Genomic DNA, 60,948 nt, shown 5'->3' with positions numbered 1-60,948 from the left:
TAAGTGTTGTTTTCTTGCTGTGGCAGGGTCTTTCCCTGTAACCGTGGCTGTCCTGGAATTTTCTGTGTAGACCAGGCTATGACAAATGGTGGCTGAAACTAGCAGATGAAGAGAATCTGGTAAGCACACCAGGGTCATTTTCAGACTCACTGCACTGTTATGGACTGACGTGTAAGGGACCAGCTGCCCTGTGACATGTGAGGTGAGCAGCTGTGCTCCTCATTTCTGTCCTGTCAGACCCTGAACCCGCTGGCTGCTCACGTGCTATTTACCCTAAGACAGCTCCTGTCTCACAGTCTCACAAAGCTGCAGTCAGACAGGTGTGGTGGTGAGAAGTGCCTTTAGTTCCCGCACTAGGGAGGCAGAGATGGGAAGACCTCTGTGAGTTCAATGCTACAGAACAACAAAAGAGCTGCAGTGGCTTTCCCATGCTCACCTGGCCAGTCAGTGCCGGTATCCCTGCTCTGAGTGCCCACACATGTCACTTCTGTCACTGTCTCCCACATCCTCTGAAGATGTCACATGTCACCTTCACAGCACACACACATGAAGACCAGAGCAGAGTTGCAGGTGTTCATTAGAATGAGCTTGACAGACAGAACAAGGAGGGGACAGGTGTCTGGATTCCAACTTCAGGAGGGAGAGAGGACAGGGCTGCAAGATGTCATGCAAATCAGTCACCCCATTATATGTCTTTGAATTTGGAAAAGGAGGTCCTCAACTTTGAGTATGGTGTCTTTAGTATAGTATTCCTTGCATGGTGAGTTGACGGTGACTTCATACTGGAAAACAAAAGCACAGAGAGAGGCGGAGGTGGTCAAAGGCAAGGTGTAGAGCTTCACCAGGACTCCCCAGTCACCCACGATGAGACTGCTCCTTGTCCTCAGTGAAGGAAACTCCCTGCAGTGACTCAGGTCTCCACAGCAGACTCTGCCCAAGGGAGCTGCAGCTCATCCACAGATGCTAGGAAGAAGTCTGAAAAGCCACCCTAGCCAGGCAGGGATGAAGGGGAGAAGGTGCTGGAAGGCATGATGGGGGCTAGTGTGGAGAGGACACAAGTTGGCTGAGTATTAGTTTTGATGGTGTCCCGTTCCTGAGGACATCTGTCCGGCACATTGGGCTATACATCCCTTGTGTGAGTGTGTTAGAAGAAACTCTTTTTGAAGAGTGCTATGGTTTTGCAGGACCTGATACTCAGACTAAAGTACAAACATCGTGAGTGATGCACTATTCAAAACACACATCTGTATAATCCAGCTTTGCCTAAAAACGAGACAACTAGGAAATACGGAGCTGCTGTGGTGGGCAGCTGCAGACACTCAATGGGGGTGGAGAGGAATCTAAGCCATGCAGGGAGATTCTGTCCTGGCCCTGAGGATGCCAGGGGAAGGAGGGCTCCATCTGAGACAGGGGAGTAGAGTCATGGGAGGATCCAGAGAAGGTGACACTGGGCAGTAGATAGAATTCAGACATCTTAGAGCACAGCTGAGGGTGCCCTACCTGTGCAGCAGCCAGAGCAAAGATCTACTGTGTCCCTGCCTGCCCTAGTGTGTGCAGAACCGGAGTTTACTCATAGCATGGGAGTGTTTGCAGAACTAGCTGAGAACAGGCTGGGTGTGTACTGGCATGCTGCATTGACACGTACTAGGGTGTCTGTTGTTCATTCCCTGACTCTCATGATCACCTTTACACAGCATTGTACCATGTGTGCATGGGGGTGTGTGGTTAGGGGGAAGTTACCACAACTCTCGTATCCAGGAGTTTGCTTTTCAATCCTCCATCATTGTAGCATTCCTGAATTTTTTCAAATGCTTCCCTTTCCTTGTCAGTCGCATTAAACTTGCTAAGGACGACGTCCAATACTTGTTTGTTTCCAAGGACCACTGCACCAAAGGCTTCATAGAAAGGGATGCATGCTTCAGCTGCAAACACAGAAAGCCATCTTTAAGGGAGCCCCAGGCTACAGAAGCAGACATTCAGGGTGTCTTGCCACATCTACAAATGTCTTAACTGACCTTCAAAGTCCTGCCTTCCTGAGGCTGCTGGTTCCCAGATACAGCAGACAGATTCCATAGACACACACTCTCAGTAGAAGGGGATAAATGAGTGTGCCAGCCTGCATATCTGTGCTTCACGTAAATCCTACCCATGACCCAGCTTCAACTGTGCATGCAAATAAGGACAGGTCATCACCACATACCCCTGCTCCCCATCCCACCAACCCCAACTGTCTCAGTCCAGTGAAGTAAGTCAAGGGACTTGGGCAGGTGTCCTGGCTGGTGATCTCCCAGGGACCCCTTAGATCTGTGTCCCGGCACTGCTTGGAGATCTATTCGGAAATGAGATGGGGTTAGCAAGGAGAAGAAAGGCTGTCTGTCCCCGTTCTCACTTGTCTGGAAGCCCAGCTCCCCGGTCACCAGCAAGGCCAGCAGAAGCAGGGTCCCCTTCATGGTGCAGAGTGCTAAATGCTCTTCTCAGAGGAGATCTTCCTGCGTTATAAGCTGCTGTCTCCCTGAGCCCAGTCCCACCCACCCCATCCCACCCAAGCCCAACCCTGCCTCCCGGCAGAGTTCCAAATGCCTTTGGGCAAGAGCCTGGCACCTGTGGATTCCTGTCCCTCTTGCACGGGGGAGTGAGCATAGGAGCCCTTCCCAGTATGAAGAACAAATGGCCGGAGACATCCTAATGTCATCAGCTTCTGGATAGAAGTGGTTGTATCTTTGCCAGAAGACGTTAGGACTGACCTTTCCAAGCAACCACATGCAGAGTCAAGTACTGTGTTGTCCTGCCTGAGCTGTCACTTTTGCTTCCCGGTCACACTCATCGCCTCTCCTGGCTGCAAGCATGTTCTCTTCAGTTTGGACGTGGAAACCATGGAGGTCAAGGAGGATTTCTGTCACTGTAGGGAGCCAACATCCCACAACACTGCTTTTCACTGAGATCAACACCTATGCAGATGTGTGCACATCTGGGAATATACTGTGTTCCACGGACATCATATCATCTTAGCTGCTGTCGCCTGTGGAGTCAACCTCTCAGGACAGGGGGCACCATCTGGGGCTTTTAGTGACTGCCAGCCAGGGTAGTCCCAGTGTGTTAGGTCATGTGGTTCTCTTCCGTGCATTGGATGTTTTTGTCCCACCAACTGCATCATGCTGCAGTGTCCCCCTCCCTGCCTCAGCAGCTCATTCATGTTGTCCTGCTCTCGTCTCTCTCCCCCTTACCAGGAAGCAGGTCGCTAAGTATTCACAGAGTACTGGCCATTTGGAGGGATTTGTCACTGCACATGAATTCTCCTTTGTCCATGGGCAGTGGTGTGTGTGGATGGTGTCAATTTCAAATCAACCTACTTCCCTCACAAATGAGGTTGTCAACTTGGGTTGTGTTTCCTGAAGGCCACGTGGAGTGTGTGATGGCTAATCTTGATGGCCATCCTGACTGGATTTCAATCCTCATGGAAACAAAGCTCTGTCAGTGTGAAGTTTTTAGGCTGGGTCAGTTGATGCAGGCAGTCTGACTTTACGTGGGCAGCGTGGACTAGGGTCTCTGTGGACTGGAAAGCAGAAAGCAGGCTGGGCATTCATGCCTCTCTACTTCCTGATTGTCAATGTGGTCCACCCCTACTGAGATGGACTGCATCCCTTCAGAGTGTCAGCAGCCACTCCTGCTCTGGTTTCTGTACTGGTTTGCTAATGCCTTAGAGGAGTGATTTTAGCATGTGCACAGTACTGAGGTTAATCCACTGCATCACACAGAAAAATGGGGGTGTCTAAGGAGATGACTCAGTGGGTTCAGTGCTCAATATGGAAGCATAAAGACCTGAGTTCAGATCCCCAGGACCCCTGTAAGGACATGAGTGTTGTGGCATCCACCAAAATACCATGGGAGCTCCAGGTTCAATAAGAGAACTTGTCTCAAAAAGAAGTATGGAAGGCTATGGAGATAGTGATTAAAGGTGTTGCCACTAAGCATGATGACCTGAGTTCAAATCCCAGAAGTCACAGGATAGAAGAATAGAACTGGCTTCTCCTAGTTCTCCTATCATGTTCACACACACACACACACACACACACACACACACACACACACAGAGTATGTGGAAACACAAGAGAGTCCAAACAAGCTCTTAATTGTCAAATATAAAATAATTTCAATAACAAATAACAAGATATTGATATATGGTATGTTGGTGTGAATGGCTGGATGAGCAGAAACATAAATAGGAATGAAAGACACTGTTCTTACAGAAGAAATCATGAGTACTTACATATGCTCCTCTCCTCTCAGGAGGGGAGTTTACTTCCTTCGATCCTTCAGTTTGAGCTTCATGTGTGCAAAGGAAAAAGGAAGGTGGCCCGGGACTACCCCAGTTAGGAAAATACTTGCTGGGTAAGCTTGAATACCTGAGTTTCAGTCCCCAGGCCCATGAGGAAAGCCAGGCACAGTGGTGCTCCTTATAATTCCAGCACTAGGGAGTCCACCCCTGGGGATCACTGGCCAATCAGCCTAACCATGTCAGCAAGTCCAGGATCAGGAAGAGACCCTGTCTCTAAAATATAAGGAGGTCAGCTGTTAAGAGGACTGACCACCCATGGGGCAGCTAACAACCTCCTGTAACTCCAATTCCCGAGGATCCAACACCCTCCTCTGGGGACCACAGGCCCTGCACACACAGTGTGTAAGACTTTCATGCAGGCAAAATCTCCATGCACAGAAAACAAAACAAATAAAACCTTTTCACAAAGCAGAAATCTGCATATACAATATGTATGTATGTGCACATGTACAAGCACACACATAAACACACACCCACATATACTTTTATATGGTGAGAGCAACTGAATCACTTGATTGTCCATCTCTGGCTGCCATGTGTGTGCACACATGTATGCCATGTGTCTCAGTTAAGATTTCTATTGCTCAGACAGGCGAGGTGGTCCACACCTGTAATCCCAGTACTCAGGATGCAGAGGCAGGTGGAACTCTGTGAGTTCCAGACCAGCCTGGTATCCAAAGTGATTTCCAGGACAGTTGTGATTCAAGGAAATCCTGTCTGCAAAAAACAAAAATAAATCCATAAGTGAAAAAAAGATTACTATTCATGTGAGAAATTCCTTCACCAAAAGCAAACTGACAAGGAAATGTTTAATTGGCTTGTGCATTCATAGCGAAAGTCAGGACAGGAACTCAGGCAGAGCAGGAGCCTGGAGGCAGGAGCAGATGCAGAGGCCATGGAGGATTCTGCTACTGGTTTCTTTCCCAGGGCTTGTTCAACCTGGTACCATATACAACCCAGGACCACCAGCCAGGAGATGGCATCAACTGCAACGGGCTTAGCCATCCCACATTGATCACTAGTAAAAATGCCTGGCTAATGATTGTTGCTGGATTCCTTTAATCCCAGCACTTGAGAGGTACAGACAGGTGGATCTCTGAGTGTTTGGTTAGCTGGGTCTACAGAGTGACTTCCAAGACAGTCAGTGCTTCACAGGAAACTCTGTCTTCAGAGAAGCCAGAGAGAGACAGAATATGCCTAACAGACTTGCCTACAGTCCTAAGTTGTGGAGGCATTTTCTTATTTTGTTTTCTCTTTATTAAATGTGTTTCTTTTGGATTTTCCAGACAGGATTTGTAGTGTAACCCTAAATCTTTTGGAACTCTCTGTAGATCTGGCTAGCCTCAAAATCGGATATACACCAACCAGGGATTCCAGAGTGTTGCGATTAAAGGAGTGTGCCACCTCTACTCATACAAACCATGTTTCTCTTCGTTGAGGTTACCTCTTTCTTATGACTTTAGCCTTTGTCAAGTTGACATAAAGGTAGTAAGTAGGCACTGTATAACCAACATATGGGCAATTGCAAACACAAACACACATACAATATCGAATGGGCACATGCACAGGGGAACACACACACACACACACACACACACACACAGGAAAATATGAGGGAATCGGAAAGAATAGAAATATCTGGTCACAGAATGTTAATGGTTCAAGTGAGAATTTCCAGTCAGTGGGGAAAGGTGCAGGTGTCATCTGTCCTCTGTCATGCAGGATTAGGCACTAAACCTCTGTGAGATCTCCAAACAGTCGAATGTCAGTTCTGATGAACTAGCAGATTGCTGCAGGTGTCACCCACCAGTAGACACTTCTTAGCCACAGTATGCCCATGTCTCCATTCCTAGTACTTCCAAGGACTGCAAATGTCTACCTGGGCCGGAGCAGCCCTGAGAACTTACAAGGTCATCAAAACAAGGCCTGGAGGACATAGTGGACAGCTCATGAGTAGATATTAGTACTTGGCACCTCTTGCCCTAAACAGTTACAGGATTCATATCCTGTTTGGCTCAGGCATGCAGTAAGTCAAAAGATTAAGTTCTCTCTAAGTTTTGGCAATAACTTAATCTGATGGATAGAAAGCGACATTCAATGCCTTTAACAACAAACTAATTAGTTCTGACGTACCAAACACTTATAGTCTTTACTTTGAAAAATTATTATCAGCCAACTAACAAAAGCACTTATATAAGGTGAACAGGGAGGTGTGGATAGTGGCGTTGAAAGTTTGAGGCCAGCCTGGGTCATCCGGGAAGATACTGTTGTTTCATGTTTCACAAAGGTCTTGTTTAGAGACTTGAGAGATGCAAGCTAGCCCTCCAATATGTCTAATGGCCACTGTGGAGACCTCCTATGTGGTGTCCCAGGGATAGCGTGCCACATGCCTTGTTCTCCTGAGTCATTGGATATCTAAGGGACACAAAATCATCCACAGTAAGAGTTGCTGGGGATGCAGGGACTGGGTTCATAGCCCAGTGCTGTGGTGGAGGCCAGGCATGTTCTCATGCACAGGGACCCGTGCACTGTGGTGTTGCAATCTGTGTTCCATTGCTGTGACCAAACTCCCCAGACTCGGTGCTGTATTTGGGAGAGAAGTTAACTTGGTTCATGGCAGGAGTCTTGACAGTCCCAGATAGAGCAGCCACATCTAGGCACTGCTTGCACTGTGTGAACTCATGGTGCATTGTGGGGAGGTGGTGAAAGTCAGTCCTAGAGCAGGGGATCCACCTGGTTACAGCCACCACCACAACTGCCTGACAGAACTGCCGCACTGGGGACCAAGGCCCAAGGTGTCCTAGCCGAGTTGAAACCACAGATGTCTGTCCCTCTGATATGGTTCTGGAAGAATCTGAGCATCAGATCTCACAGCCGGGTGACTGGGAGCACACCAGCCAGTCAGAGCATAGCATTGGGAGACCCTGGTTCTCAAAGTGGTCATGCTTACGGGAAATGGTGTCCTACCCCATACAGAGATGCTCCAGTGACAGACAGACCAGGTAGATGATAAGTTCTAGTTTCAGGGGACACAGAGTGGTCAGGAGAGCTGCGGAGTCCACTGTGGGGGCCTGAGGTAGGTGAGTCCCAGGATAGCTGTCTGGGATCTCTTTGCTCAGAAGATAGAAACTGTGTGTGGGGGAGGGGAAGTCTCCAGCTGCTGGCTTGGGCTGCTCCATTGCCCTCCATGTGTCACGGCAGTGGACAGAAGCACAGCTGGTGGGAGCAGCAGCAGGTGGTGCCCTAGGTGAGCAGGCCTCACACTAGCATAGACCTAGAACCCTGTGGTTAGGAAGGAGGACCTCCTTGCACTTAACAGTGCTGTGGCTCTTGGCCCTGGTGAGGCTCTTGTGTCTAAAGACACCACAGATCCCCGGACATATTCTGGGAAGCAGGGCCTGATGTTTCCATCCTCTGGAGTGAACCCTTCTGTCCTTCCTCAGGCACTACTCTGCTCTCTTTCTGTGACTCTTCCTTTTCCTGTCCCGTCCCCTGTCAGATGCTTCAGCTACCACACATCCAGTCACTTGCTTGCTGACCACTCAGCTGTCACTCCCCTGCCTCAGACTTTGCTGCACTGTCTGCTGCCTCCTTCTCCATCACTGTCCTTAAATTACGGCCATAAAAAGATGCCTCAACAGAACCTTTCATGAGGCTTAACATGTCAGTCCCAGGAGAGAGAGTGGGAGTCTTTTCCAGACCAGTGAATGACCTGACAGCCCTCCTCCATAGCAGGGGCACTGCAGCCTACACAGCCGCCTCCCAGCACCCCCTCTGCTAGGCCACGGAGAGACGGGGGAGGGGGGGACTGCTTCCCCTCTGACCAGGGTAGAAATGGTTGAAGGGTCAAGTAGAATTGTGTGATAGCAAAACTCTGCTAGACACTCTGAAACAGCCTTAATGAGGCTGTGCGTTTTGAAGGCAGCTCAGATTGTCCTGTTGTTTTGGTGAGGTACCTGTGAAGTCTTCAAAATGGCCAGTGGTGTCCCCAAGCCAGTCATGCTGGCTTTCTGAGGGACAAGGCAACTGGAGCAGCAAGACAGAGTCAGACAGAGGCCAATTAGTTGTCTGATGCTCTGCACTGACATATGTTTGCTTAGTTAAGAGGAAATGAGTCTGAGGCACTTGCAGTATGACCTTAAAGAACACACTCTGGGATATCATCAGGGTCTCACTGTGTGATTCTAACTGACCTGCAAGTCCATGTGTGGACCAGGATGACCCCAAGCTCATAGTGATCCTCCTGCACCTGTCTTCGGAGTGTTCAGATTGAAAGCATTTGACACCACATCAGGCATCTGTTAATGTATTCTAACAATGCTCACACCATACACATGCAGACACACACACAACATACCCACAAAAACGTACATGTCACATACTATATGCTACACACATACCACTCATACACATACCACACAAACACATGTTACACATACAGCACACATGTATAAACAACATGACACACACACACCACAACTCACATATGCCACAGTTACATACATATGCTACATACACATACATATCACTCACTGAGCACAAAAACATGCAGATACATACATGAAAATACCACACATAGCATGCACAGGGACCACAAACACACCACCCAAACAACACAAGTACTACACACACACACACACACACATGACACAGCACAATAATACTGTACAAACAAACACATCATACACAAAAGTATGCTACACATCCAAATACTAAGCATGCACCACACACACACACACACACAATACAAACAAATACATATTACACACACTACACACATATGTACACATACCACCACATGCCACACACATACTCCACACACAGTCCACACACAACACAAGCATACACATATGCTATATAAACACAAAAATCATGGGTTACACACACAGACATATATATATATCACAGAGAACACACATTCACTACAAACACACACACTATAACATACTACCCACACACCACAACCAAAAAAACCCACAGGCACCCCACATACACACCACACGTACACATCACAGAAACAAACACACCATACACACAAAGGACACATCCACATACTAATTACATACTACAAACACGTAACACTACACAACAAGCCCACATATATTGTACACACACACACACACACACCACTCCCTTCTTACGATGTTTATAAACTAACCTGGGCAAGATCCTGTCTTTAAAAAACTCAGAAATATCAAAAGGAGGTCAAGTTAAGCTGGACTGAGAACACATTTAATCCCAGCACTCAGGAGGCAGAGTCACATGGACCTCTGTAGTTGAAGGTCAGCCTGGTCTACACAGAGATGCAGCAGCAGAGGCAGGGCAATGTCTAGATGGGATATCTCAAAAGAAAACAACAGCAACAAGGAAAAGGTGAAGTTGAAGGGTGACTACAACAGCAGGAAGACTTCAGGGCTACAATGCGGTTCAAGGAAGCCATGAAGCAAGTGAGAGATGGGGGCAGGGATAGAAACAGTCAGAGCAGGGGACCCCAGTGAATATGATGTGGTCTATCCTAGACATTGACTATGAGGGAGACTTTTCAGTAAACATTGAGTTCCCTGCCAATCAGGGTGACCATGGCCTCACTCTGGAGGTCTGGCTGAGGGAACTTTTGCCTGGCTGGCAAGTCATCATCTCCTTGATGATATGACATGTGACCTTAAGCAGAGCACTAAGAAGGGGACCAGGCTGAGCCAGGGACTTTGTTGACCAGGATCTTCTCCTCTTGCCAAAATACACATCTACCCTGACACCACCCCAGATGTATCACTCAATATTCTGGGAGGAGCCGGGAAGGGCTCAGACACAGACTCTCCCTGCCCACTGAGCAGCCCAGGGCAGTTATAGAAGGGGCCAGTGCTGGGGAGGAGCACCTGCCACCATTACCATGAAGCTCGCTGGTGCTCTTGTGTTGCTTGGGGCTGCCCTGCTCCTGACCTCAGGGGGAGGTGGGTACTTGGATGTGGGTGTTGGGGATTCTGGGGTTTCCAGGGCTCTCACAGCTTCACTTCCCAGGAAGAACTCATGTGCCCTGATACTAAGGTTCAAGGGAAAATCACCTATTCTTTGTGTTCCAGACTGTGGCATTTGCCCGGCTATAAAAGAGGATCTTGAGCTTTTTCTTGGCCCATCTGTGGATGCCTATGTCAACTTTGTGAAGAAATACAAGGATGACAATTACACGCTGGAAAATGCTGAAAGTCTGAAGAAATGTACTGATAACAAGTTGACAGAGCAATACAAGGAGAGTGTACACAGTTTGCTGGTGAGTTCTCTTGGGTCTGCCCAGGAGTCTGTCTGCTGCCCTGCTCACCCCATATTGGTGATGGATCCTGTGTTCCTCCCCATCACTGCAACTCCTCTGTGCATCCAGAAAGAGGCCTCTCCCTGGTTATGCTGCCAGGAGAATGGGTCAAGAAGGGACACTCAGGAGGCCTGAGCTAGGACTGGCTGTTCATCTCAGCGGAGCCAGACTGGACCCTGCAGGATCCCTGCCCCCACAATACCACTTGGCCTCCATCATCCTTTCTGACCAAGCCTTCGGGGTTCACCCACATGAACACAGAGCCTGTCACCCTTCCCCAGCCTGGGTCTTTTATCCTAAGTGGTCAAGTCTACCACTGGACCCTCAAAACACTCAATTTTGTTCTTGTCCACTGGATCTCCAAGACCGCTATGTAGATTCCAGGGTGGAGCATATAATTGAATCCCCTCTTTTCACTAGAAGTAGTAAGATCAGACACCAGGTTAGCATCATGTATCTGAGGGTCTTCATGTGACAATAATCAGGTCACTTGTGGGACCATAGCTGCCTGAGGCTCACCTGGAGCCATACCAGGTCCTGCCCAGCTGCTTCTGGATTCTGTCCTTCATGTTCCCATGGTGTCCTGAAGGCAGGTGGCTCTTTCCATCAGCCTGGATTGGAGGCTGTTTACAAGGTTTACCCTGATGTGATTTGAGGGAAACAGGATGGAAGGTTTGCTCCCTGGACCTGGTCAGAACCAATGTCTATGTCAGACGGGTACAGCTCCCTCCCAACTGGTCTCCCATTATGATCAGTGACGTCCCCTTCACTCATGCCTCACTGACTTTCTCTTTCCAGGCGAAAATAGAAGCTAACAGTAACTGTTGATGAATCCACCTTTGCCCGAAGACTCAAGGAAACCACTTAACTGCTCACCTGCATATATACAGGAAGCCCTACCCCTACCCTCCAGGTGTCAAAGCCTGGATTCCATCAATAAAAGCCTTGCAATCTACAGGGGAGCCTGGACTATGTGTATTTGAGATGGGGCATTGTTTGGAAAGAGAATGTGGGGGACAACCATGGATATTGTACTATCACTGCTCAATTGCAGTACTGCCAAAGTGTCCCGGCAGCATGTATTAGGGAATGCCAAGAGACCACAGTCACCACAGCCAGAGTGTCTGTGGGCCAGAGTCCATAGGGCACATACATGATCTCCCCGATTGACCTCCCCAGGAGCAAGGAGCAGTGATGGGACTGAGAGGCTGTGTGTGCTGAGGATGCCACATCCTCTGCACAGAAAAATCTGTACTTTCTGCCCCATGCTGGGAACATGGGCCAGTTGTGTGCAGTACTTATGTCACAGGGCTCTTCTGGGCCTCTGTGTCCTTGTCATAGATGGGTCTGGATAGCAGTCTCAGGATTCTGGAGAGAAGATTTCCTTTGTCATTACATTTGTATGGGTCTCTCTCTCTCTCTCTCTCTCTCTCTCTCTCTCTCTCTCTCTCTCTCTCTCTCTGTGTGTGTGTGTGTGTAGAGTCCAAATGTGTTCCTTAGCATGTATCCTAATTGGTTTTAATATTAAAGTCCCAGAATCAGGTAATAGTCCAATGGTGAAAGATAAGAGCCTTAAAGGAGCCAGCCACTAGACAGATTCTTACTCAACAAACTTTCAGACAGATAGGGGTGGAAAGACGTGACTAGAGATCCTCCAAGTGAAGAGACCAAGATCCTGTCTCCTGCAACCTTATACTCCCTTTTCCACCTTTCTAGTGATATGATAAAATGAGTGTGACTCCCAAATCCTGGGTTCAAAGGCTTGAGGTCCCATGCTTGGATAAGGAGAGTGAGCCACCACCAACCAGCTCTGATTCTCTTTCACAGTGGTTCAATATCATGTAGCCCAGAGTGGCCTTCAACTCCTGATCTTCCTGCTTCCTTCTCTCAAGTGCTGGTGTTAAAGGTGTGTGTCACCAAGGCCTGGCTTCTATGCTTAAAAGGTCTCTAGCTCCATCCCCTGATTTGAGGCAACCTTGATTTCTTAGAGCACAAAGAAAAATTTGCATTTCCATATTTTTGTTCTAAAATAGAAAAGCTTATAACAAATACTATATAGAACAAGTACAATAACTATATACAAGGTATCAAGGAAGTATATTCATCAACAATGTCTAGTCTGCAAATACTTGACAAATTCAGATATAATATTCTGTTATCTATCCTATCTTGGTGGTTCCAAAAGATTGTACGTAATTCACCTTCTATTGCATTTTGATTTATCAAAAGTATCTTTGTATGTCTCTCATCCTCATACACTTTACATATTGTAGGGGAGAGCCCATTTAGATACAGGCCACACCCCTGTGTAGCATGATCCGTATCTTGGTTACCTGAGCTCTCCCCTATGCCATTAACTTAGTGAATGTCTTTATTGAATCTACTACTAGGAAAACTATAAGAATAAAGTCTTCAATTCCATCAGAGTCCCAAGAAAGAAATAATATTATCTGACTAAGCAGAATATGCAAGCAAGGGACTTCCAAAAATGTGACAAATGACACAAACCTGGCTGCCCGGACAGTCACGCAAGGTTCCTCCGTAGTGTTGGGGCATCTTTCTTCTGACTACCGGCCTGGCATATCTGACAGACGTCTGTTAATTAGGATATTCTCATGGGCTTTCCTCCCTTTTCTTGGCAAATTTTGTTAGTCAGGCTGTTTTGTGTGCTGCTTGTCCAATTTGGCTGCATACTGTCAGCAGTCAAGACAAGAGCAATTTCTTGCTCAGTGGCTACCATTTGCCACAAAGAAAGTAAACTCAATGTGGAGTTTCTTCAATGACCATGATCTTTGGAGAAGATTGGTCCTGCCAGGAGCAGACATGTCTCATTGTCCTGACAAAACCCTGGTATTAAAACATTTTAAATTCCACCATCTGCTAATGGTGATCAGGAGTGGGATGATGAATTTCCACGTAGAACGACAAAAGATTTAAGGGAATTTTAGAAACAAAAGTACCGAGAATAGCATGGGTTCTCGGAAGCAGCATTTTTCTCAGGTGTGGTCTATTTTGCTATCGACAAGCAAAGACTCACGCGGCTTGCTTAAGGGAGTCTTCCTGATTCAGCATAAAAAACCAAGGTTCTTTTAAAAGGCTCTACTAGCAATTTAAAGGTGTGTACATACAGCTGGAATTGGCAGTGACCTCATCTCTACACCGGCAGGTTATGCTGGATCTCAGCATGGACTGAGACAGGGAGCTGGAATCACGCTTACACCCTCCATCTTTCAAAAACTGCAGTTTAAAACAGCTGCGGTTTTAACAGATAAGATACGTGGCCAGTAAAGTCAGACTTGGATGAAGAAAAACCTCTAAAGGTTTACAGTGTGTTTAATAATATACGTAAGATTGAGAGAGAAAAAGAAACTGCACAGTGGTAAATACATAGAGAAGACGGCTGTGGTGGCGCAAGCTGTTAGGATTTGCTGCAGAGGTAGAGTCAGGCGGATATCCAGAGAGAAACCCTGTCTCAGAGAAAAATAAATCAAAGTAAAAGAAATAGAATAATAATAGATAAATAAATAAGCCGTATAACGATGGAAAATACATAGAGATTCTGGATACTGTATGCTATGTGTTTTTCAGTTATTGATTGCTCAGAAAGGAACAACTGCTAAATTACACTTGATTATAAATGCTGCTGAATTTATTCAACTGATATCTTTTGAAAAAGCCTTTACTTAAAAATTTAAGTATAATATATGTTACTTGGGAAAGGAGATTTTGTTTATGTTTCTACAGAAAATGAAAAGCTGAGGATTCCTTCCAGTCTTCTGTGGTTTGATGAACCAAGACCCCCGGAAACAGTGGCCCAAGTGATTCAACATCTAAACAGCTAAGATGATGGAGCCTTACAAACCCTGAACCTAAGGACTTATACAGGTTTCTGAGTTTTGTCATGATCCCCATGGTATGAACCACACACCCTTGAGCATGAAGCAGTTTGGAATGAGCGACGTGCTAATTCCCATCTTGTTTATAAATCTTTGTTTTCATTTAAATGGGTTGTTTATAATTGGTTAATGATCACAACCAATCTCTTTTTAATGGTAAAAAGGGAAATTATGGTATGGGTATGGTTTTTCATTTATTGACAAATTCAAAGTCAATTTTGTGGTATGTATATTTTTTCTCTTGATTAAGTATTGTGCTTATACTGATCTTTTAAAACATAATGCATAATTAAATACAGATTATAGATAGTTACTTATAATAGTCAGAACTTATATTTAGGTAAGTTAGGTTTTCTAGATATACAGAAATATATTTGAGATAGATGGGCAGTCTTCAAACCTTTCAAGAACCTTCAGGAAATGACATTTAAAATGGTTTAGGGTTTTTCTTGACAGTGAGCAATGTTTGCTCCTCACAGCACCAATTATGTTTGAGAGGAAGATGGGCATCGAAGAAACTCGTTATGGAGTTTGCTTTCAACATGGCAAGATTGGCCATTTGGGCAAGAAACTGCTCTTTCCTAGACTGCTTGACTATTGCTGTAGAAACTGGACATACAGGACCTACAGTAAAGTGACTGCTGAACTCAAACAGTCCTGCAGCGTTCCTGATTCATGGAAGAGTCTCTGAGACTTTCTGTAGGACACAGAATAATGACTGACAGACTGCTGATGCAGACGGACAGTTTGAAATTTCCTTCTTTGCTGAGAAGACTTCCGGACATACTGTGGTCTGTGGGCTGAAGATGGATGCCCCCATATTACAGAGAAATTTCAGGTGATTGTCCAGGCAGCAAGATGTTTCTGTCAATCCTCGTGTTTATATATTATCCTTCTGTGGTCTTTGATAGAGTTGAAGGCAGATAGTTATAATTATAGTTTTCCTTAGTTATAATAAAAGAAAAGCTACATATAGGACTTTGGACTCACAAGAATGGGATAGATGATATTTTCTTTAAATCTTGCTAAATGTTGATAGACAAAATATTGTAACTGTGTTCTTACTTGATAACTGTTATTTTATATATAATTTGAGTATGTTAAAGTTAAGACCTTTCTTTTTGTTTAGACAGAAAAGAGGATATGGTGGTGGAAGTGCCGTGTATATGTCAATAAAGCACTGTTGGCCAATAGGGAACCAAGATAAGTGGGGCTAGGAATCCAGGAGGACTCTTGGTAGGAGAAACACAGGGAGTCATGTAACGCCATGGGTAGGGAGCCCGGAAACCTCTCCTGTAAGATAAACACTTAGATTAGCAGTTATGGGATAAATACTTAAGTCAGAGCTAGCCAGTAATAAACAAGCAAGGCCAACAGCTTCATAATTAATATAGCCTCCTGAGTGTTTATTTGGGACTGATGCGGCTCTGAAACCAGGCTGGCGGGAAGGCTTCCCTTTACACATGTCTCATTGTCATGAAAACCCTGCTATTAAAACATTTTAAATGCCATCATCTGCAGATCTCTGAAGTGTTTATGACCAACTGTATACCTCAAATATATCTGTGTGACTTAAAACATTCTTTCCAAGAACAATTATAAATCCAGTGCCATTGTAAAAAATCATAGTGCTCTGGATGGTTTTGGATGGATGGATCAAAAACTTCAGGAGTAGAGAGAAAATGTATATTTTGGCAGACTTCTTTCTTTTTTATTTGCATTAGAAACAAGCTTGCTTCACATTTCAATACCAGCACCCTCTCCCTTCCCCCCTCCCCCAATCTCACCACAGGCCACTCAGCCTCCACCCAATCCCTACTCTGATCTCCAGGGAGGAATATGGCCTCCTTGGAGGATCTCTAGAGTCTACCATTTCATTTAGGGAAGGGCTGAGGCCCTACCCCAAGAGTCCAGGTTGACAGAGCATCCCTCATTGTGGGATGTGAACCCAAAGTCCATTTGTATGCCCCACAGATTACCTAGGCCTCCTCACACCCACATTTATGGTGGCTGGATCAGTCCCATGCTGGCTTTCCCACCCTCAGTATGGGGTCCAAGAACTCCCCCATGTTCAGGTCAGCTGATTCTGTGGGTTAAACCAGCTCAGTCTTGTCTCCTTGATTCATCAGTCCTACCTCTCTGTCAATGGATTCCAGGACTTCAGTTCAGTGTTTAGCAGTGCGTGTATGCCTCTGCTTCCTTCAGTGGCTAGATGAAGGTTATGTTTCTCAGAATCTCTGGCAGTGGGATTGTATGATGGCACTTCCCTGATCCATGTCTAAAATCCATGTATGAGTGAGTACATACCATGTTGCTTTTTTGTGAGTGGGTTTACTGTAAATTGCTTTTATTATGTTCAGATATCTTCCTTTTATCCTTAATCTCTCCAGTATCTTTACCATGAAGGGGTGTTCAATGCTGTCAATGGTTTTTTCAACATCTAGTGAGATGATCATGTGGTTTTTCCTTTGCTGTTTGTTTATATGGTGGATTAACTTGATAGATTTTCATATGTTGAACCACCCAAAAGAATGTCTTAAATCTAACGAATCCTTAACACAAAATATCCAGGAAATATGGGATTTCGTGAAAAGAGACAAATCTAAGAACAATAGGTATTTAAGAAGGGGAAGAAGCCCAGCTCAATGGTACAGAAAACATAGTCAACCAAATCATAGAAGAAAACTTTCCTAACATGACGAAGGAGAAGCATATGAAACTATATGAAGCTTACCAAACACCAAATAGTCTGGCCCAAAAAAGGTCCCCTTGGGGGGACACTCCTCCATTGCTGGTGGGAGTGCCAACTGGTTCAGCCACTTTGGAAAGCAGTATGGAGATTCCTCAGAAAAATGGGAATAAACCTACCACAAGACCCAGCAACTGCACTCTTAGGCATATATCCAAAAGATGCCCATTCATATAACAAAGATGTCTGTTCCACTATGTTCATAGCAGCTTTATTTGTAATAGCCAGAACTTGGAAGCAACCTAGATGTCCCTCACCCGAAGAATGGATAGAGAAAATGTGGTACATCTACACAATGGAGTACTATTCAGCAGAAAAAAAATAATGGAATCATGAGATTCGCAGGCAAATGGATGACACTAGAAGAAACCATCCTGAGTGAGGTAACCCAGTCACAAAAAGAGAAACATGGCATGTACTCTCTCATATATGGATTTTAGACATAGATCTGGGGAGTGCCAGCCTACAATCCTATTGCCAGAGAGTCTGGGAAACAGAAACTTCATTTACTGGCTGGTTGCAGAAAACCTACAAACTCATGGAAATTGAATAATGCTCAACTGCACCATCCCTGGGTCATAGAGGAAATAAAAAAAGAAATTAAAGACTTCCTCGAATTCAATGAGAATGAAGACACAACATACCCAAACCTATGGGACACTTTGAAAGCAGTGCTACGGGGGAAGTTCATAGCACTAAGTGCTCACATGAAGAAACAGGAAAACAGTTATACCAGAGAATTAACATCACAGCTAAAAGCTCTAGAACACAAAGAAGCAAACTCCCCCAGGAGGAGTAGACGCCAGGAAATAATCAAATTGAGGGCTGAAATCAACAAAGTAGAAACCAGGAAAACAATACAAAGAATCAATGCAACGAAGAGTTGGTTCTTTGAGAAAATCAACAAGATAGACAAACCTTTGTCCAAACTTACCAGACAGCAGAGAGTGAACACGCAAATTAACAAAATCAGAAATGAAAAGGGGGACATAACAACAGACTCTGAGGAAATCCAGAGAATCATTAGGTCATACTTTGAAAACCTGTACTCCACAAAATTCGAAAATTTAAAGGAAATGGATGACTTCCTGGACAGCTATCATTTGCCAAAACTAAATCAAGAACAGATAAGCAATTTAAATAGACCTATAACCCCTATGGAAATAGAAGCTGTCATCAAAAGTCTCCCAACCAAAAAGAGTCCAGGTCCAGATGGCCTCAGTGCAGAATTCTACCACAAATTCAAAGAACAGCTTATACCAATTCTTCTCAAAGTGTTCCACACAATAGAAGCAGAAGGGTCTTTGCCAAACTCTTTCTATGAGGCTTCAATAACCTTGATCCCCAAACCACACAAAGATACAACCAAGAAAGAGAACTTCAGACCAATATCCCTCATGAACATTGATGCAAAAATACTCAATAAAATACTGGCAAATCGGATCCAAGAACACATCAAAACAATCATTCACCACGATCAAGTAGGTTTCATCCCAGGGATGCAGGGATGGTTCAACATACGAAAATCCATCAACGTAATCCACCATATAAACAAGCTGAAAAACAAAAATCACATGATCATCTCACTAGATGCTGAAAAAGCCTTTGACAAAATCCAACACCCCTTCATGATAAAGGTCTTGGAGAGATCTGGGATAACAGGGACATACTTAAACATAATAAAAGCCATATACAGTAAACCAACAGCCAGCATCAAACTAAATGGACAGAAACTCAACGCAATTCCTCTAAAATCAGGAACAAAACAAGGCTGTCCGCTCTCTCCATACCTTTTCAACATGGTACTTGAAGTTCTAGCTATTGCCATACGACAACAAATGGGGATCAAGGGGATACAAATTGGGAAGGAAGAAGTCAAACTTTCACTGTTTGCAGACGATATGATAGTTTACATCAATGACCCAAAGAACTCTACCAGGGAACTCTTACAGCTGATTAACACCTTCAGCAAAGTGGCAGGTTACAAGATCAACTCAAGAAAGTCAGTAGCCCTACTATATACAGATGATAAAAGGGCTGAAAGAGAAATCAGAGAAACATCACCCTTTACAATTGCCACAAACAACATAAAATACCTTGGGGTAACGCTAACCAAACATGTGAAAGACCTGTATCGTAAGAACTTTGAATCTTTAAAGAAAGAAATTAAAGAAGCCCTCAGAAAATGGAGAGATCTCCCATGCTCTTGGATAGGTAGGATCAATGTAGTAAAAATGGCAATCCTGCCAAAAGCAATCTACAGATTCAATGCTATCCCCATTAAAATCCCAGCACAATTCTTCACAGACCTTGAAAGAACAATAATCAATTTTGTATGGAAAAACAAAAGACCCAGGATAGCCAAAACAACCCTGTTCAACAAGGCAACGTCCGGAGGCATCACTATCCCTGACCTCAAGCTCTATTATAGAGCTATAGTCCTGAAAACAGCTTGGTATTGGCACAAAAATAGACAGGCAGACCAATGGAATCGAATTGAAAATCCGGGTATTAACCCACACACGTACGAACATCTGATCTTTGACAAAGAAGCTAAAAATATACAATGGAATAAAGAAAGCATCTTCAACAAATGGTGCTGGCATATTTGGAGACTGGCATGTAGAAGAATGCAGACCGATCCATGTTTATCCCCATGCGCAAAACTTAAGTCCAAATGGATCAAAGACCTCAACATAAATCCAGCCACATTGAACTTCTTAGAAGAGAAATTGGGTGGAACCCTTGAACGAATTGGGACAGGAGACAGCTTCCTGAACATAACACCAGTAGCACAGACAGTGAGATCAACAATTAATAAATGGGACCTACTGAAACTGAGAAGCTTCTGTAAGGCAAAGGACACAGTCAGCAATACAAAAAGGCAGCCCACAGAATGGGAAAAAATATTCACTAATCCCACATCTGACAGAGGGTTGATCTCCAAAATTTACAAAGAACTCAAGAAGCAAGTCTCCAAAACAGCAAAGGACCCAATTAAGAAGTGGGCTGCAGAACTAAATAGAGAGTTTTCAATAGAGGAGTCTAAAATGGCTGAGAGGCACTTGAGAAAGTGCTCAACATCCTTAGCCATCCGGGAAATGCAAATCAAAGCAACTCTGAGATATCATCTCACTCCTGTCAGAATGGCTAAAATCAAAAACACCAATGACAATTTATGCTGGAGAGGATGTGGTGAAAGGGGGACACTCCTCCATTGCTGGTGGGAGTGCCAACTGGTTCAGCCACTTTGGAAAGCAGTATGGAGATTCCTCAGAAAAATGGGAATAAACCTACCACAAGACCCAGCAACTGCACTCTTAGGCATATATCCAAAAGATGCCCATTCATATAACAAAGATGTCTGTTCCACTATGTTCATAGCAGCTTTATTTGTAATAGCCAGAACTTGGAAGCAACCTAGATGTCCCTCACCCGAAGAGTGGATAGAGAAAATGTGGTACATCTACACAATGGAGCACTATTCAGCAGAAAAAAATAATGGAATCATGAGATTTGCAGGCAAATGGATGACACTAGAAGAAACCATCCTGAGTGAGGTAACCCAGTCACAAAAAGAGAAACATGGCATGTACTCTCTCATATATGGATTTTAGACATAGATCTGGGGAGTGCCAGCCTACAATCCTATGGCCAGAGAGTCTGGGAAACAGAAACTTCATTTAGTGGCTGGTTAAGTAGTGAGCTGAACTCAAGAAAGCCAGTATCAGAGAGGGAGGACTGATGATCAAAGGGATTAAGACTGGGCTGGTTTAACCCCCAGAAACAGCTGACCAGACAAAGGTTAACTCTTGAATCCCAGGCATCAGCCTGGGAATCCAGCATGGGACTGATCAAGACCCCCTGAATCTGGGTGTCAGTGAGGAGGCCTAGGTAATCTATTGAGCCTTGGACAGCAGATCAGTACCCATCCCAAGTATACACACGGTCTCTGGACTCCCATAGAACAATGTGAGGTGCACTCTCACCCTGAACTCTTGGGGAAGGGTCTAGGCCCTGCCCTATATGAAATGACAGACTATGGACACCCCCATGGAGGGCCTCACCCTCCCTGGGGGAATGAGGGGATAACGGGGGGGGGGATGGGGGGGAGGGCACGGGAGGAGGGGAGGGAAAGGGAGAGGGACCTCGTACTGACTTGTGAAGCAACCTTGTTTCTTATCTAAATTTAAAATGGAAAATAAAAAAATATTAATAAAAAAACATGAAATATGACACAAAAAAAGGTCCCCTTGGGACATAATAATCAAAACACCAAACATTCAGAATAAAGAACAAATACTAAAAGCATCAAAGGAAAAAGGCCAAGTAGCATATAAAGGCAAACTTATGAGAATTACACCTGACTTCTCCGTGGAAACTATGAAAGCCAGAAGGTCCTGGATAGATGTTCTACAAACATTTAGAGACCACAGATTCTAGCCCAGACTACTATTCCCAGCAAAACTCTCAATCACTATAGATGGAGAAAACAAGATATTCCATGACAAAACCAGATTTATGCAATATGTATCCACAAATCCAACCCTACAGAAAGTTCTAGAAGGAAAACTTGTACCCACGGAAGTTAACTACACTCAAAATAACAAAGGCAATAGATAATCTAACTTTACCAGATATCAGAAATAGGAGAAAGACTTAGGCATAAAACCACCACCAGAAATGGACCCAAAGTAAACAAGAATCAACAATCAATGGCCATTAATATCCCTGAATATCAATGGTCTTAACTCACCTATGAAAAGGCACAGGCTAACCGAATGGATCAAAGACAGAATTCATCTTTCTGGTGCACACAATAAACACAAGTCAATTTAAAAGACAGATGTTACCTCAAGGTTAAGGGTTTGGAAAAGACTTTCCAATCAAATGGACTCAAGAATCAAGTGGATGTAGCAATCATAACATCTAACAAAACAGTCTTCAAAATAAAATTAATCAAAAGTGATGAAGAATGTCATTTCATATTTATCATAGGAAATATCCCTCAGGAAGGAGTCTCAATTCTGAACATATATGCAACAAATATAAAGGCACCCACGTTCCTAAAAGAAACATAACTGTTACTCAAATCACACCTTAAACCCCACACACTTAGAGTGGGAGACTTCACCACCCCTCTCTCACCACCGCACAGGTCCACCAGACTGAAACTTAACAAAGAAACTATGGAACTAACCGAAGTTATCACCCAATTGGTTTTAACAGACATTTATAGAATATTCCACCCAAACAAAAAAGAATATTCATTATTCTCAGCACCACAAGGTACCTCCTCTAAAATTGACTATGTACTTGGCAGTAAAGCAAACCTCAAAAGATACAAAAAATTGGGATAAACCCCTGTATCCTGTCAGACCACCATGGCTTAAAATTAGAATTTAACCTCAACACAAATTGCAGAAACCTCACAAACTTATGGAAATTGTACAATGCTCAATTGCATCACCCCTGGGTAAAGGACAAATAAAAAACTTCCTAGGATTCAATGAAAACAAAGGCACAACACAACCAAACATTTGGGATACTTTGAAAGCAGTTCTAAGAGGAAAATTCATAGTACTAAGTGCCGACATGAAGAAATTGGAGAATTGCCACACTAGAGAATTAACAGAACACCTGAAAGCTCTAGAACAAAAAGGAGCAAACTCACCCAGGGGGAGTAGATGCCAAGAAATAATCAAATTGAGGGCTGAAATCAATAAATTAAAAACAAAGAAAACAATATAAAGAATCAATGAAACTAAGAGTTGGTTCTTTGAGAAAATCAACAAGATATACAAACCTTTATCAAACCTGACTAAAAGACAGAGAGAGAACATGCTAATTAACAAAATCAGAAATGAAAAAGGGGACATAACAACAGACAGTGGGGAAATCCAAAGAATCATCAGGTCATACTTTGAACATCTGTACTCCACTAAATTGGAAAAATGTAAAGGAAATGGATGATTTTCTGGATAGATATCACTTACCAAAGTTAAATCAAGAAGAGATAAACTATTTAAGTAGATCTATATCCCCTAAAGAAATAGAAGCAACCATATAAATTCTTGCAATCAAGAAAAGTCCCAAGCCCGATGGTTTCAGTGCGGAATTCTACCAAAAATTCAAGGAAGAACTAATACCAATACTCTTCAAATTGATCCACACAACAGAAGTAGAAGGATCACTGCCAAATTTTTTTCCAAGGCTACAATTACAATAGTAGCCAAACCACACTAAGACACAACCAAGATAGGGAATTACACACCAGTCCCCCTCATGAGCACTGATGTAAAAATACTCAGTAAAATACTGACAAATCTGATCCAAGAACACATCAGAAAAATCATACACCATGATCAAGTAGGCTTCATCCCAGGGATGCAGGGATGGTTCAACATACGGAAATCCATTAAGATAATCCACCATATAAACAATCTGAAAAAGAAAAACCTCATGATCATCTCACTAGATGCTGTAAAAGTCTTTAACAACATCTAACACCCCTTTATGATAAAAGTCTTGGAGAGATCAGGGATAACAGGAACATACCTAAACATAATAAAATCTATATACAGCAAACCAACAGCTAACATCAAACTAAATGGAGAGAAACTAAAGGGTATTCCTCTAAAACCAGGAACAACACAAGGATGTCCACTCTCTCCATATCTCTTCAATATTGTACTTGAAGTTCTAGCTAGAGCACTAAGCCAACAAAAGGAGATCAAGTGGATATGAATTGGAAAGGAAGAAGTCAAACTTTCACTATTTGCAGATGATATGATAGTCTATGTAAGCGACCAAAAGAACTCTACCAGGAAACTCCTACAGCTGATGTACACCTTCAGCAAAGTGGTAGGACATAAAATTAACTCAAAAAATCAGTAGCCCTACTGTATATATACAATAAATTGGACGAGAAGGAAATCAGAGAAACATCACCCTTTTCTATAGCCACAGATACCATGAAATATATGGGGTAACTCTAATCAAACGAGTGAAAGACCTGTATAACAAGAACTTTGAGTTAAAAAAAAGAAATCAAGTGCCCTGCAAGATCGAGGAGATGGGTGTTGGGTGGGGGAGAGACCACCTCGAATGCCCATTCCTGATAATGAACTTGATGTCTATAACCATCTGGAAGCCTTCATCCAGTGACTGATGGAAACAGAGGCAAACACACACAATTAAGCAGTGAACTGAACCCAAGGAAGCCAGTGACAGAGAGAGAGGAGTGATGAGCAAATTGGCAAAGAATGGGCAGGCAAAACCAGCAGAGACAGCTGATCTGAACAGGGGAGAGCTCTTGGACCCCAGACTGACAGCGGGGAGGCCAGCATGGGACTGATCTGGACCCCCCAAATGTGAGTGTCAGTGAGAAGGCCTGGGAAACCTATGGGGCCCTGAGCAGTTGAACAGTGTCTATCCCTGGAATGCAGTCATCATGTGCCCATAGCACAAAGAGGGATGCTCTCTCAGCCTGGACTCTTAGGGGAGTGCCTGGACCCTACCCTGTGTGATATGACAGACTCTAGATATTCCCTATGTGAAGGAATTGGCAATAGGGTGGGAGGCTAAGTGGGATATGGTGTGCGGGAGGAGGGGAGGGAGAGGGAACTGGGATTGACATGTAAAACAAGCTATTTAAAATTAAAATTAAAAATTAAAAAAATAAAAGAGGTAGGAGGGAATCTATGAGCAAGGGTGGTCATGATGGAGAAATCTACAGAGGCAGCTGAACCATCTCATGGACATTCATGAACTCTAGACCTACAAATGTAGAGAGCTCAAGGGATCAAACTAGGCTCTCCACATGTGGGAGAGAGTTGTGAAGCTTGGACTATCTGCGGGGCCCCTGACAGTAGGACCATGATACAAACCTGATACATGAGCTAGCTTGTTGGAGCTCGTTCCTTATGATGGGATGCCATGCTTAGCCTTAATGCATGAGAGAGGGGCTTGGCTCTGCTCCCACCTATTGTTGCAGACTATATTGACTCCTCATGGTAGCCTTTACCCATGAGGAGGAGTGGACTAGAGGTAGGCAGAGGGGGAGCCAGGAGTAGGGCATGAGGAGAAATGGGAGGAAATATGTGGTTGGAATGTAAAGTGAAATTTAAAAAAATAAAAAAGTCATGTAAAAAAAGAAATCAAAGAAGATACCAAAAAATGAAAAGATCCCCCATGCTTTGGATATGTAGGATCAACGTAGTAAAATAGGCAATCTTACCAAAAGCAATCTACAGATTCAATGCAATCCCTATCAAAATACCAGCACAATTTTTCACCACCCTCAAAAGGACAATCCTTAACTTTATATGGAAAAACAGGAGACCCAGCATAACCAAGGCAACCCTGTACAATAAAGGAACCCTGCTGTGTACTGCCTCATGTGCTATCCATGAAGGACAGCAGGCATGGATAAACACATTACAGTTTGCCACATCTACATCCAAACCTGGGCTTAGTTAATAAAAGTGGAGAGTAGCAAATCCAGAATGTTGGCATCTAAGTGTGCTTCGGGAATGCTCTGATCACTCTAACAGTGATACGTGCTGGTATATAGATAGTCTCAGGCCTTCCCTGGTTGTTTCTCTATAGATACTCAGCAACAGCAGGTATTGAAATGTTGCTGGATCATCAGGGCTACACGGGCCAGAAAGTGTAGATTGAAAAGAGATGCTCATCCATATAGTGACCTGGGACGCAAAGTCAGTCTTTATTGTTCAGGATGCGCGGTGTCCTACGAAGCAGGCCTCTTTCTCACAGACGGTAAGACCAGCGTTCATTGGCCATACTTTCTGGTATTTTCAGCAGACAGGAAATCAACATTTTTGTGCTTTTCACCATTCCATTTATAGGAACCCGCTTCACTTATCAAAGTTATGTTGAAGTAGAATTGATGTGCACTATGCTGTGCATAATTAGAGTGGAAACTGTGATAGCTGTTATATAATGTACAAACCCAGGAACTCTTCATGGTAGTCATGATAACGAACATCTTCGTTACTTGTAATATATCCAAGTCCCACTTTATAGTCACTTCTGTCTTAACTTCCCATGCCAGTGTTCGCTGATTTATGTTTACTGTAGATTCCTTTTCCTCCTTCAGAAGTTCATGGAAAGAAAATAAGTGTCTTTGCTTCCTTACAAACATAAATTTTTTTCTGTAGATCATGAGTGCCTGACTATTGTGTGATGGCGCAATTTTTCTCCTGCATCTTTACTCCATAGTTTGATCATGGGTTAAAAGATATTTGTCTCCCATATTTGGGACCCATCCAAGTAAAGCTGCTATGAACAATCACCTGTTAGACTCTCCTGTGTGGTACTGTCCAGGCATTAAAGGCCTGGATGTCTCTTTTCCACCCATGACATTTTCCCTTCTAGATGTAAGTGAATGGCCCAAAAAGATTGACACTGCAACCGTACTTACATATCCCAATACAAGAAGCCCACACAATGTCTCACAGCCTCTTGAGAGACCGGTATTGAGCAGGAGGCCTCACCCTTTGATTGGGGATGCCACAGGCAGAGGAAACACTTCTAGGAGTTCCTGGATTGTATAATCCCATCAAGTTTCAGAATTTAGTCATGCCTGATCCTGAGGTTTTGGTTTGGTAAAACACTGGCTTTGGTGTCAAAGGTGAAACCAGTCTGTACTCACAGGAGTCTCTGGTTTGGACATGAGAGCTGTGGTCCTGGGGAGGCCCTTTAGTCTTTCTAAGGACTGGGCAGCCATCCATCGGAAGCATTACAAATTTTCACATCAGGAAAGCGATGAGCATGGCACTCTTTGGTCATAGTCTGCTTGCAGGTTTATCTGACACACTGTGTCCCATCTGGATGACTTTGCTCCCCGCAGCTAGACCTTCGGTTCCTCAGCATGGTCACCAACACTCACCCAGCTCAGTCTTCTCAATCTTCGTCACTCTCCTTAGTTGTGCTATCATTTGTGTCTCCCTGTGAACTAATGTTGTTCATGATTTCTCTTTGCACTGATTGAGATTCCTCTCCTTTATAGTTGTCTGATTGTTTTGTGTGTGAGTCCATGAGATAGTTTACATGCACAAGCCACAGTGTGCACATGGAGGTCAAAGACAATCTCAGGTGTCACTCCTCACCTACCTTGTCTGACACAGGTCTCTCTGATCGCCTGACACTGTATTATAGAGAGACTTATGGATATTCACCTGTCTCCTCTCATCTCTACAGAGGAGCACTAGAATTATGGATGGGTTCTGCCATGACTGGCTTCGCATGGGTTCTGGGATTCTAACTCATGTCCCCAGAAATGCAAAGAAGCACTTTATCCCTTGAACCCTCTTCCCAGACACTTGGTTTTATTTAATAGACAGGAGCATCTACTCCTGTCTTGTCTCCACTAAGGTTTCTTATTTATTATTAGGTTTTGTTTTTGTTTTTGTGGCAGGCACTTTCTCTGTAACCCTGGTAGTCCTGGAATGTGCCATGTAGACGAGGCTATACCAAATGGTGGCTGTCACTAGCAGACTAATAGTATCTGATAGAAACACCCAAGTCATGTTCAGAGTAACTGCACTGTTATGGACTGACGTCTAAGGAACCAGCTGTCCTGTGATATGTGAAATGAGCAGCTGTGCACCTCATTTCTGTCCTGCCAGCCCCTGAACCCACTGGCTGCTCACCTGCTATTTACCCTAAGACAGCTTCTGTCTCACAGTCTCACAAAGCTGCAGTCAGACTGGCGCGGTGGTGATAAGTGCCTTTAATTCCTGCTCTCTGGAAGCAGAGACAGGTGGAGCTGTGTGAGATCATGGCCAGCCTGGGCTACAGAACAACAACAAGAGAGCTGTAGTGGTGAGGGAGACCAAGGGAGCAGCCGTTCAGGCGCCATCAGGTACAACATGCCCTGCTTCTGGGCTGGCGTTCCAATGCCTGCGGATTGCCTCGGAAATGCACAGAGCTTCACATCCCGGCGGGAGTCAAACACCCCAGATTCGAGGACTTCTCTCCCACCAACGGGACCAGGAAACCAGAGGAGCCAGGGAGACCAGGGGAGCAGCTGTTCTGGGGGCAGGATCAGGTAGAACAGGCCCTGCTTTTGGACCTCTATTCCAGTGCCTGGTGATCGCCTGGGAACTGCATAGAGCTTCCAATCCTGGCTGGAGCCAAGCACCCCAGATTCCAGGTTTTCTCTCCCACCAACAAGACCAGGAAACCAGCTGATCCAGGGAGGCCAGGGGACCAGCTGTTCCAGAGGGTCCAGGAACCAGAGGAGCCAGGGGGACCAGGGGAACAGCTGTTCCGGCAGGATCAGGTACAACAGGCCCTGCTTCTGGGCCTGTGTTCAAGTGCCTGGGGGATTGCCTGGGAACTGCACAGTGCTTCCAATCCTGGTAGGAGGCAAACACCCCAGACTCCAGGACTTCTCTCCCACTGAGACCAGGAAACCAGAGGAGCCAGGGAAACCAGGGTAACAGCTGCTCCGGCCGTGGGATCAGGTACAACAGGATCCAGCAAAGGGTCCAGGGGACCAGGTGGAAGGCTAAGAGCCCCAGATTCCTGTTCTTCTTATCCACCCACGGGACCAGAATGAGGACAAGGAACATCAGAACTACCAGATTATTGGACTTGCTAGCACCCACCAAAAGGGAACTCTGGTCCCTTAACCCACCTAACCAGTAAGGGGCTCTTTAGCACCCACTAGAAGAAGAGATGGGAAAGAGACAATACAAAAACACACTCAGCAACAGAAAAACAATATGACACAACCAGATTCTAGAGACTCCACACCAGCACGACTCCAACATTCCAATGCAAACGAAGCAGAAGAGAATGACCTTGTAACCACTTTTATGAAAATGATAGAGGCCCTAAAAGAGGATATAGGAAAATTTCTCAAAGAAATGGAAGAAAAAACAATCCAAGAATGCAAGAAATGGAAGAAGAAACAAAGCAAAAAATGCAAGAAATGGAAGAAGAAACAAAGCAAAAAATTCATAAAAGGGAACAAATGAACAAAAAGATAAACCGAAAACTGCAAGAAACAATGCAAACACTGCAAGAGTTGAAAACTGAAATAGAGACAATAAAAAACACAATCTGAAGAAAGGCAGGAAATAGAAAAGCTGAGCAAACTGTCAGGCATTACCAACAGAATGGAAGAGATGGAAGAGAGAATCTCAAGTGTTGAAGATACATTAGGAGAAATGGATTTATCAACCAAAGAAAACCTTAAGTCCAACAAATCCTTAACACAGAACATCCAGGAAATATGGGACACCATGAAAAGACCAAACCTAAGAATAATAGGTACAGAAGAAGGAGAAGAAAACCACCTCAAAGGGGCAGAAAACATATTCAACAAAATCATAGAAGAAAACTTTCCCAACCTTAAGAAAGACATGCCAATGAAGGTACAAGAAGCTTACAGAACACCAAAATAGAGTGGACCACAAAAAATCCCCTTGCCACATAATATTCAAAACCCCAATTATACAGAATAAAGAAAGAATATTAAGAGCAGCTAAGGAAAAAGGCCAAGAAACATATAAAGGAAGACCTATCAGAATTACACCTGACTTCTCCATGGAAACTCTGAAAGCCAGAAGGTCCTGGATAGATATTGTACCAACACTAAGAGACCATGGATGCCAGCCCAGACTACTATACCCTGGAAAGCTCTCAATCACTATAGATGGAGAAAATTAGGTATTCCATGACAAAACTTCATTCAAGCATTACATATCCACTAACCCAGCCCTACAGAAAGTTTTGGAAGGAAAACTCCAACCCAAGGAAGTTAACAACAACCAGAAAAACATAGGCATTAGAGAATCTCTCTATACCAAGAGCCAAAAGAACAAAGGGTTGAAATTCCACACATAATTCCACCAACAACAACCATTGCAAATCGAAGAAGAATGAGCAATCAATGGTCATTAATATCCCTCAACATTAATGGCCTTAACTCACCCATAAAAATACACAGGTTAGCAGAAGGATTCGAAGACAAAAGCCTTCTTTCTGCTGCATACAAGAAACACACCTCACCCTCAAAGACAGACATTACCTGAGAGTTAAAGGTTGGGAAAAATTTTCCAATCAAATGGACCAAAGAAACAAGCAGGGGTAGCAATCCTAATATCTAACAAACTAGACTTTAAAATAAAATCAATCAAAAGAGATGAAGGAGGTAATTGCATACTCATCACAGGTGAAATAAACCAAGATGAAGTGTATATACTGAACATCTATGCCCCAAATACAAAGGCATCCACATTCGTAAAAGAAACATTACTAAAACTTAAATTACATATAAAGCCCCACGCACTTATAGTGGGAGATTTCAACACACCACTCTCACCACTAGACAGGAATACCAGACAGAAACTCAACAAAGAACAAAGGGTTTAATAGAAGTAATGACCCAACTGGGATTAACAGACATCTATAGAACATTTCATCCACATAAAACACAATATACCTTCTTCTCACCACCACATGGAACCTTCTCAAAAATCGACCACATACTTGGCAACATATCAAGCCTCAACAGCTACAAAAAAGTGGAATAACTCCATGCATCTTATCAGACCACCGTGCTTTAAAATTAGAATTCAACAACAACACAAACTGCAGAAAACCTACAAACTCATGGAAATTTAATAATGCACAACTGCACCAATCCTGGGTCAAAGAAGAAATAAAAAAAGAAATTAAAGACTTCCTCAAATTCAATGAGAATGAAGACACAACATACCCAAACCTACGGGACACTTTGAAAGCAGTGCTACGGGGGAAGTTCATAGCACTAAGTGCCCACATGAAGAAACTGGAGAATAGTTATACTAGATAATTAACAGCACAGCTGAAAGCTCTAGAACACAAAGAAGCAAACTTCCTCAGGAGGAGTAGACACCAGGAAATAATCAAATTGAGGGCTGAAATCAATAAAGTAGAAACTAGGAAAACAATACAAAGAGTCAATGCAACGAACAGTTGGTTCTTTGAGAAAATCAACAAGATAGGCAAACCTTTGTCCAAACTTACCAAACAGCAGAGAGTGAACATGCAAATGAACAAAATCAGAAATGAAACGGGGGATATAACAACGGACTCTGAGGAAATCCAGAGAATAAGCAGGTCATACTTTGAAAATCTGTACTCCACAAAATTTGAAAATTTAAAGGAAATGGATGACTTCCTGGATAGCTATCACTTGCCAAAACTAAATCAAGAACAGATTAGCAATTTAAATAGACCTATAACCCCTATGGAAATAGAAGCTGTCATCAAAAGTCCCCCCAACCAAAAAAAGTCCAGGTCCAGATGGCCTCAGTGCAGAATTCTACCACAAATTCAAAGAACAGCTTATACCAATTCTTCTCAAAGTATTCCCCTCAATAGAAGCTGAAGGGTCTTTGCCAAACTCTTTCTATGAGGCTTCAATAACCTTGATACCCAAGCCACACAAAGACACAACTAAGAAAGAGAACTTCAGACCAATATTCCTCATGAACATTGATGCAAAAATACTCAATAAAATACTGGCAAATCAGATCCAAGAACACATCAAAACAATCATTCACCATGATCAAGTAGGTTTCATCCCAGTGATACAGGGATGTTTCAACATATGAAAATCCAGACAGAGCTCCCAATCCCGGCAGGAGACAGAGCTCCCAATCCCGGCAGGAGCATCAGGTAAACAGGCCAGCTTCCCGGCCTGTGTTCCAGAGCCTGCAGATCACCTGGGAACTGCACAGAGCTCCCAATCCCGGCGGGAGCATCAGGTAAACAGGCCAGCTTCCCGGCCTGTGTTCCAGAGCCTGCAGATCGCCTGGGAACTGCACAGAGCTCCCAATCCCGGCAGGAGCATCAGGTAAACAGGCCAGCTTCCCGGCCTGTGTTCCAGAGCCTGCAGATCACCTGGGAACTGCACAGAGCTCCCAATCCCGGCGGGAGCCAAGCACCCCAGACTCCAGATCTTCTCTCCCACCAACGAGTCCAGGAAACTAGAGAAGGCTGGGAGCACAGGGAAGTAGCTGTCCCTCTGACATCATCAGGTAAACAGGCCAGCTTCCCGGCCTGTGTTCCAGAGCCTGCAGATCGCCTGGGAACTGCACAGAGCTCCCAATCCCGGCGGGAGCATCAGGTAAACAGGCCAGCTTCCCGGCCTGTGTTCCAGAGCCTGCAGATCGCCTGGGAACTGCACAGAGCTCCCAATCCCGGCGGGAGCATCAGGTAAACAGGCCAGCTTCCCGGCCTGTGTTCCAGAGCCTGCAGATCACCTGGGAACTGCACAGAGCTCCCAATCCCGGCGGGAGCCAAGCACCCCAGACTCCAGATCTTCTCTCCCACCAACGATTCCAGGAAGGAGAGGAGGCTGGGAGTACAGGGAAGTAGCTGTCCCTCTGGCATCATCAGGTAAACAGGCCAGCTTCCCGGCCTGTGTTCCAGAGCCTGCAGATCGCCTGAGAACTGCACAGAGCTCCCAATCCCGGCGGGAGCATCAGGTAAACAGGCCAGCTTCCCGGCCTGTGTTCCAGAGCCTGCAGATCGCCTGGGAACTGCACAGAGCTCCCAATCCCGGCGGGAGCCAAGCACCCCAGACTCCAGATCTTCTCTCCCACCAAAGAGACCAGGAAACTACAGGAGTCAGGGAGACCAGGGGAGTAGCAGTTCTGGATCAGGTACAACAGGACCCAGCACAGGGTCCAGGGGACCAGGTAGGAGGCTAAGCGCCCCAGATTCCTGTTCTTCTTCTCTACCCACGGACCAGCATTTGGACAAGGCATAGAAGAACCACCAGATTACTGGACTTACTAGCACCCACCAAAAGGGAACTCTGGTCCCCAGACCAGGAAGGGGCTCTTTCTGCACCCACTAGAAGAAGAGATGGGAAAGAGACAATACAAAAACACAGTCAGCAACAGAAAAACAAATATGACACAACCAGATTCTAGAGACTCCACACCAGCAAGACCCCAATATTCCAACGCGAAGGAAGCAGAAGAGAACGACCTTAAAAGCACTTTCATGAAAATGATAGAGGCCCTAAAAGAGGATATTGGAAAATCCCTCAAAGAAATGGAAGAAAAAACAAACCAAAAAATGCAAGAAATGGAAGAAAAAACAAACCAAAAAATGCAAGAATTGGAAGAAAAAACAAACCAAAAAAGGCACGAAATGGAAGAAGAAATGAAGCAAAAAATGCAAGAAATGGAAGAAAAAGCAAAGCAAAAAATGCAAGAATTAGAAGAAGAAACATACCAAATAAGGCAGGAAATGGAAGAAGAAACAAAGCAAAAAATGCAAGAAATGGTAGAAAAAACAAAGCAAAAAATGAAAAAAATGGAGGAAGAAACAAACCAAAAAAGGCAGGAAATGGAAGAAGAAACAAAGCACAAAATCCAAGAAATGGAACAAAAAGCAAACCAAAAAATGCAAGAAATGGAAGAAAGAACAAACCAAAAAATACATAAAAGGCAACAAACGGATGAACAGATAAACAGAAAATTGCAAGAAGCAATGCAAACGCTGCAAGGGTTGAAAACTGAAATAGAGACACTAAAAAAACACAATCTGAAGAAAGGCAGAAAATAGAAAAGCTGGACAAACAGTCAGGCACTACCAATACAAGCATTACCAACAGAATAGAAGAGATGGAAGAGAGAATCTCAAGTGTTGAAGATACATTAGGAGAAATGGATTTATCAACCAAAGAAAACCTTAAATCCAACAAATCCTTAACACAAAACATCCAGAAAATATGGGACACCATGAAAAGACCAAACCTAATAATAATAGGTATAGAAGAAGGAGAAGAAATCCACCTCAAAGGGGCAGAAGGCATATTCAACAAAATCATAGAAGAAAACTTTCCCAACCTTAAGAAAGACATGCCAATGAAGGTACAAGAAGCCTACAGAACACCAAATAGAGTGGACCACAAAAAAAATCCCCTCGCCACATAATAATCAAGACCCCAAACATACAGAATAAAGAAAGAATATTAAGAGCAGCTAAGGAAAAAGGTCAAGTAACATATAAAGGCAGACCTATCAGAATTACACCTGATTTCTCCATGGAAACTCTGAAAGCCAGAAGGTCCTGGATAGATATTCTACCTACACTAAGAGACCATGGATGCCAGCCCAGACTACTATACCCGGCAAAGCTCTCAATCACTATAGACGGAGAAAACAAGATATTCCATGACAAAACTAGATTCAAGCAATATGTGTCCACTAACCCAGCCCTACAGAAAATTTTGGAAGGAAAACTCCAACCCAAGGAAGCTAACTACAACCAGAAAAACATAAGCATTAGAGAATCCCTCTCTACCAACAGCCAAAAGAACAAAGGGGTGAAATTCCACCCATAATTCCACCAACAACAACCATCGCAAATCGAAGAAGGATGAGCAATCAATGGTCATTAATATCCCTCAATATTAACGGCCTTAACTCACCCATAAAAAGACACAGACTAGCAGAATGGATTCGAAGACAGAACCCTTCCTTCTGCTGCATACAAGAAACACACCTCACCCTCAAAGACAGACATTACTTGAGAGTTAAAGGTTGGGAAAAAATTTTTCAATCAAATGGACCCAAGAAACAAGCAGGGGTAGCAATCCTAATATCTAACAAACTAGACTTTAAAATAAAATCAATCAAAAGAGATGAAGGAGGTCATTACATACTCATCACAGGTGAAACCCACCAAGATGAAGTGTCTATCCTGAACATCTATGCCCCCAATACAAAGGCATCCACATTCGTTAAAGAAACATTATTAGAACTTAAATCTCATCTAAAGCCCCACACAGTTATAGTGGGAGATTTCAACACACCACTCTCACCACTAGACAAGAATACCAGACAGAAACTCAACAAAGAAGCAAAGGGTCTAATAGAAGTAATGACCCAACTGGGATTAACAGATATCTATAGAACATTTCATCCACATAAAAAAGAATATACCTTCTTCTCAACACCACATGGAACCTTTTCAAAAATCGACCACATACTTGGCAACATATCAAACCTCAGCAGCTACAAAAACATTGGAATAACTCCATGCATCTTATCAGACCACCATGCCTTAAAATTAGAATTCAACAACAACACAAATTGCATAAAACCTACAAACTCATGGAAATTGAATAATGCTCAACTGCACCATCCCTGGGTCATAGAGAAAATAAAAAAAGAAATTAAAGACTTCCTCGAATTCAATGAGAATGAAGACACAACATACCCAAACCTATGGGACACTTTGAAAGCAGTGCTACGGGGGAAGTTCATAGCACTAAGTGCTCACATGAAGAAACAGGAAAACAGTTATACCAGAGAATTAACATCACAGCTAAAAGCTCTAGAACACAAAGAAGCAAACTCCCCCAGGAGGAGTAGACGCCAGGAAATAATCAAATTGAGGGCTGAAATCAACAAAGTAGAAACCAGGAAAACAATACAAAGAATCAATGCAACGAAGAGTTGGTTCTTTGAGAAAATCAACAAGATAGACAAACCTTTGTCCAAACTTACCAGACAGCAGAGAGTGAACACGCAAATTAACAAAATCAGAAATGAAAAGGGGGACATAACAACAGACTCTGAGGAAATCCAGAGAATCATTAGGTCATACTTTGAAAACCTGTACTCCACAAAATTCGAAAATTTAAAGGAAATGGATGACTTCCTGGACAGCTATCATTTGCCAAAACTAAATCAAGAACAGATAAGCAATTTAAATAGACCTATAACCCCTATGGAAATAGAAGCTGTCATCAAAAGTCTCCCAACCAAAAAGAGTCCAGGTCCAGATGGCCTCAGTGCAGAATTCTACCACAAATTCAAAGAACAGCTTATACCAATTCTTCTCAAAGTGTTCCACACAATAGAAGCAGAAGGGTCTTTGCCAAACTCTTTCTATGAGGCTTCAATAACCTTGATCCCCAAACCACACAAAGATACAACCAAGAAAGAGAACTTCAGACCAATATCCCTCATGAACATTGATGCAAAAATACTCAATAAAATACTGGCAAATCGGATCCAAGAACACATCAAAACAATCATTCACCACGATCAAGTAGGTTTCATCCCAGGGATGCAGGGATGGTTCAACATACGAAAATCCATCAACGTAATCCACCATATAAACAAGCTGAAAAACAAAAATCACATGATCATCTCACTAGATGCTGAAAAAGCCTTTGACAAAATCCAACACCCCTTCATGATAAAGGTCTTGGAGAGATCTGGGATAACAGGGACATACTTAAACATAATAAAAGCCATATACAGTAAACCAACAGCCAGCATCAAACTAAATGGACAGAAACTCAATGCAATTCCTCTAAAATCAGGAACAAAACAAGGCTGTCCACTCTCTCCATACCTTTTCAACATGGTACTTGAAGTTCTAGCTATAGCCATATGACAACAAAGGGGGATAAAGGGGATACAAATTGGGAAGGAAGAAGTCAAACTTTCACTGTTTGCAGACGATATGATAGTTTACATCAATGACCCAAAGAACTCTACTAGGGAACTCTTACAGCTGATTAACACCTTCAGCAAAGTGGCAGGTTACAAGATCAACTCAAGAAAGTCAGTAGCCCTACTATATACAGATGATAAAAGGGCTGAAAGAGAAATCAGAGAAACATCACCCTTTACAATTGCCACAAACAACATAAAATACCTTGGGGTAACGCTAACCAAACAAGTGAAAGACCTGTATCGTAAGAACTTTGAATCTTTAAAGAAAGAAATTAAAGAAGCCCTCAGAAAATGGAAAGATCTCCCATGCTCTTGGATAGGTAGGATCAATGTAGTAAAAATGGCAATCCTGCCAAAAGCAATCTACAGATTCAATGCTATCCCCATTAAAATCCCAGCACAATTCTTCACAGACCTTGAAAGAACAATAATCAATTTTGTATGGAAAAACAAAAGACCCAGGATAGCCAAAACAACCCTGTTCAACAAGGCAACGTCCGGAGGCATCACTATCCCTGACCTCAAGCTCTATTATAGAGCTATAGTCCTTAAAACAGCTTGGTATTGGCACAAAAATAGACAGGCAGACCAATGGAATCGAATTGAAAATCCGGGTATTAACCCACACACATACGAACATCTGATCTTTGACAAAGAAGCTAAAAATATACAATGGAATAAAGAAAGCATCTTCAACAAATGGTGCTGGCATAATTGGAGACTGGCATGTAGAAGAATGCAGATCGATCCATGTTTATCGCCATGCACAAAACTTAAGTCCAAATGGATCAAAGACCTCAACATAAATCCAGCCACACTGAACCTCTTAGAAGAGAAAGTGGGTGGTACCCTTGAACGAATTGGTACAGGAGACAGCTTCCTGAACATAACACCAGTAGCACAGACAGTGAGATCAACAATTAATAAATGGGACCTACTGAAACTGAGAAGCTTCTGTAAGGCAAAGGACACAGTCAGCAAGACAAAAAGGCAGCCCACAGAATGGGAAAAATATTCACTAATCCCACATCTGACAGAGGGTTGATCTCCAAAATTTACAAAGAACTCAAGAAGCAAGTCTCCAAAACAGCAAAGGACCCAATTAAGAAGTGGGCTGCAGAACTAAATAGAGAGTTTTCAATAGAGGAGTCTAAAATGGCTGAGAGGCACTTGAGAAAGTGCTCAACATCCTTAGCCATCCGGGAAATGCAAATCAAAGCAACTCTGAGATACCATCTCACTCCTGTCAGAATGGCTAAAATCAACAACACCAATGACAATTTATGCTGGAGAGGATGTGGTGAAAGGGGGACACTCCTCCATTGCTGGTGGGAGTGCCAACTGGTTCAGCCACTTTGGAAATCAGTATGGAGATTCCTCAGAAAAATGGGAATAAACCTACCACAAGACCCAGCAACTGCACTCTTAGGCATATATCCAAAAGATGCCCATTCATATAACAAAGATGTCTGTTCCACTATGTTTATAGCAGCTTTATTTGTAATAGCCAGAACTTGGAAGCAACCTAGATGTCCCTCACCCGAAGAATGGATAGAGAAAATGTGGTACATCTACACAATGGAGCACTATTCAGCAGAAAAAAATAATGGAATCATGAGATTCGCAGGCAAATGGATGACACTAGAAGAAACCATCCTGAGTGAGGTAACCCAGTCACAAAAAGAGAAACATGGCATGTACTCTCTCATATATGGATTTTAGACATAGATCTGGGGAGTGCCAGCCTACAATCCTATTGCCAGAGAGTCTGGGAAACAGAAACTTCATTTACTGGCTGGTTAAGTACTGAGCTGAACTCAAGAAAGCCAGTATCAGAGAGGGAGGACTGATGATCAAAGGGATTAAGACTGGGCTGGTTGAACGCCCAGAAACAGCTGACCAGACAAAGGTTAACTCTTGAATTCCAGGCATCAGCCTGGGAATCCAGCATGGGACTGATCAAGACCCCCTGAATCTGGGTGTCAGTGAGGAGGCCTCGGTAATCTATTGAGCCTTGGACAGCAGATCAGTACCCATCCCAAGTATACACACGGTCTCTGGACTCCCATAGAACAATGTGAGGTGCACTCTCACCCTGAACTCTTGGGGAAGGGTCTAGGCCCTGCCCTATATGAAATGACAGACTATGGACACCCCCATGGAGGGCCTCACCCTCCCTGGGGGAATGAGGGGATAACGGGGGGGGATGGGGGGAGGGCACGGGAGGAGGGGAGGGAAATGGAGAGGGACTTGTGAAGCAACCTTGTTTCTTATCTAAAAATATTAATAAAAAAACTGAAAAAAAAATAAATAAAATGTTGACATGCTTACTGATACACTGGAAAAAAAAGAAAATCCATCAAGGTAATCCACCATATAAACAAGCTGAAAAACAAAAATCACATGATCATCTCACTAGATGCTGAAAAAGCCTCTGACAAAATGCAACACCCTTTCATGATAAAGGTCTTGGAGACATTTGGGATAACAGGGACATACTTATACATAATAAAAGCTATATACAGTAAACCAACAGTCAACATCAAACTAAATGGACAGAAACTCAATGCAATTCCTCTAAAATCAGGAACAAAACAAGGCTGTCCACTCTCTCCATACCTTTTCAACATGGTACTTGAAGTTCTAGCCATTGCTATATGACAACAAAGGGGGAATCAAGGGGATACAAATTGGAAAGGAAGAGGTCATACTTTCATTGCTTGCAGATGATATGATAGTTTACATCAATGACCCAAAGAACTCTACCAGGGAACTCTTATAGCTGATTAACACCTTCAGCCAAGTGGCAGGCTACAAGATCAACTCAAGAAAATTTGTAGCACTACTATATACAGATGATAAAAGGGCTGAAAGAGAAATCAGAAAAACATCACCCTTTACAATTGCCACAAACAACATAAAATACCTTGGGGTAACGCTAACCAAACAAGTGAAAGACCTGTATCGTAAGAACTTTGAATCTTTAAAGAAAGAAATTAAAGAAGCCCTCAGAAAATGGAGAGATCTCCCATGCTCTTGGATAGGTAGGATCAATGTAGTAAAAATGGCAATCCTGCCAAAAGGAATCTACAGATTCAATGCAATCCCCATTAAAATCCCAGCACAATTCTTCACAGACCTTGAGAGAACAATAATCGATTCTGTATGGAAAAACAAAAGACCCAAGATAGCCAAAGCAACCCTGTTCCACAAGGCAATGTCCGGAGGCACCACCATCCCTGACCTCAAGCTCTGTCCTGAAAACAGCTTGGTGTTGGCACAAAAATAGACAGGTAGTAAATGGAATCGAATTGAAAACCCGGATATTAACCCACACACGTATGAACATCTGATCTTTGACAAAGAAGCTAAAAATATACAATGGAATAAAAAAAGTATCTTCAACAAATGGTGCTGGCATAACTGGAGGCTGGCATGTAGAAGAATGCGAATCAATCCATTTTCATTGCCATGCAGAAAACTTAAGTCCAAATGGATCAAAGACCTCAACATAAATCCAGCCACACTGAACCTCTTAGAAGACAAAGTGGGTGGTACCCTTGATCGAATTGGTAAAGGAGACAGCTTCCTGAACATAACACCAGTAGCACAGACAGTGAGATCAACAATTAATAAAAGGTACCTCCTGAAACTGAGAAATTTCTGTAAGGCAAAGGACATAGTCAGCAAGACAAAAAGGCAGCCCACAGAATGGGAAAAAATTCGCTAATCCCACATCTGACAGAGGGTTGATCTCCAAATTTACAAAGGACTCAAGAAGCAAATCTCCAAAACACCAAAGGACCCAATTAAAAATTGGGCTGCAGAACTAAATAGAGAATTTTCAATAGAGTAGTCTAAAATGGCTGAGAGGCACTTGAGAAATTGCTCAACATCCTTAGCCACCCGAGAAATGCAAATCAAATCACTCTGTGATACCATCTCACTGCTGTCAGAATGGCCAAAATCAAAACCACTAATGACAATTTATGTTGGAGGGGACGTGTAGAAAGGGGAACACTCCTCCACTGCCAGTGGGAGTGCCAACTCATACAGCCACTTTGGATATCAGTATGGAGATTCCTCAGGAAAATAGAAATCAGTCTACCACAAGATGCTGCAATTCTACTCTTAGGCATATACCCAAAAGATACACATTCATACAACAAGGACATCTGTTCCCTTATGTTCATAGAAGCAATATTTGTAATAGCCAGAACCTGGAAACAACCTAGATGCTCCTCAACTGAAGAGTGGATAGAGAAAATATGGTACAAGTACACAATTAAGACTACTCAGCAGAAAAAAATGGAATCTTGAAATTTGCAGGCAAATGGATGGCATTAGAAGAAACCATCTTGAGTGAGGAATCCCAGTCACAAAAGGAGAAACATAGTATGTACTCACTCATATGGATTTTAGACATGGATCAGGGGGGTGGCAGCCTGCGATCCCACCGCCAGAGAGTCTGGGAAGCAGGGAGGACCCTAAGAGAGTTATGCATTGTAGCCTGGAGAAGGGTTATGGGAGGGGACCTCATAAATAGAATGGGAGCAGAGGGGAGGGGAGGGAAGAGGGATTGGAGAGAAAGGGGGAGAAAAGTAGTGTTGAGAATGACACAAGAGAGCAGGAAGTTTGAGACAGGGCAAGAATAGAGGAGAGAAATATGAGAGATACCATAATAGAGGATGCCATTGTAAGTTGGAGGAGAGATCTGGTATCAGTGAGATCTTAACAGATAAACAAAAATGACACCAACTGCCATAAAGGCTACTTTAAATGCCCTCAACTGATAATGAGATTGATGACTACCTTATATGCTATCCTAGAACCCTCATCCTGTGTCTGACGTAAGCAGAGGCAAACACCCATAGCTGAAAACCGAACTCAACTCCTGTAAACTAGTTGCAAAGAGGAGTGAAGAGACAAGGCAGGTGAAACTCACGGAGGCAGCTGACCTAATCAAGGGGGAACAGATGGATCCCAGACTGATGAATGAGAGACTAGCATGGAAGTGATGCAGACACCCCTCCCAAACCTGGTTGTCAGAGAAGAGTTCTCGGAAATTTATGGGACCTTGGAGAGTAGATCAGGATTTATTCCTGGCATATGAATTGACTCTGGGAGGCCATTCCACATGGAGGGATGCTCTCTCAGTCTGGATACATGGGGGAGGGCCTAGGACCTTCCAGGGAATATGTGACAGACTCTGAAAATCCCTCATTGAAGGCTTTACCTTCCATGTGTAGGGAAAGGGAGATGGAGTAGGATGGGGGTTGGCAGGAAAGGGGGGCTGGGGTAGGAGAAGAGGGAAAGGGAACTGAGAGTAAAATGTGTAAAACGTTAAATAATAAAATTCTCCTCACCACATAGTAGTAAAGGCACCAGACATACAGAATAAAGAAAGAATATTAAGAGCAGCTAAGGAAAATGTCAAATAACATACAAAGGCAAACCTATCAGAATTACGCCTGACTTTGCTATGGAAAATCTGACAGCCAGAAGATCCTGGATAGATATTCTACCAACACTAAGAGATCATTGATGCCAGCCCTGATGACTATACCCAGCAAAGCTTTCAATCACTATACATGGAGAAAACAAGATATTCCATGACAAAACCAGATTTAAATAATAGGTATCCACTAATCCAACCTTATAGGAAGATCTGGAAGGAAAACTCCAACCCAAGGAAGTTAACTACAACCAGAAAAACATAGGCAATAGATAATCCCACTTTACCAGCAGCTAAAAGAAAAAAGGGGTGAAAATCCACGCACAAATCCAACAACAAAAACAACTCCAAAACAAACAAAAATGAGCAATCAATGGTCATTAATACCTCTCAATATTAATGGTCTTCATTCGCCCACAAAAAGACACAGGCTAACAGAATGGATTCAAAGGCAGAACCCATTCTTCTTCTGCATACAAGAAACACACCACAGCTTCAAAGACAGATATTACCTGACAGTTAAAAGTTAGGAAAAGATCTTCCAATCAAATGTACCCAAGAAACAAGCAAGGGTAGCAATTCTAATATCTAATAAATTAGACTTTAAAATAAAATCAATCAAAAGGGATGATGGAGGCCATTTCATACTCATCACAGGAGAAATCCACCAAGATGAAGTATCTATGCTTCATATACAAAGGCATCTACGTTCATAAAAGAAACATTAGTAAAACTCAAATCATGCATATAACGTCACACACATATAGTGGGAGACTTCAACAGTCCACTCTCACCACTAGACAGGACCATCAGACAGAAACGTAACAGAGAAGCAAAGGACATAATAAAAGTTATGACTCAATTGGGATTAAAGACATCTATGGAACATTCCATCCAAACACAAAAGAATATACCTTCTTCTCAGTACCACAAGAAACCTTCTCAAAATCAGCCACATACTCGGCAACATAGCAAATCTCAACAGGTTCAAAAAAATAGGAATAACTCCATGTATCTTATCACACCAACATGTTTTAAAGTTAGAATTCAACAACATCACAAGTTTCAGAAACCCTGCAAAATCAGGGAAACTGGTGCAATTGCACCATTCCTGAGTCAAAGAAGAAATAAAAAAGAAATTAAAGACTTCCAAGAGTTCAATGAGAATGAACGCTCAACTTACCCAAATCAAGAACAGATAAGTGATTGAAATAAACCAGTTACCACTAAGGAAATAGAAGTAGTCATTAAAAGTCTACCAACAAAAAAGTGAAGGTCTAGATGGGCTCAATGCATAATTCTAACAGGAATTCAAAGAACAGCTTATACCTATTCTCTTCAAATGTTTCCACGCGATAGAAACAGAAGGGTCAATGCCAAACTCTTTTTATGAGGTTTCAATAACCTTGATACTGAAGCAACACAAAGTCACAACAGAGAAAGAGAACTTCAGATCAATATCCCTCATGAACATTGATGAAAAAATACTCAATAAAATACTGGCAATTTTGATCCAAGAACACATCAGAATCCTCATCCACCATGATCAAGTGGGTTGCATCGCAGTGATGCAGGAATCGTTCAATACATGAAAATTAATCAAAATAAGCTGAGAAACAAAGTCACATGGTCTTCTCATGAGATAATGAAAAAGCTTTTGACAAAATCCAACCCCCCCTCATGATAAAGGTCTTGGAGAGATCCGGGATAACAGGAACTGACCTCACATAATAAAATCTATATAGAGCAAACCAATAGCCAACATGAAACTAAATGGAGGGAAACTCAACATGATTCCCCTAAAATCAGGAACAAGACAAACTGTTCATTCTCTGCAGAGCTCTTCAATATTGTACTTGAAGTTCTAGCTAGAGCAATAAGACAACAAAAGGATATCAAGGGGATACAAATTGGAAAGGAAGAAGTCAACCTTTCACTATTTGCACATGATATGATAGTTTACATAAGTGACCCAAAAATCTCCTCAAGGGAACTCCTAGAGCTGATGAATACCTTAAGCAAAGTGGCAGGATACAAGGATAACGCAAAAAAATCAGTAGCCCTATTATATAGTGATGATAAATAGGCAGAGAAAGAAAGCATAGGAACATCACCCTTTACAATAGCCACAAACAACAGTAAAAATCTGGGGATAATGCTAACCAAACAAGTTGAAGACCTGTATCACAAGAACTTTGAGTCTTTAAAGAAAGAAATTGAAGACAATAAGAGAACATGGAAAGATCTCCCATGTTCTTGGATTCGTAGGATCAACATAGTAGAAATGGCAATCTTGCCATAAGTAATCTACAGATTCAATGCCATCCACCATGAAAATACTGGCACAATTCTTCACAAACCTTGAAAGAACAATAATCAACTGTATATCAAAAAACAAAAGAACCAGGATCGCCACAATAACCCTGTACACTAAAGGAACTTCCAGGGCATCACCATCCCTGACTTCAAGCTCTATTATAGAGCCCTAGTCATGAAAACATCTTGATAATGGCACAAAAATAGACAGGTATAACAATGGAATCGAATTGAAAACTCTGATTTTAACCCACACACCTATGAACACTCAGTTTTTGACAAGAAGCTAAAATTATACAATGGAAAAAAGAAAGCATCTTCAACAAATGATGCTGGCATAACTCCATATTGGCATGTAGAAGACTGCAGACAGATCCATGTCTATCTGCCCTTCTACTCCAATAGTGAAATGTAGATGGGACATCTGTCCAAGCAAGTTTTAAAACACATTAAGAGTCTGCAATCAACTTCTCTTGATTTGTACTTTCTGTGGTCTAATTTTCTGTAGAACTATTTTTATATCCAAGGTAATTAGTAGAGTCTCCTTTCTGTATTTTTTGAGGAACAATTTGTGATCTCCAGCAATGCAAACTTTCTTTAGTTCTTTGAACATTTTTCCCAAACTGTTTGCCTTTGAATCACTAAATAACATATCATCAAATTAACAGTAAATTTTAGAGTATGAGTACTGTACATGAATTATTTTCAACTATTTTGCAAAGAATACTGGCACAGAGTGGAGCTATTTAACAGCCCCTGTGGTAGAACCTGCTGAGAATTATATGAAGGCAGCATGAAGTCAAAATTTTCCCTATCTTTTTCTTGTAAAGGTATAGTGAGGAAACAAAACTTTGAAGTCAGTATCTGTGATAGGCCATTCTTTAGGTAACAAAGAATGCAAAGACATTCCAGTTTGTAGACAGCGCATCAGCTCAATTACAGTATTTATGGCTCTCAGATCTGTCAGCATTTTCCACATTCCAGATTTTTAATAATAAATACAGGTGCATTACAAGCGCTGGTAGATTCTTCACTATGTCCAGCATTTAGCTTTTCCTGACCCAGCTGCTCTAGAGTCTGTAGCTTCTCAGAAGTCATAAGCCATTGTGAACCTAGAGAGGTTTGTTTTAGGGGTAGGGCTGTTGGTTTTGTTGTTGTATCCTGTTTGTACAACATGAGTTGGTTTATGCTTGGTTTCTGAGACTGAAGGAATGTTATTCTGGGTATTCCATTGCTGCAACTATCATGAACCTATGGATTCATTGCTGCACTAGCCACATATGACCTCAGTTTTTCTCTTTGTCCTTATGACCCTATGCATTCAACCCATGTCCTGCTTCCTTTTATAGGAGATGAGGTCCCAGACCCTAAGAATTGAACATCTGCCTCCGAAAAAGTCAATTCAGAGCCAAGATTCTGGAGTGGTAATAGTCACATCTTTACCTGTGACCAATAATACGTCAATTATAACATTATTTATCTGTACTCTTAGCTTTGGTATTTGCTCATTATAGAAGTCTGCAAATGTTAGCTACTGGGCAAGAAAGAGCTCTTGCATCAACTTCTGACAGCATGTCACCCAAATTGGACAGGCAGCACACAGAAGAATGTGACTTACGAAGTTTACCAAGAAAGGGAAGGACAGCCCATGAGAATATCCTGCTTTATAGAAAAGTCTAGGCCACGTAGACAGAAGATGGATGCCCCAACATTGCAGAGGAGCCGTAAGTGATTGTCCAGGCAGCTGTGTGTGCCTGTCATTTGTCACATTTTTGGAAGTCTCTTGCTTGCCCATCCTGCTTCCTCAGGAAACATTATTTCCTTCTCGGGGCTCTGACAGAGTTGAAGACTTTATACTTACAATTTTCCTAGAAGCAGATTCAGTAAAGACATTCACTAAAGTAGGGTTAAGTGTATAAGGTTGAGATAAATAAAAAGACACTTTTGTAATGCAAGGTGGAATAGAAATTGAATTAGTTGAAACATTTTGAAACCAACAATATACATTGATAATGAAATATTCTCTCAATTTGTGAAATATATATGGACTAGACATTGTGGATATGTCTATTGCCTGGATACTATCTATCTATCTATCTATCTATCTATCTATCTATCTATCTATCTATATTTCTATATAGGTTTTCTTGTATTAGTAGTAACCTTTTTATTATTTTAGCCCAAAAGGAGGAAGTATGATACACACTTTTAACCCACCACTTGGGAGCAGGAAACAGGAAGTTTAGTAGGTCAAGTCCAATCTGCACTACACAAAATTGCACCAGTGTGAAAAGAAACTTTGCAGGGGTGAGGGGGGTTGGCTCACATCTCATGTCCCAGCACGTGGTCTCTCATGCCTTTGAACTCAGGACTGTGAGTCACACTCCTTTAATCCCACACTAAGGGGATGGAGATAGGAGTCCCAGAACTAGGGAGGTAGAGCAAGGAACATAAGGCTGGAGAAGACAGAATCCCAGCCTGTTCAGTTGGAGAATTTGAAGAGAGAGGAACCCACACTTCCCCCTGGTTCTGTCTTAATATTTGATGTAGGTAAGAATCTCTAGTAGCTGACTCCTTTACCTCTCTTATCTTTCACCTTTTACCCTATTATGTGACTCTGGGTTTTTCCTATTAACACCAATTAGGATACATGTGGTGGAGCACCTTTGACCTCTACACACAGACACACACACACATGTCCTGCGCCACAGTCTCGCCAGCAAGAACGACACAGGACACTCGGATCCTTCTGCAGTAAAGCTTTAATGCATCTTGAGAGATAGATGATCAGCTTCTGAGAGGGAGACCCCAAGCTAAGAAACCCAGCCCCTTATATAAGCCTAGGAGCTCCGAGTGAGACGTGTAGAGCCGGGATTGGTGGTTTGCTCATCACCCCAGATGACGCCACGGGAGAGGCAGAGCTTAAACGGTGGACTCCACCTGACAACGGATGTCGGTGCCATCTTCTAATGGCGATAGCGATAGTGAGGGCGGCTCCTCACATCTCCCCCTATTCATTTATTTTTGAAGCCATAGGACACCCACATCTTTGGAGTGGAGATAGAGGTCAAATCCCCATGTGCAAATTTGGAACATGTACAAAGGTCCTCTCCAGGGTCTTATCCCCAGAGGGAGCCCTGACCAGTCCCGATGTCGTTTTTCTGGGGGAAGGAGATCATGACATAGAACCTTCATGCAAGATGACTTATGTCCCAGGAGAAAGTCGTTATACCGCAGACCTCTCCTGTGCAGTGCTTAGCCTTGCAACTCCTTGGGCTGCTGAAGCCTACCCACTCTATCCCGTGCAATGAGACTAGCCTCATGGGGTGCAAGAGCTGGGAGGCCAGTGACCTATTGTTTTAACATGGTTAACCAAATGTCAGGGGAGGCTCCATGTTCTAAGGCAGCAAGTGCTTGTGCCACCACCACTTTGTCTCTTTTTGTTTGGGCTCTGAGCTTACACACCATCCAAAGCATCAACACTACTCCACAGCAGAGAACTAGGCTAAATAATCCCATCCCACACATTCCTTAAAATAAGAAAATGCAGATGAAATCCAGGAGGAGATGCCTTCCATCAGAGAAAGATCCAGACACGTCGAATTCACTTGCAGGATCGTCACTCTCAACTCACGGAGTGTCTGCTCAAACTCAAAAGTCCAATTCTGTAATAAATGTTGAGACAGAGCTTTTGACAGGTTAGCTGCTCTTGTAAAAGTCTCATATTGTACTGAAGTGACACAAAGGCCAGGCAACTTTTGTTCACATCCTAATTGTGCCATCTGCCACAATATATCCAATTGTTCCTGAACCAAATTAATCTGTTGGTTTACCAACATCAGGCCTCCTTGTATCTGAGAATTGGCAGTGGCCTGTTTATCTAGGGCCATGGTCACAGTGGCCGATAGTTCATTAATGGTTTGAGTTGTCTGCACAGTGGCGGAAAGTGCAAGGGCCGAGGCGGTAACCGAAGCAGTAACCGCGGCGGCAGCTATCAGGCCCACAATAATAGCAGAGATCCCAAAAATCTCGCTTTTCCCTAAACAAACTCAAACTACTTGGCGCCTCAACAGGAACTGGAACAAATCGAGGCATGCGCATTACCAAAGCAAAAGGGTGCTTAATAGCATCCCAGCATAATGCATAAAAACAATTCTAAGCAGAGCAATTTCTTTCTTTCTGATTCTTACCTAAGGTATCATTACTCACAACCCAAATAAAGGGCGGCCAAACACAAATCGGAGCAGCTGAATAATTAGTTCTCTTAAAAGGGGTATACTTAACATTGGAGGAGGACCAATCAGATGTTCCAGAGCTCTGTCCCTCACTCAGACTGTTGCCTAATGCCCCTTTCCAATGAAAAGTAATCTGTCCCTTCTCACTATATCCTCCAGCAATCATTGCCATAGGAGAAAGATCAGTACAGCTTCCATTAATTCCGCAAAGCAACCATTGATCAAAAGGATTAGCATTAGATCTTTCTGGATCCATATGAGTAAAATTATCCTTTAATGAAGAAATCACAGTAAAGCACAAGCTTCCTACCAATGACAAGGTTTTCTCATCCTGAAAACTCTGTATCTGAGGATCCAAAGGCAAAAAGGCAAGCCCCAACTCTCTATCAGTTGTGAAAAATCTAGGGAACACCTGGGCATTATGCATCACTGGCATCGGTAGGGGGAAGGTAGACATGATGGCCCACCGTAACTCTCCCATCATACTAGGAACCATCATCCCAAGTAGGAGAATCTTCATCACCCACTTGGCCTCCATCCTTCTTATTCTGGAGTCTTTCAGGGATCCACAGGGGGTTTTCTTCCTCCTGTGGAAAAACACACACAGCTCCCCTGGATCTTATAAGAATAGGATCCGGGCCTTTCCAGAGATCAGTCAAGACATCTTTCTATTTTACCATTTCTTTTGGCCTATCAGGCTCTAAACTGTGGCGATTGGCCGCAGTGTGGCCTTGGGCATCAGAGTTCAAGAAATTAAGGGTAAAAAGTGCCATGGACACAGCAACTCTTGGGACCGAGGGTAGAACATCCTCAATACTCCCCTTTTGTTTAATCAGATATGATTTGAGTGTACGATGGGCACGTTCCACAATGCCCTGTCCTTGAGGGTTATAAGGTAGGCCAGTTAGATGGGTAACATCCATTTGCCAACAAAACTGTCGGAAGTTTTGAGAGGTATATGCTGGTCCATTGTCTGTTTTTAAAATTCTGGGGTTTCCCCAAGCACTCCAGGTCTCAAGGCAATGTTGAATCACATATGAGGCCTTTTCCCCTGTTAGGGGGCGTGGCGAACATTACGCCAGAACAGGTGTCAACAGAAACATGAACATATTGAAGCCTTCCAAAAGAGGGAATATGAGTAACATCCATCTGCCACATCTGCAATGGTCTAATGCCACGTGGATTTATTCCCACGTGGGGAGCAGGTAAGAATTCGCAGCAATTCTGGCATTGAGTAACAATTTCCCTAGCCTCTTTCCTGGATAGAGCAAAACGACAGCGCAAGGTCTCAGCCGTCACATGAAAGCGCTGATGGAATTCTTTTGCTGCTTGTGCGTGGGTAGATAAGGCAGCGGCCACCAGCTTTGTAGCCTTGTCCGCTAAGTCATTCCCTAAGGACATGGGACCTGGGAGTCCAGAATGTGCTCGGACATGGGTAATGAAAACAGGAAATCTCCTATTTAACAAGGCAGCTTGTATCTTCTGAAAGATGTTAGCAACTCTGCTGGAGGATCTTATTATTCCAGCTATCTCAAGGAGATTAACTGCATTAACCACATAAGAGGAATCTGATACAATATTGAGGGGTCCTGGAAAAGCCTCAAGAACCTCCAGTACTATCAGACATTCTACAACTTGAGGTGAAGTTTCATTATACTGTTTAGATATAACCCTATCCTTGACCACATAAGCTCCCATACCAGTTTTCGATCCATCAGTGTACACCACAGTCCCATCTGGGAGTGGGTCTTTAGCTGTCACTTGTGGAAACACTATAGCCTGATTTAGGGCAAACTGTAAAATTGGATGCTTTGGAAAATGATTATCAATTTGTCCTGAAAAGGAAGTAACTAAAACTGCTCAATCACTAGATGTGGCTGCCAAGGTCTGAACTTGTGCAGCAGTATAAGGCACAATCAAGGAATCAGGATCCTTGCCAAAATGTGTAACAGTTGCTTTTATTCCGCAAGCGCGAGCTGTGCAACAGCATCAGGGTACCAGTCAATAATCTTAGCAGGGGAAGCATTTGGATGAATCCAAAGTAATGGTCCATGTTGCCACAGGACTGCAGTTGGAAATTGAGCTGCCTTAAAAACACACAGATTAAAAGGTAGTGACTCCTCAATACGTTGTAATTGTGCTTCCTGTAAGGCCTCTTCCACCATCTGTAAGGCTCGGTGGGCGGCAGGGGTAAATTTTCTGGGTGAGAAGATATGAGGCTCACCCTCCAGGAGATCGAAGAGGGGTTTTAGATCAGCAGATGGAATTTTTAAAAAGGGCCTCAACCAATTTATATCTCCCAGAAGTTTCTGAAAATCATCTAATGTTTGTAAGTGGTCTTTGCGAATTTCTATTTTCTGAGGAACTATATTTTTGGGAGTAATCATTGAGCCCAAAAAGAGGCCTGTATCTGCAATTTGAACCTTTTCTGAGGCAATCTCTAATGCCCACTGTTTTAATTCAGCCACCAGCATGGGAAAGGCCTTTTGTAAAACATCTAACTCTTTGTGACAAATAAGAATATCGTCCATATAATGGATCATGATTAAAGATGTAAATTGCTTCCTAATTGGCTCCAAAGCCTCTTGCACATACAGCTGACATATCGTTGGGCTATTGGCCATGCCTTGCGGCAGTACCTTCCACTGAAATCTCTTGTCTGGTTCCATATGATTAAGAGAAGGGATAGTGAAGCCAAACCTTGGTCTATCCCGTGGGTAAAGTGGAATAGAGAAGAAACAATCCTTAATATCTATAATAATAAGCTTCCAATCTTGAGGAAGCGCAGAAAGCAAAGGAAGGCCTCTTTGAACAGGGCCAAAAAGATGCATCTGATTGTTAATGGCCCGCAGGTCGTGGAGTAATCTCCACTTCCCAGATTTCTTCTTAATAACAAAAATGGGTGTATTCCATGGGGAGGTAGAAGGCTCTAGATGTCCCATCCGTTCCTGTTCTTGCACTAATCTTGTGACAGCCTCTAATTTTTCAGAGGATAGAGGCCATTGAGAGACCCATACCGGCTCCTCTGTTTTCCATGGTATGGGTCGTGAAGCCTCAACAGCCCCTAAATAAAACCCAGTCCTTTTCTACGCCGATTTCCGTGTTGCATAATGGGTTTTATTCTGCCTTGTTCTTGCCTACCCAAGCCTCTACCCTTTGTATACCCCATCTTTGCCATAATGGCTGATGCCTGGGGGGAGTATTTATTAGTTAGGGTCATGCCCATGGCTTGTAACACATCCTGTCCCCACAAATTTACAGGGAGTGGCAACACATAGGGGGTAAAACATCCCCGTTTGCCCTCAGCGTTCTGCCAGGTTAAGGCTGAGGCACTGATGGCAGGAGAGGACTGGTATCCAAGACCTTGTAGAGAATGAGATGAAACAACAGTGGGCCATGACTTCGGCCACCAATGGAGTGAAATAATGCTCTTGTCTGCTCCCGTATCCATTATCCCTTCAAATTCTTTTCCATTAATTAACAATTTTATTGTAGGTCTCTCATTTAGGGGTATAGCCAGATAGGCTGAATCACTTCCAGAAGATCCCATAGCCCTTTTTTGTAAAGTGTAGGTTTCTCCATCCCCGAGGGAGGGCAGCAACACCAGTTGTGCAATTCTATCTGCCTGCTTTATAGAAAATACACCCCGAGGGCTAGAACAGAGAACTTGAATCTCCTCTTTATGATACGGGTCAAAAATCCCAGGATATATAATGAGTCCCTGTAAAGTTAAGGAGCTGCTGCCCAGAATAAGCCTGATGGTGGCAGGGGGCAAAGGTCCAGGGGAATGGACTGGGACCGGTTGAACATTCATTTGGGGCATGAGTAATAAGTCGGAGGCGGCACGCAAGTCCATTCCGGGGGTCCCTCGGAAGCCTCTACCTTCCCTTGATTGCTTTTCTGAAATCGGTTCCCATATTTCTGAGGGCCCTGGGACCATGGGCCCCGTGACCCATTTTTTGATTGGGGTACCTTGGGTTCTTCAATAGGGGACAGAAGCCTCCCTTTTATATCCCGGACTGACCTGCATTCGCTAGCCTTATGATAACCTTTACCACAACGACAGCAAAGCTTCAGTTCTCTTGTTCTTTCAGGGGCTTGACAATCTTTCTTAAGGTGCCCCATTTTCCCACAATTAAAACAAGCTTTTTGACTAGATAAATCTCTACGCCTGTGCGTTTGTAAAATGGCGGCAGCTAGTCCTGCATTGGTTAGGGGTCCCCCCAGCTCCCTGCACACTCTGAGCCAATCTTGTAAACCTTTGCTTTGGTGAGGGGCGATAGCTGCTCGACATTCCTGGGTTGCTTGTTCATAGACAAGTTGCTCAATCAGGGGCATAGCTTGTTCTGAATCACAAAAGATGCGACCGGCGGCCTCGGTCATTCTGGCCACAAAGTCTGAAAATGGCTCTTGGGGTCCTTGGACAATCTTTGTAAGGTGTCTGCTGGATTCTCCCCTTTTTGTGAGGGCCTTCCATGCTTTAATAGCGGCAGCCGACACCTGAGCATAGACGCCCCAGATGTAGTTGGTTTGATTAAGGGCATGTTGACCCTGACCTGTCAGCATTTCAAATGTCCACTGCCTCTGATTCTCATTTCAGCCATGGCATTAACTCTAGCTTGCGCCTGGACTGCATCATACCAGAGAGCCTTCCATTCCATGTATTGTCCCATGTTGAGAAGCACTGCTTTCACTGTCATCTGCCAGTCAGTGGGAGTCATGGCAAAATTAGCAAGCCTTTCCACCTGTATTGTGGTAAAGTTAGCATTGACCCCATAATTACGAACAGATTCGGCCAATTCTTTGATTTGATTGTAATCTACGGGGGTATGTACTCTTCTGCCTTCTGCATTCTCGAATACTGGAAAAACCACTTGTATTTTTCTCCGTTCCTCTAAAGGTAAAAAGGAGTCAGTATCAGTATTCAGCCGAAGCTCATATGGCGGAGGCGCCGAGGGGCGTGAGCCCACCGGATTTATAGGTGGTGTCCTCACATTCATTTTTGTTTTCAGCGGCTGGTGTCTATCAGGGTGATATCTTTCTTCCCCTTACCGTGCCGTCTCCTCCTCTAGACCAGCTTCTTCGCTAGAATCCAGAGTGTCAGAATCGGAATTATCTAGCTCCAAGGCTTCTAGCTCTACCGTAGGGTATAGTCTAGATTCTGGCTTTTTCTTTTTCTTAGATTTGTTAGGGGGTGAATGATCACTCCCTTCTTTCTCTCCCCCTTTCTTAACTTCTTGGGGAGGGCCTTTTTTCTTAGACATGTCTTTCCTTTTGCGAGCTCCCGTTCTCTCACTCCGTTCAGTTTCTGACATGCTATCCTGAACTTCCTCTAAGGTTCCCTAACTTTCTACTATAGCAGGGTGACAGGCCTCATCCTCCAAGCAGTTTTTAACTATCTTCCAAATGGCTTTGGTACCTAAGCGGAGATCTCCTTCTGCATGCTTCCTGTCTAGGTCTTTACCTAGCTTGTTCCACGAGGCCACAGTGAGGGACTCGGAACAAGCATACCATGGTGCCACTCTATCTACCTCCTTCACAAAATTTTGAAGTGTTCGTGGTGCAATTTTAAGATCTCTTTGTTTTAGCAAAGTCTGTAGGGCAGTAACCACTGACTTTGATGACCCCATCGTGCTGGCGGCTTATCTAAAAAACGGCGCTCGACTCCTTTACCAGACTGACAGCACCGTTCTGTTAGCACCAGCCACGATGAAGAAGAAGCACAAACAGGACTAGCACCAAAGCCTCCACTGACCGGTCCTACGGTGGTGGTAAAGTAAGGCCAAAGTCGATAAAGGGGGTGTTCAGGATCAAGCATACCTCTCCGAACTTACCTCCCTGCAGTTCTGAATCCGCCCCGTCTTCCAAGGGGTCTCCCGCAGCGCCGGCGATGTTGAAGAGTTCCTGGGTTTCGGCACCAGATGTCCCGCGCCACAGTCTCGCCAGCAAGAACGACACAGGACACTCGGATCCTTCTGCAGTAAAGCTTTAATGCATCTTGAGAGATAGATGATCAGCTTCTGAGAGGGAGACCCCAAGCTAAGAAACCCAGCCCCTTATATAAGCCTAGGAGCTCCGAGTGAGACGTGTAGAGCCGGGATTGGTGGTTTGCTCATCACCCCAGATGACGCCACGGGAGAGGCAGAGCTTAAACGGTGGACTCCACCTGACAACGGATGTCGGTGCCATCTTCTAATGGCGATAGCGATAGCGAGGGCGGCTCCTCACACAGACACAGAGAGAGAGAGAGAGAGAGAGAGAGAGAGAGAGAGAGAGAGAGAGAAAAAGAGAGAGACAGAGACAGAGAAACACACACCCACATTCCAAAGGAATGTAATAACAAAGGAAGTCATGTCTCCAGAATCCTGAGGGTGCTGTGCACACTCTTCTGTAGCCAGGACACAGAGGTCCAGAGAGCACTGTGACACAAGTTCTCCACACAACTGGCCCATGTCCCCAGCAGGGGGCAGAAAGCACATATTTTGCTATCCAGAGGCTATCAACTGCCTCAACATCTGTATCTCCTTACACCTCAGCAAAGATGTAGTCCCAATTCACTTAAATCAGAATTGGCTTTAGAGTTGGATGGTGGCTCTCCCCTTCCCTAAGTGCAATCATGTTGTTAAGACAGAGCTTCAGAGTTCTTGTCTCCTATCAGGAGACCCACTTGGTGTGAGACAGAAGAAAACTTAAAATCTAGGGGTTCTGCTTCCCACAACTGTGTTTCTTACCAAAACTCCACTTCTCCCCATACTTATTTTCATCTTTTTCAGTACTTTTCTTTGGATGTATGTCTATACATATTGAAATTCTTCATTTTGTTATGAATGATGTTTAAGTTTTCCACAGCAAACAATACATTTACCTGACTGCAGTCTCAGAAGTCTCCAGAATGAAGACGGATTTCCAAAACAATTCCACCTAATCCACCATGATGCCTTAGAGCTGATAAATGCAGGCACTGGAGAGACTTCTTACCTCTACCGAATGGTCAGATAGAAGTGGGTGGGGCTGGGTGACCTGGCTGTATGTCTCCTCCAGCTGAAGAGACTGAACCCTCCAGTTGAAGAGGCAGAAATCCTGTCTCCTCCATCCTTATATTCCTTTCTCCATGTCCCTAGTGTAGGTTTCTGGTGGGCAGTGTTGGTGCACACCTTTTAATGCTAACATTTTGGAGGTAGAAACAAGATGATATTGTACTTTGAGGCCAGCCAGTTCTACAAAGTGAGTATCACAACCTGGCAAGACTACACAGACAAACCTGTCTAAAAATAAAAAAGCAAGCAGGCAAACAAACAAACAGAAAAAGAAGTAGGTTTGGGGTCATGTTGAATGTGAGCTGTTCTGGAGAACCCTGTGTAAAGGCGTTGACTGTGTGGTTGGAGTTCAGGACACAGGATCCAATAGAAACCCATCATTTTGAGACCTCAGTGGAGACAGAAGTAGAAATTACTTACATTTAGGAAAGGAATTGAGCAGATGGTGGCACTGTTGCTGGCCACAAGGACTCTCCACTACCTTTCCCCATCATCTGAGGACCTGGACTCATCTCTCAGACTGAGATGGTCAGGACAAAGACAGATAATATTAAGTCACATGCGTAGATTAGAACTTGTGGTTGGCAGGGGACCAGGAGATACTGGCCATGGGATGGGTATGAAAGCAGAACAGTAAAGTTAGAAGACAGTAGGGTGGGGCCATCCCTGTGACCATTCACTGGGGAGAGATCCTCACAGGGGCTGTGGGATAAACCTGTGGGTCAATGAAAGGGTGAGTGAGGGCTGCAAGGACGGTGAAGCAGGGTTTGGGCTGAGATAATGGCGGACAGCCTGTGCAGTAGAGTTAAGAAAGACTTGGGCGTCTACTGCCTACAAGTAGATACAGGAGGCTGAGGTTGATGTGAAGAGCAAGGCAAAGGCCCCAAAGTACTGTGCATTGGAAAATGTCTGATCCAGGATGGCAGGTATGTTTATACAGACACAGTGTGCAGGAAGAATTTGTTGTGAGCCACAGGGTGTCTGTGGCATGGCTTGTAACAAATGGAAAGACATGATCTCCAGAGTGATGTTCTTGAATGGGGTTCTCAACTGATATCCCCAAGACCAAGAGAAACGACAAGCCTGTATTTGTGCAGGTACAGAGGAAGCACTTTGTACAGTACAGGGGGCAAACACTGGGCTGAGGCCTTGAAGTCAGGCCCCCATATAGATGGCATTTACCTGCTCAGGTGGCTAACTAGTTGTGGGTGACAGGGTGACCCATAGGAAAAGCAAGAGCAGGGCAGCTGTGGCCCCAGCCTGATGCTCTCCTGTGAGACAATCAAGGACTTAGTGGGAGTAGGAATCTGTTTTGTGGGTTTGGATAGATAAGACTAGAGTCTGTTCAGGGACACAGTTTCTCTCATCACAGTAGAGCAGTGTGCCCATTGAGGGTGTGGAATAGCCTCTTCCTGGGAGGTATGGAAGCTTCTCGATGAGAACAGTGACTCCTATACCATGCTGTGAGGCTGGAAATCTTTGTCCTTGCTGCCTCCTTGGGTCAGTTCCAACACTCGCCCATCTCAGTCTGTTGACTCAATCTTTGACACTCTCCTTATCTGTGCTGTCACTTGTGTCTCTCTGTGAACTAACGTTAAATATTTGTGCGTGTACCAATTGAGATTCCTCTCCTTTTTATTTGTCTGGTTGTTTTATGTGTGAGTGTGTGAGAGAGCGTACATGCACAAGCCACAGTGTGCACATGGATGTCAAACACAATGACAGGTGTCACTCCTCACCTACCTTGACGAGACAGGTCTCTCTGGTTGTCATACCCTGGACTCCAGACAGACTTGTGGTTATTCACTAGTCTCCTCTCATCTCTGGTCAGGAGCACTGGGATTATGGATGTATTCAGTCAAGATTGGCTTTGCATGGGTCCTGGGATTTTATCTCAAGTCCCCTGTAATGCATGGAAGTACTCTATCCCTTTTTTTGTTTTTTCGAGACAAGGTGTCTCTATAACTTTGGAGCCCATCCTGACACTAGCTCTTGTATTACAGCATGGTCTGGAAATCACAGAGATCCTCCTGCCTCTGCCTCCCGAGTGCTGGGATTAAAGGCATGTGCCAACAACGCCAGGCTAATCTATCCCTTGATACATCTTGCCACACTGTCTCTCTTTTCTTCAGTTGAGCACCTACTCTTATCCTTTTCCACATTAAAGATTTTTGTTTAATATTATCTTTTGTTTTCTTGCAGTGGCAGAGTGTTTCTCTGTAACCACGGCTGTCCTGGAATTTGCTATGTAGACCAGGCTATGACAAACGGAGGCTGAAACTAGCAGATGAAGAGTATCTGGTAAGCACATCTGGGTCATCTTCAGACTCACTGCACGCTCATGGACTGATGTCTAAAAAACCAGCTGCCTTGTGACATGTGAGGTGAGGAGCTGTGCACCTCATTTCTGTCCTGCCAGACCCTGAACCCGCTGGCTGCTCACGTGGTATTTACCCTGAGACAGATCCTGTCTCACAGTCTCACAAAGCTGCATTCAGACTGGCGTGTTGGTGAGAAGTGGCTTTAATTCCTGCATTCTCGAGGCAGAGACAGGAGGACCTGTGTGACATCATGGCCAGCCTGGGCTACAGAACAACAAAAGAGCTGCAGTGGTTTTCCCATGATCACCTGGCCAGTCAGTGCCAGTCTCCCTGCTCTGAGTGCCCACACATGTCACCTCTGTCACTGTCTCCCACATCCTCTGAAGATGTCACACTTCACCTGCACAGCATACAGTCATGGAGACAAGACCAGAGCTGCAGGTGTTTATTAGAATGAGCTTGACAGACAGAACAAGGATGAGACAGGTGTCTGGATTCCAACTTCAGGAGGGAGAGAGGACAGGGCTGCAAGATGCTACTCGCATTGGACATCACATCATATCGCTTTTAGTTTAGAAAAGGAATCCCTCCATTTTGTGTTGGGTGTCTTTAGCTTAGTAGTCCTTGCATGTTGACGGTGATTTCATACTGGAAAACAAAAGCACACAGAGAGCTGGAGGTGGTCACAGGCAAGGTGCAGAGCCTCCCTAGGACTCCCCAGTCACCCATGATGATGATGCTCCTTGTCCTCAGCGAAGGAAAATCCCTGCAGTGACTCAGGTCATCCCCTGTGTGAGTGTGTTAGAAGAAACTCTTTTTGGAGAATGTTATGGTTTTGCAGGATCTGTCACTCAAACTAAAATACAAACATCATGAGGATGCACTATTAAAACCACACATCTGTGTAATCCAACTTTGCCTAAAGACAAAACAACAGGAAACAAGGATCGGCTGTGGTAGGCAGCTGCGGGCACTCCCTGGGAGTGGGGTGTCATCTAAGTCATGCAGGGAGGTTCTGCCCTGGCCCTGAGGATGCCAGGGGAAGGAGGGCTCCATCCGAGACAGGGGAGTAGATTCAAGGGAGGATCCAGAGAAGGTGACACAAGCCAGTAGACAGAATTCAGACATCTTAGATCACAGCTGAGGGTGCCCTACCTGTGCAGCAGCCAGAGCAAAGATCTACTGTGTCCCTGCCTGCCCTAGTGTGTGGAGAACCCGAGATTACCCATAGCATGGGAGTGTTTGCAGAACTAGCTGAGAACAGGCTGTCTGTGTACCAGCATGCTGCATTGATATGTACTAGGGTGTCTGTTGTTCATCCCCTGACACACATTACTTGTACACAGCATGGCACCATGTGTGCATGGGGGATTGGGGTTAGGGGGGAAGTTAACATAACTCTCATATCCAGGAGTTTGCTTTTCAATCTTCCCTCATTGTAACATTCCTGGATTTTTTCAAAAGCTTCCCATTCGTTGGCAGTGGGGTTAAACTTGTTAAGGATGATGTTCAATGCTTGCTTGTTTCCAAGGACCACTGCACTGAAGGCTTCATAGAAAGTCACGCATGCTTCCACTGCAAACACAGAAAACCATCATTAAGGGAGCCCCAGGCTACAGAAGCAGACATTCAGGGTGTCTTACCACATCTGCAAATGTCTTAACTGACCTTTACAGTCCTGCCTTCCTGAGGCTGCTGCCTCCCAGATACAGCAGACAGATTCTATAGACACATACTCTCAGTAGAAGGGGATAAATCAGTGTGGCAGCCTGCATATCTGACCTTCACATAAATCCTACCCATGACCCAGCTTCAACTGTTCATGCAAATAATGGACAGTCATCACCACATACCCCTGCTCCCCATCCCACCAACCCCAGCTATCTCAGTCCAGAGAAGTAAGTCAAGGGACTTGGGCAGGTGTCCTGGCTGGTGACCTCCCGGGGACCCCTTAGATCTGTGTCCCGGCACTGCTTGGAAATCTATTTGGAAGTGAGATGGGGTGAGCAAGAATAAGAAAGGCTGTCTGTCCCCATTCTCACTTGTCTGGAAGCCCAGCTCCCCAGTCACCAGCAAGGCCAGCAGAAGCAGAGTCCCCTTCATGGTGCAGAGTGCTAAATGCTCTTCTCAGAGCAGATCCTGCTGCCTTATAAGCTGCTGTCTTCCTGAGCCCAGTCCCACCCATCCCATCCCAACCAAGCCCAACCCTGCCTCCCACGAGTTCCAAATGCCTTTGGGCAAGAGCCTGGCACCTGTGGATTCCTGTCCCTCTTGCATGGGGGAGTGAGCATAGGAGCCCCTGCCTGTCTGAAGAACAAATAGCAGGAGACATCCTAATGTCATCAGCTTCTGGACAGAAGAGGTTGTATCTTTGCCAGTAGACATTAGGACTGACCTTTCTAAGAAACCACATGCTGAGCCAAGTACAGTTTTGTCTTGACACAACTGTCACCCCTATTCCTCTCCTGGTGGCACGCATGTACACTTCAGCTTGGAGAAGGAAACCATGCAGGTCAAGGAGGATTTCTGTCACTGTAGGGAGCCAACAGCCCACAACACTTCTTTTGCGTGAGATCAACACTTGAGCAGATGTGTGCACGTCTGGGGACCATACTGTGATCCTTGGACATCATATCATCTTAAGCTGCTGTCGCCTGCAGAGTAGACCTCTCAGAACAGGGACCACCATCTGGGGCTTTAGTGACTGCCAGCCAGGGTAGTCCCAGTATGTTAGGTCACGTGGGTCTCCTCAGGGCTGAGGATGTTTTTGTCCCACCAACTGCATCAT

General features: G+C 43.9%; 3 protein-coding genes across 3 annotated transcripts; 1 reads left to right on the top strand and 2 right to left on the bottom strand.

Moving 5' to 3' along the window:
• Window positions 1-559: 559 nt before the first annotated feature.
• On the bottom strand, window positions 560-2,464 carry LOC101828491 (androgen-binding protein homolog). The gene is made up of 3 exons (XM_040735483.1): window positions 2,390-2,464; window positions 1,741-1,922; window positions 560-782 (listed from the first exon to the last, which is right to left on the bottom strand). Exons 1-3 carry the CDS (start codon window positions 2,448-2,450, stop codon window positions 678-680), a joined length of 348 nt encoding a protein of 115 aa, XP_040591417.1. The 5' UTR covers window positions 2,451-2,464; the 3' UTR covers window positions 560-677.
• A 7,712-nt stretch (window positions 2,465-10,176) lies between these two features.
• On the top strand, window positions 10,177-11,471 carry LOC121135978 (major allergen I polypeptide chain 1-like). Its single transcript, XM_040735447.1, has 3 exons — window positions 10,177-10,287; window positions 10,417-10,604; window positions 11,442-11,471. Exons 1-3 carry the CDS (start codon window positions 10,227-10,229, stop codon window positions 11,469-11,471), a joined length of 279 nt encoding a protein of 92 aa, XP_040591381.1. The 5' UTR covers window positions 10,177-10,226.
• A 47,298-nt stretch (window positions 11,472-58,769) lies between these two features.
• Window positions 58,770-60,263, bottom strand: LOC121135977 (androgen-binding protein homolog). The gene is made up of 3 exons (XM_040735446.1): window positions 60,203-60,263; window positions 59,497-59,735; window positions 58,770-58,808 (listed from the first exon to the last, which is right to left on the bottom strand). Exons 1-3 carry the CDS (start codon window positions 60,261-60,263, stop codon window positions 58,770-58,772), a joined length of 339 nt encoding a protein of 112 aa, XP_040591380.1.
• Window positions 60,264-60,948: the final 685 nt, after the last annotated feature.

This window comes from Mesocricetus auratus, unplaced genomic scaffold, assembly GCF_017639785.1.
Source record: "Mesocricetus auratus isolate SY011 unplaced genomic scaffold, BCM_Maur_2.0 Super-Scaffold_100046, whole genome shotgun sequence".
Lineage (NCBI taxonomy): Eukaryota > Metazoa > Chordata > Mammalia > Rodentia > Cricetidae > Mesocricetus > Mesocricetus auratus.
The sequence above is the reverse complement of the archived record's forward strand: the minus strand, read 5'-3'. Positions and strand labels throughout refer to the sequence as shown.

What these genes read in the sequence shown, in the direction of transcription:
- LOC121135977 (XM_040735446.1), bottom strand. Translation starts at nt 60,263, where the DNA reads ATGAAGGGGACTCTGCTTCTGCTGGCCTTGCTGGTGACTGGGGAGCTG. An exon ending in GGAGCTGGGCTTCCAGACAA is followed by an intron (nt 59,736 to 60,202) that starts GTGAGAATGGGG and finishes CTGTGTTTGCAG; the next exon opens with TGGAAGCATGCGTGACTTTC. An exon ending in TGGTGCCATGCTGTGTACAA is followed by an intron (nt 58,809 to 59,496) that starts GTAATGTGTGTC and finishes TTTGTTTTCCAG; the next exon opens with TATGAAATCACCGTCAACAT.
- LOC101828491 (XM_040735483.1), bottom strand. Translation starts at nt 2,450, where the DNA reads ATGAAGGGGACCCTGCTTCTGCTGGCCTTGCTGGTGACCGGGGAGCTG. An exon ending in GGAGCTGGGCTTCCAGACAA is followed by an intron (nt 1,923 to 2,389) that starts GTGAGAACGGGG and finishes CTGTGTTTGCAG; the next exon opens with CTGAAGCATGCATCCCTTTC. An exon ending in TCCTGGATACGAGAGTTGTG is followed by an intron (nt 783 to 1,740) that starts GTAACTTCCCCC and finishes TTTGTTTTCCAG; the next exon opens with TATGAAGTCACCGTCAACTC.
- LOC121135978 (XM_040735447.1), top strand. Translation starts at nt 10,227, where the DNA reads ATGAAGCTCGCTGGTGCTCTTGTGTTGCTTGGGGCTGCCCTGCTCCTG. An exon ending in GCTCCTGACCTCAGGGGGAG is followed by an intron (nt 10,288 to 10,416) that starts GTGGGTACTTGG and finishes TTTGTGTTCCAG; the next exon opens with ACTGTGGCATTTGCCCGGCT. An exon ending in AGAGTGTACACAGTTTGCTG is followed by an intron (nt 10,605 to 11,441) that starts GTGAGTTCTCTT and finishes TTCTCTTTCCAG; the next exon opens with GCGAAAATAGAAGCTAACAG.